Genomic DNA, 69,059 nt, shown 5'->3' on the forward strand with positions numbered 1-69,059 from the left:
CTAAAGTGACATGTTAGCCCTCTCAGCTGCAGAGAAGAGCAGGAAAATAGGGCTCCAAAAGTCTCAGATCTCAGGAGGCAAATGAAAAAGAACCTGATTTTTAAGCCAACCTCCTGATTTGGGGGATGGGTCATGAATTTTGAGGGCCTGTCAGTGCCAGCCCTGCTGCATTCAATCTAATCCCCCTCAGAGGAGAGTTTTGCTGTTTGCCAGCCAGACCCATTTTATGGCTGTAAATCCTGCGCTCCCTGTCCCCGGATAGAGATTTCTGCATGGATTCGTGCTGCCTCTCAGTGGAAGGTGGCAAATCAGATGCGGGCTAGACTGTAAAGAAAGCGCCCAAGTCACAGGCGACTTTCCCCTCCTCGTTCTCTTTTGCTGCCCATTTCGCCCCTCGACAAAGAAAATCCAAAGAACCTCGTTTAATCTCGGTTTTTCTACTGCTTAATTCTTCCCCCTCTGCTTTAATTTGCTTAATAGGCCACCATTAAAACTATTAAGTTCTCATTCCTTATCTTGAAAGTTATATTAACCTCCAGCTGTTCCCGCCGAGCCAGAGAAAGACGCTCCAAAGTCCCAGCCACCGTATGTAATGATATATCTGTCCCGATAAGGCCATTAATTAAATATGTAAATCCTCCGCAACACCTTGGCGCAAATCTGTCAAAGGAGCCCTCTCCATAGATTGGATTTATACAGCAGCCACCGGCAGCTTCCTGAAGCGTTCTGTATTACATAAGCAGTGCGGTGGAACTGCCGGGCAGAGCGGGAGACAACGGCCGTATTTCATAGGGAGCCTGATCGAATGGAGGAAGCGGGAAGGCTCTGAACAGGCGTTTAAGGACAGGACAGGGTGACCGGGCAGATGCTGGGGAGATGCGCCCAGGTTCTGCTCCATCTTCCTCTTTGGGCTCTGCCACAGTTGCACCTTCCTCTGAAGGCATCTGGTCTCGTGCACTGCGGGAGGCACGCTACTGGACCATGTGGGCCCCTTGGCTGCTGTAGGGGGGCAGGGCCTGGGTTATTCTGCCAGCTGTTCAGGGACCAGTGCTCAGGGCCCTATGCTGGGTTTTAGTCCCTGCCCCGCCACGGGCTCCGTGGGTGAGTCACTTAGCGTTGGATTTGTCAAGGCACTGAAACCAATGGGAGTTAGGTACCTAGTGGGGTTTTCAGAAGAATCTATCTTCATCTTTAGGCACTTAAATACATTGAATGGTCCGGCTCTAGGCCTGTCTGGGCCTCAGTTCCCCATCTGTACAATGGGAATAATAGCCCAGCCCTGCCCTGGGAGGTGCTGTGAGCATTGCATTGTGAGGGCCTCAGATACTGCACAGAAAATAGGGTTTACCCCACCAGCACCATTGGGTCCCACTGACTGGCAGCCTCAGTGAAACCCCTGCACTCCTAGCCCTGGGCTCCCCACATGCAGCTCTGCTAATGCCCCGCGGTCCCAAACCCAGCCCCACCGCTTGCTAAGTCCAGCCTCCATCCATAGCCCGGGGCAATGGAGCTGAGGAACCTGCAAAGTGCAGTGAGGTGGGTCTGGCTGACCCTCCCCAAACTCCATGAACTCGGATGGCAGGGGGGAAAGGCAGCTCTCCAGCTGAGTCCAAAAGCTGGTTGTTTGCAGACCGGTGTAGGGCCTCTGGTGCCCGCGCTTTGCCCAATCAAGGGCTGTTCTGGTATCCTGCCAGCAGCCCACAGGCCACGACCCATTTGCATCCAACGGAGAGCACCGTCCGCAGCCCCTATGCCCCGGCTTTGTTGTAACCGCGCCTGCGGCTTGCCCCCTGTGCAGTGCTGTGCGGGCCGCCCCCGGCCGTGGAGAACGCCTTCCCCGTCGGCAAGCAGAAGGAGAAGCACAGTATCCACTCGACTGTCCGGTACCAGTGCGAGGGTGGCTTCACCCAGAGGCACGTCCCCACCATCAAGTGCCACAGCAACGGAAAGTGGGACAGACCAAAAATCCTCTGCACAAAACGTTAGTGCCGGCTCCCCATCCCTTCCCATGGGGGCTGGGGGAGGGGGCACTTCTCTATAGACAAACCCACCGTTACTCTGGGCGCTGGAGGTAGCCGTGCTGGGGGTTCCCGAGCACAGGGCTGATCCCTCTGGCTCAGTGCCGAGCCAGCGCCCCATCACATGTGAAACACCAAGCCCCTTCCCTGGAGGGAGGAGGCATTTAGCCCCAATGTCCTGGCTAGATCCCAGGGGCGTCTCTCCATGTCTACACTGCCCTGCGCTCTCAAATGGAGAATGCTGAGCAGCTGCTGCGTTCCACCCCAGAAGTGGCTGCACCGGAGGTAGCCCTCAGGCCTTGCCTTCGCTGCCGATTAGGGCGCGTTCCTCCACTCAAATGAGCATGACCGCACTGGGCACCAGCGCTGGAGCTGCGCAGAGGGGTCGGGCTAGCAGCTACTGGGCTGCATCCGCGCACACACGCCTGGGTCAGCTCACTCCAGTTTAAAGCGCCACTTAGCCTGGACTAAAGCTGTGTGCGTGTGTGGCCGGGAGTCGGGGTGGGGCCACGCTGGAGCTCTACCTCCAGCTAATAGTGCAGTGAAGACGAGCCTTCGTCTGCTGGCCCGTCCCAAAGTTGCCACCTGTCGCAGTGCAGCGCCCCTCAGCCCCACCCTGCAACACCTCCATGGGAGGGGTGGGGGTTTCCCCAGCCCTGGTCTAGGATTCGTCTCCTATCCTCGACCCCCGGGGGTGGGGGGCGTTTGTGGCTTAGCCCTGCGGTAACGTGCCTCCTCCTTCTCCTCCTTGCCTCCGTTAGCCAGAAGGTCCCACAGAACCCGGCGCCACCACCGCCGCCACCACAACCACCCGCGCCACCACCACAACTCCCGCAAGGAGCGGAGAAAACACAGGAAGCAGCTCCAGTTGGACTGGATGGAGGAAGGCAACTACTTCTAGAGGCTGGTGACGAGCAAGCACAAGTCCCCTCCCCTCCCCTCCCGCCCCGGGATGAGCCGGGCACGTGTGTGTGATGGGAAAGGGCAACTTTTACTGGCCCCCCCAGCCCCCCTTTTCTAAACCCCTTTGCTTTCATTCCTTAGGACGCCCCCATCGCCCGTGTGCCTGGGGGGGGTGCGTGTGTGTGCGTTTGTGTCCCTCTGTGCGTACACACGGCCTTGACCCTGCTGGTGCTCAGTCCGTCCAGGAGCCGCTCAGCACCACGCAGGGTCCAGTCGCTGGGCTCCACCCATCCGGGTTCCCACTGAGCGCAGAGGCCAGGCCAGGCTCTTAGGACGGGTCCAGACTGTCCTAGCATGGCCGTGCAGGGCCTGATCTTCAGCTAGTGTCAACTTCAGTGGCTTTACACCGATTCACACCGGTGGGAGGATGGGGGGCTCTGGCCCGGTTTGGTACGTCTACACGGCAAAACAACCCCACGGCAGCGAGTCTCAGAGCCCGGCCTCTGAGACTTACTGCGGGGGGGTGTTGTGGGAACGGAGACGTACCCACTGACTCCAGTGGAGCCGGGCGGATTCACTCCAGCTGGGATCTGGCCCGTGTTCCCAGGGAGGCAGGACAGACAGTTCCCCTCCCCATCTCTGGCTCCTTTGCTTGGGCTCCTCTTCTGGGCAAGACTCCAGTGTGACTCCTCATCCCCAATCCCACTGGCCTTCTGCAAGGGAGACTCCAGTTTTTTAATAAACAACTCCCCCTTCCTTTCCCCCCCGCCCCCCAAGTAGCAGGTCCCTATAGTCCACTCCCTACCAGGCCCCCTCTTCCACTCCTCCCCCAGTGGCATCTATGTTCCGTTCTCTTCCTTTTGGATCCAGTGGTTTCCTGACTGGCTAGAAGTGCAGAAGCTCAGAGCAGGACGCACGCTCACACTCACAGCACTGAAGGTTTCTCAGTATTCGAAAACTACCGTCCTTACTCAAACCAAGGGCAATTCCCGTAGGAGCCCAATGGCTGACGATGCTTTTCCAGCTTCGGTCTCCCCGAATCTGCATCCCAGCCACCGACAGGTTACAACGCAGTGATCAACTCGGAATCCTTTCCCTTCCATCTGCCTTCGTTTTCTTTGCTATCTTCCTTTCCCCGGGGCAAGAGGCAACGGGTAGAAAACGCACCGTAGGAAAGACAAGGGGGAGCAGGCGGCCCTTGAGATCCAGTATTGCTCTGGTGTTGGGACGCTTCTCAATAGAAAACAATCGGAACCCGTCCGGGGCGGGGTCTGTTCTCGCCTTTCCGTCCCTTCCCCATTGGGTCTGATAGCGTAGGCAGCAGCAGACCCAGTTACACTTTCTTTCTGCGCTGACGGTTCTTCCTGGCTCCAGCCCCTGCCCCAGGACAGACGTACCAAGGATCCAGGGTCTGCTTTTCGTTTCCTTTGCCATTTTAAAGCCCTGATCTTACAAACATGTGACATGAGCAGTCCCCTCGGGCCAGGCCCTCAGCACTGGTGGAGCTACACCAGTTTATACCAGCTGCAGATCTGATCCGTTGACTCCAGTGGAGCTGGGCTGACTTACAGCATCTGAGGCTCTGGCCCCATTGACTTCAGTGGGGCTGCCTGTGTGAGTAAAGTTACCCCAGTGCGTAAGGGCTAGATTCTGCCACCGTCACTGGAGCTGCCTGGCCGATTTCAAGGGGACTCCTCGAGCAATAGGGCACTTGCCCAAGGGGTGAAATTGAGCTGTGGACAGAGGTCGGCACAAGGACTGTGCACCGATCCAAACTGAGAGTCTCCTGTTTTGGATGGCAGCACCTGGAGCCCCCAACTGAGATTGGGCCCCCTTGTGCCGGGCACTGCACAGCAGAGCTGGCCCAGCTCCACCGAGCTCACAGCCTGAATAGACAAAGGGCAGATGGCGAAGCAGAGGCCCCGAGGGGGGGAGTGACTCCCCGCAAGGCAGAGGCAGGACTGGAACCTGCCCTCCCCAGTCCTGTCCACTAGACCCCGCTGCCTCTGCCTTACATCCAAACGAGCCGAACTGATTTACACCAAGGGAGGGGGGGTCTATGCCGGAGCTGGAGGTGTTATTTCCAGCTCGCCTGGCTGCACCCGATCACGCCAGTGCACTAGGAATGGAAGTGTAGCCCTGCGAGTGTTACCTAGCACCTCAGATGGGCTCACCCTCGGGCCAGCTGGGCCGTCCTGCTGCTAGCGCTGCCGCGGCTCATTGCAAATGACACCTTCAGCTCCAGAGCAGTCGTAGTCTTGCACGGCCCAAAGGCCTCGTGCCAGGCATTTCGCACGGGGAGGGGGCTGAATTTCCCCCAAGGTTGACAGAATCGGTCCCAATGCCTTTGCAGGATCGAGGCCCTCCGGGTTTGTTTTGGGGTTGGGGTTTTTTTTTCCCGTTTGTCGTCATTTATTCGGGTTGATTTGGTGTGTGCGTGTGTGCGCGTGACAACGCAGCCAGCCGCTTTCCAGTCTCCGCTGTTTGCGATGTGACCGCAGTGTCCTGGATCCCCAGCCCCCCGTGGCATCGATGACACTCTGCGTTTCTGTAGTGCTGGACATTTTAATAAATTTTTTTAACACTTAATAAGCCCCTGCAATCTTCTTTGCCTTTTATTATGACTGTTATTATTTTTTTGCCTTCCATTTCCTTTCCCAGATGCAGAGACACAGCTGAGACGCCTGGCTCCTGCGCTCGGCTAATGTAATGCTGTGGGGGCATCTTTCTGCAGCTAATTCCAAACTTCGCTGCTGCTGGATTGCTACCGCACAGAATTATATTCTGTCATCCTTTTCCTGTCTTCCTATTTCCATTTAAATGAGCCTTACAAAAAAATTGGATTTTTTTTTTTTTTTTTGGCTGTTCCAGCCTAAAACTCCAAAGATTTGAAATGTCTCAGGGGGCTGGGGAGAGGGCAAGATCTAGGCATGACATATTTCAGGCTAGAAGCGAATTGACACCTGCAGCCACCTTCCTTTGGTGCAAGGGAAAGGTCCCACTAGCTACAAGTGCCTTGCCTGGGAGAGAAGCCACCCCACACCCCCAGGGCAGATACTATATTGGGCGGCTGTAAGCAGCCATGGGCTGCCCCCCACCCCAAGCCTCAGTGCAGGGGGCGTGTCTGGAGGCGGGACGGGGCGTGCTAGGCTAGGCTCTGTGGAGCAGCTAACAGGCTGCCGTACATTAGAGCAGACCCTGGCCTCTGACAGCCCAGAAATGAGAGGGGGCCAGGGTGGCTCAAAGCCTCCTTCTGCACCTAGGCTGCGCCTTCTGTGCGCTGCCTCCAGGGGGCGCAGCACACTCTCTCCCCACAGGTGTTTGCATGTAGAAGCAGGTGGGTTCTGGGCTCTATGGGCATCAGCCAGGGAGATTCCTTGCCCCCCATCCCAGCCTCACCTCAGTCTGGGAGGGGCCGGAAGATGGCCGTCACCTGGCTCTGGACTAAGAATGAGCCGGGTCCCAGCAGGGCCGGGACGGGGGACCTGAGGAAGGGGCAGGAGATCAAGCCAGGTGGCCGGAGGGGGAGCTGGAGGTTGGATTTCAACGATACAGTTCATCCAGAGTGATCAGAAAGCTGCTGGTGATGATCAAGTGCCGGGGCCCTTCGGCAGATCAGTCTCCCAGCGATGGGCCTGTTTGGAGCCGCCGGGAGTGTCAGGCTGCACCGGGGGCTTGGGCTGTGGGTGGTGGGCTAAGCACAGAGGGCTGCATTTCCCCTTCTGCCTTTCTGTCTCACATGTGTGGTTTCCACACACTCACGCCCAGGTGCCCTGGTCCCTCCCGCCTGCCCTCCACTGAGCACAAGTGGCAGGTTGTCAATTTTTAACCACCTCCTCGTTTATTTTTCTCTCTTCTTTTGTTCCTCCTGTTTCTTCCTGGGGCAGGGAAGGGCTGAGGGGAGGGGACACAGGCATGACCACCCGCTAGGCCTCTTCCCATCTCTGATCCCTTCTGTAGCTGGGGCTCAGGTTCCCATCCACCCTCTGGATAAAACAAGATGTCTGGAGATCAGAGGCAGCCCTGGGAGCCTCCTCCTTTGATTCTGCCACCCTGCTATTCCAGGAGCTCTTCAGATCTTCCCCGCCAGGCCCTGCACATCGATTTCCTGGCTGTGCTGGCGTGTGAACGAGGCAGGGACTGCGCCGCTCCCAGCGTGGGGGGGGGGGCGTCTGAGGAATGTTACTGACACCCCGAGCCCCCTCCAGCCAATGTTCAATAATTAATCACTAATAACAAAGTGGGATGTCTCAGCCAGGGGCGGGTCTATGTTTTTTGCCGCCCCAAGCACGGCAGTCAGGCGGCCTTCGGTGGTGTTTCTGAGGGTGATCTGCTGGTCCCGCGCCTTCGGCGTACCCGCCACCGAATTACCGCCGAAGCTTGCCGCCCCAGGCACGTGCTTGCTGCGCTGGTGCCTGGAGCCTCCCTGGTCTCAGCCTGCAAAGGGAGTAAGCGTCACAGACACTGGAATATTTTCCTCAGGCCCCCCAGGTCGCTTGGCCCAGTATCCCCAGCCCTGGGGATACACAGGGTCATGGGAGCTGGAGTGGGGAGAGACCCCTAGGGCCCCAGCCAGGGGCTCTCATGTCCCTCCCCGGTGCTCAGACGCAGCAGGGATGGGCACTACAGCCGCTGGCACAGAGATCTCACGTACCTGCCCAGCCCTCAGCTCCTGTAGTGACAGGTTCTATAGGCTCCAGCGTGGAGAGCTCATGTGCCTTCCTCGTGCTCAGATGCTGCAGTGATGGGCTTTAGAGACACCAGCACAAAGCTCTCATTTGCCTAGACTCAGAGGCGGATGAGGAGTTTGTGGGGCCCTGGGCCAGAGCAAGTGGGGGCCCCTCCTCACCCCTTCCACCTGCAGTCTCCCCCCCCCCCCCCCCCCCCCCCCCCGGGAATGAGGAGCAGGTCGGGGCCCCCGGGCACAGGCCCTGTTGGCCCAATGGCTAATCTGCCACTGCCTAGACACCGCGGTGATGGTCGTTGTAGAAAAGCTCCAGGCAGACTCACCGACAAGTTAGCTCCTACAGCCCCATCTCCTGCGAGCGCAGGTCACAGACCCCATGGAGTGGACCCCAGCATGTTCACCTTGGGAAACATTTCTCCCAAAGGTCCTTCCACAGCTCGGTCCCTGGCTCTGCTCCGGTCCAGCACCTGAGCGCGGTTACTGTCTGACGGCTGCGACTGGCCCCGTGTTGGCAGGCTCAGCAGAGAGGCCAAGGGATGGATGGGTCCGGGGAACTGAGCACCAGTCTCAGCCTTGCACGGGCCCCGTAGCAGGCCCGGGGATGGTGGGGGAGCGCATCCTGCCTCCACTCTGAGCAATAAAAGCCTTTCATCTCCAGGGCTGTCAATCCGGCTCCTTTCACCGGCACTAAATTAATTTTAAGCAAACATAATACTTCTCGGAGGGCTCATTTCCCAGCCCGCCGCCTGCTCCTGTCTCATTGTAAAGCGAGCGCTAATGAATCACCCCAGCGTCTCGGCTGCGGCTGGGACGGCTTGCTGAGGTTTATGCAGACAGCTATCTAACAAACCCATGAATAATACAGCAGCGCCGGCCTTTCATACGCAACGGGCAACTTTATTTTGCCACTTCGGAGAAGACAAAGAGGCATTAATGAATTTGTCAGGGAGTCGTCTGCATAAAACATGAATCTCGGGTTCCTGCCTCACCTGAGCACGATGCCATCCGTCAGCTCAGCTTCATTCGTGGGCCAGTGGGAATCTGCTGCCCTCCTCCAGGCAGGGAGCCCAGCAGGCTTGACTGACAGCCCCCTGCACAGGACGCTCTGCCTACAACTGCTGCCACTCGGGCAGAGCCCTGGAGTGACGTGGCCCAGATCACACAGAGCCAGGAAAAAACCAGGAGTCCGGATGCCCTGTCCTATCTCTAACCACTAGACACCGCTCTCCTCCCACAGCTGGGAAAGGGAACCCAGGAGTCTGGACCTGCCCATTGCCTCATCTAACCAGCCGCCCCTAATTTTGTCCTACAGGCAGGAATAGAACCCAGGAGCCCTGACACCACCCCACACTCTGCTCTAACCACTAGGCCACACAACCTGCCTTGCTAGATCCTGCTTCCCGAAGCCAGAGGGACCCCGGCTTTGCTGCCTCAATGGCAGTGGATGGGACCTGGGGGGGCAGAGGAGGTTGGGGGGGGGCAGGTGGCACTGTGTACAAAGGAGGCAGCTTGGCTCCACTGAATCCATGCACACTTGTGAGATCTGCCTCTGGGATGGGCAGAGAGAAGGGGCTTCACATCTGCTTGGGGATGTAGAAGGGGGGAACCCAGGTGCACCCATCCCCACCACCCCTTGCCGGGCCAGGAGATGGGCCCCGTAGGCTCTGCCAGCTGGATCTGCATGCACAAGGCCAAGGCAAACGACCCATAAACCCCCTCTGCAAAGCCGCCATCCCCTGGCCTGGGACGGAACAGAAGCACTAGTCTGGCCTGGGGGAAACAGGGCCCAGTGCAATGCCGTTGGTGCGCCTGCCTCCGTGCAAACCCCTAGTGGCGACATGCTGCTGCATTCGTGCAAAGCAGAGTCTGTACCTGGCACCTCGTGGGCTCAGTCACGCTAGCGAGGCCCCCTCGTCCCATGATGCACGGGGCCGCTCCATCCATGCAACAAGCCCCGGCACAAACCCCCAGCATGGAGGCCCAACGTTGCTGAGCTGGGTTTTCCCCAGCGCCCGTCTCTGCTGACCTCCCCAGCGGAATAGCCCTCACCCTGGCTCCACCTGGCTCTGCTCCCTTCTCCGCCACCATCGCGGCCAGCGCCGGTCACCCAGGTCCTTTTCCCAACCGCTGTGATTACTAGCTAGATCTAACCGCACCGAGCCGCGCGGATCCGGGAGAGTGCCTGGCATGAGGCTGTGAGACTGGCCCGTGCTGCCTCTCAAAGCCACCCCCCTTCCTGGAGGGATGTTGCCTGTTCCTCCCCTCCACCTCCTGGACACTGCTCCAGAGGGGAGAGAGCTATGGGGGAGCAAGGAAGAGGGAGCCTCTCTCGTCCCTTTGCAAAATGAGTCTCCTTGTTTTAGCCCCCGCCGTGTCACAGGGCCCTGTCCGGGCCGTCGCCGTCCCCTCGCTCTCTTCGGTTCACATCCCTTTTCGAGCAGCGAAATCCAGCCCCAGCACAGCTGAGCTCCGCTCCCCCCGCCCCATTCGCCATGGCAAAGCTGCTGTGAGCAGGGCCAGGGCCAGCTTGACGGTGTTTCGAATTCCGGCAGCTATTTATTTTCATCAGCGTTTCGAGTCAATAAACATGATGAATGAAACGTGCTCGAGTCCCCCTGGCAGGAGATAAAACACCACCAGAATCCAGGCCTGCCTGCTTAGCCAGCCCCAACCAGAGCCGCCGGGCGCCACCCACTGCTGGCTCCGCATTCAGCACCTCTCCTGCACACAGCGGCAGAGAGCTGACGGGAAGATGAAAGGAAGCGCGGGGCGGGGGGGGCACCTCGCTCCCAAACTCCAGAGAATTAGGGCCAGTGATTGAGCACCGTCACTAGGTGGAAAACAAGAGCTTTGGCCGGTCTCCATCCGAGTTAGCTCTCTGCGAAAGTGCAGCTCCGATTCCACCCGGAGGCTGGTTTCACCCCAAAAGACGTCGTCCCTGGTGGAGCGAGGGCCGGCTGGCCAGGATTTTGTGTTGGGGGGGCAGAAAGGGGGGGCTTGTGGTTAGGCCACTGGGCTGGGCCTCAGGAGAGCTGGACTCCCACTCTGTGTCTGTACAACGGGGCCCTGAATGCAGTTCAAGCGTCTCGGGGCAACTGCAATAACAGGGCAGAGGTGAAATCACGAAGCAGGACCTGACCCAGAGATGGTGGAAAGGGCTGTGGAGCCTTTCGCCTCTCAGTGACTGGTTCCAACCCAGCCCGGGATGGTGACCCGCCGCTGCAGCTGTCTGGTCCCTTTCCCCATGACCAGGTGCCCCCACACTGAGACCCAGCCTGTCTGCAACTCACTGCCCCCTGCTGGCAGTGTGGGTGGAGCTGGCAGTGCTGGGATGGGGCATGGGGAGTGGTTGGAATCGGCACTCTGGCTATCCCCATCCTGTGGCATCAGCCAGCGGGGCTGCCCATCGCGTATCTTCCACCATCTGCAAGTCATCCTGGCAGAGCAATTCCTGCTGCAGCTCTGGGGCTCGCCTGACAGCCACTTCCCTGACTCCCCCGCATCCTCCAGCTGCCTCTGGGAGTGGGATTCCAACCTGCAGCCAGCTTGGGAAAGAGACACATTCCAGAGTCTTCAACCGTCTGGAGTGCATCCCCCACCTCCGGAGGGTCTCCTCAGCAGGTCACACGTGCACACGCTCACGGACACTCACAATGGGAGGGAGACGAACCCTTTGCGATGCTGCTCGACTCCCCTTCGCAGCCCTGGGTGCCCGGTTCCAGCTCCCCTGGGGGGTTAGCTCCCGGGGCCGCGGCCAGGAGCAGCATGTGGATTCCCTGCCCGACCGGATTCTGACCCTGCTACTGACGGGATGTACCATATCTGCTGAGCCGCACTGCCCTTTGGCAAACCCCTGGGAATGACAGACGGGCCGGGCCGCCAATCACCGGGAGCCGCGCTCGGCAGAGTCTGCATTTTCCAGTGGCCTCCTCGCGGCTGCGAACAGGACCTCAGAGGCCCAGGCATTGCTCGACATGCACAGCTAGTTCTGTTGCAGAGGGAGTGGGGAGAATCACCCCTGAGCCAGCCCTGTGTCCTCCAGAGCCCACCAGGGCCAACGCCTGCCACTCGGGGCTGCCAAGGGCCTGTGGTACCTGCTTAGGATCTGGCGCACCAGGATCAGCCCAGCGGAGGGGAGCGAATCCTGCCACACTTGCTGACTGCTGGGATCTTCTCGCTGGGGGCCTGAACCTCCCTCCTGGACTAGGTTGGGTCCAGATCAGAACTTGGGGTCAGACCCATATCTCTATAATGCAGCAAACCGGAAGCCCAATTCCCCATCCTGATTGAGGGGTCATGGTTTGGCCACCATGAGGGGAGGGCACCTGGAGAGCCAAGGGGCGGGGATGCACTCACCCCTTCTCAGCCCCTTGCTCTGTCTCGGCTCAGACCCCCACCCCGCTTTGATGAGCAGTGTAACCAGATCAGGCCATGTGAATTCACATCCCCATCCCCGAGAGGCACCCCCCACGCAGCCCAGCCCAGGCCATCCCTGCCTGTCAGCAATGGCACAGCTGTAAGGGGATGCCCTGGAGCGTAAGTGATGCAAAGAAGCCACCGTGGGGGCACCACGCTCCTAGGGAGACCCCAGAATGCTGCACTGGCTTGTGGACTTCCCTGACACACCCTCTGCAGTGGGAGAAAACTCGCCAAGCAATTCCCCCACCAGGGCAATTATGCAAATTAGCTGCAATCCTGCAAATTAGCTCCCCGCCTGGCTTGCATTTGGTGCTGCAGAGAACTCAGCAGCCATGTTCTCCAGGCTGCGCTGATCACACACGGGTTCTGCGACAGAGGGCCTTCCCGACGCTGGCGGAGCGACCCAGAGAAGCGAGAGCAGAGGCCGGGCCGCGGACATGGAGAGGCGCTGGTTTGGCTGCAGGTTCCCCCAGCAGGGCTGGCCCCAGGAAATCCCTGGTTGCCCGAAGTTTGAACAAAGCTAGTTGCTCACATAATGGGCTAATGGGAGCCCCTGGGCGATGCTGGCTCCCTGCACAAGAAGCCAAGTGGGACGGCCACTGGCTTTGCAAGGCCCATGACACCGCTGACTAACAATAAGATTCCCCTGCAAATCTGAGGCTGCCTGACAGGCCCCCAGGCTGCAAACTCCCGGTCCTGCACTGAGCAGGCCCAGCTGGGACACACGCCCATCCTGCAAGCAGCCACCTCCGGCTGGGGCCGCTCTCAGCCAGGCTGGGCTAGGCTGGGCTGGGCAGGAGAGCTCAAAGGTGAGTGATCTGGGCTGAGCTTGCCCCCCCGGCAAGTGGGTGCTGAGCAACGGGCTCTGGGGGGCACGGCGCTGCTGGAGCAGCCCCTAGACCTTGTGTTCTTGAGCGATCCCAAAGGAGCAGGAGCGCGGGTCCCGCCTCCCTCCCTCATTCCCCCTGCAGCTGGAACTGGCTCTCGACCACTCCCCCCCTTCCTGCACCATTGCTGGGTGCCATTAACCAATGTCTGCGCTTCACCCCAGAGCCGCTGCATGTTTGTTTTTCCTGCGCATCGTGCAGCACCTTGCACATCAATGTGCCTTGTTCCGATTCGCCAGGAAGTTCGACTGGAGACAGGCCCAGGAGCTGGAGAGCCAGGTACAGAGACGTGAGTCCACAGTTCATTCTCAATCAGCAGCCAAGCCTTTATTTCACGAGCTCAGCGACCTCAACCGACCCCCCACTGGCCAGAAGGGAGGCCCCAGCGGATCTGGGGAGCCCATCTGTGACCTCTGGCTCTGAGAGCCTCTTGCAGGTCTGTCCCCAGTTGCAGTCTGGCCCTAAGTCGGGGGAACTGAGACCTTGGTCAGCTCTGCTGCTAAACTCAGAGCAGAGGGACCAGGGCCTCCCTCCCCTGTCACTGGCGGTGTCCCTCGCCCGGCCATGCATGCAGCTCATGCAGCTGAAAACGAAGTCACGCACGGCGTCTCTGAGCGATGCAGCGTTGTAGCGAGAGCGGGAGACGGCACATGGACTGCATGCCTCGGGGGAGGGGAGATGGCCCCAGCCACCGGGACGGGCTCTGCGCCTCGAGCAGGGAAACACACTACAAGCCGCCAGGGTGACTGAGTCCAACCCCTGGCACTTGCCCTGTCCTGGGAGGCAGCGCAGGGGATGCCAAATCCCCGCCCCCTTTCCCTGTCCCCGCCCCTTTCTCTGGCTCCGCCCCCTCACTAGATTTCTCTCCCATTTCTGAGCCCATCCTGCATGGTGTTGATTTCAGTGGCGGCTGAGGGGACTCAGCCCCTGGCAGGATGGGGCCCTATATCGCGATGCTGTGTTAATCCCCATCGGTCGCCCCGACTCCACAGAGTAGCCCCCACTTTCACAGGGGGCCCCTGGCTGGGGATCTCTTAGAACAGCACTGCGGGGACTGAAAAATCCAGTCACTTTTTTCTTTGCCCCGGAGGGGGAAAAACCCCCACCTGTGCTTTGATTGTTTAAGGGACAGCAGCAAGCATCAGCCCTGGGCGACCCATAAACACTGCCCCTCACGGCGAAGCGCCCACAGCCCAATTTCATACTGCAGTGATCAGTGCCTGTTTGCGCTTAACCATGCCCGATTTGCCAGATTCCTGCTCTCCCATAGTGCCTAGCTTCATGTGCTCAGTGGCGGGGAGAGGCAAGGCGATTCACCCTAACTATCGCAATGAGCAGGCTGGTGTGGGTGTGGCACCACTGCCACCCACTGGATGGAATCTGAGCTGTGCCACTGAGTACCATATGCCCTGTACTGTATAGAGCTAACGGGGAATCTCCTTCACCCCAAAGTGTTTTAGAAGTGGGAGGGTCAGAGTTCTGTCCCCGCTGTCACTGAAAAGTTGGATCAGTTGGCTGAGCATGGCATAGTTCCTACACGGCTATGGATTTGTTACAATATTAAACTAACCTCCGCAGATGGGATTATTCAGCCAGATGTTTTATACAGACCTCAGGGGGGTTTTGCAATACAAAAGCTTAAGTTAGAGAGACCCGCTCTCGGTGTGCCTGCTTTCCTGGCCTCTTACAGAGGGTAGATTCAGGGAGCATAGGCCTATCCCTGCTTATTTCAAGGGCTTTGCATTGAATGTGGTGCTGGGTATGTGGCGTCTGGTCCCTTAGGGAGCTTTGTCAGCATGACCCGTGCTGAGATATGCAGATCCCAGGCAGCAAGGGGAGCAGCACGCCACCGCCGCCGCTGGTCTCCTGCTTCTCTTCACAGCGCTGCGGGCAAGGGGAAGCTGTTGATTTTGCTCCGGTGCCGTTAGCTGAAGCACTGACAGGAATGGGTGGGGAGGGAATGGGCCGTAAACTCCACCGGGCGGTGCCATCCCCAGCAGACACTTTGCACTCATCCACCCGCTCCCCATCCAGGGCTCTCAGCTGGACCCAGGCATTAATCTTCTGAGCCTCCGCCCCCTCTGAGTTTCCATCCTCCACAGTCATCAGAGAAGCAGGGCGCAAGGCCTGTCCGGTTCAGCAGGACCCACCCTAGCGCTGCTGGTGTGCAGCACATCTGAACAGCCCCCAGCCCCGGACAGGAGCGTGGCATTGGCATGGGGGATCCTGGGCCCAGCCCTGCCCCCTCGGCAAGCAGAGAAAGGCCTAAACACTCGATTCCAAGCACTAGCCGCAGCAGCGTGAAGCCAAGAAGGAATCCGGAGGTTGGGTTAGCGAGGGGGGCAGCGGCTGCATCACAGCCTGGCAGGAGTGCAGAGGCTGGATGTCCGTTTGCAGGAGAAAGCAAGTGAATTGAAGCTGGCATGGTCCCCCTCCAGCCCCCTTCCCCGCTCTACCACAGCCCCCCGCCCCAGCCTGCCACGCCGTGGGACCGGCCCCACCTGCTATGGAAAGGGATAAGGGTGGGGGGTTCCCTTCTATTTCCTGTGATGCTGTTACCAAGAAATGCCAGATCTCTGGGGCTCAGCGGCCAGTACCACGGTCATGGCTCACAGCCGGCTCCAGGTGAGAAGGGATGGCTGGGGGGGGGGGGGTGTTACTATGGTAGCAGCTCTCCAGCTGCGGCGTTTGTCTGATGGTTGCACGTCTGATGGTTCTGTCCCCAGCAGAGCAACCGCGGCTGCCTCTTACACCTGGAGAGGCCTCCCCTTGCCCGGCTCCTCCCTGCCCTTCTTGGGGGACCCCTCGCTGGCCTTCTTGGGGGACCCCTCGCTGGCCTTCTTGTAGCAGTAGACCCCGAAGAGCTTGTACTTCTTGTCTGGGAAGCCCAAGTTGCGGACGCCGGGCTCCTGGCCCCCGCAGCGTGCCCGGGGGTTGACGATGGGATAGCGAATGCTGCCATCCTCCACCCAGCCCGCCTCACATTTGTCCAGCAGCTGGATCTTCCAGGCAGCGTAGAGCTGGCCCACCTTGGCCACCTTGGCACCGTTCTTCTTGCAAGCCTGGAGGGCCTCGGGGTAGCTCAGCTTGCGGTAGGTCTTCAGGAAGTAGACTTTGCCTGGAGGGGGAAGAGAAGGAGCCAGGTTAAAGGGATGGAGCTTCCCCCACCCCCACCAAGAGGTGCAGGGCACCAGGCCCAAGACTGGCCATGCTGGGCCCGGGGCATCAGCCACGCACAGTGGGCAGGTCCTAAGCCCATAAGGCCTGGCACCCACAGCTCCCATTGGCTTCTGGGGGAACCACAGGTGCTCAGCACCTCCGTAAATCATGCCTGTAACTGGTGGGAGGGGTCCCCGCCATGGGACCCTGCCGTTGCCACCATGGCATGAACCGTGAGCGCAGCCAGGAGGGACTGGTTACACGTCCAGTTCCAGGATCGGCCTCTCCATGACCAGAGATGCTGAGGGGGGTCTCAGACCTAGCAGGGGGACACGGCCTCCCAGGGGGCCCAGTCTAGTATTTGTTGGAAGGAAGGAAGAAAGCAAGGGAAGGTGCCGTGCTGGGCCATGTCAAGGGAGTGACTAGCCCCCGTTAGCCATGGGTCTCAGGGAGGGAGCTGAATTTCTGGCTTGGTTGCCAACATCCCCCGTGCTGGGGGCCGCGGCAGCTGATGCCAGGACAGAGCTCCCCTGGGCCCATGAGCTGTAGACACTGGGCAGCACCAGGGAGCCGCTGAGTCCGAGAGGACCCCAGGCTGGATCTGTGTCCAGCAGCCTTGAGAAAGAATCCCCTTTGCAGCCATGACGCCCGAGCCTGGTCCCCTCTCTGCCCCACAGGACGCTGGTGCAGCTTTGGGATCCAGCTGTGCCACGCTACCTCCTCCCAGCCCTCCGCCCAAGGGCAAACCGGCCCTCCCAGTCCCAGCCGGATGGGAGGGGCACATAGGCAGGGCTAGGCCTTCATCAGCCGGAGCTGAGCCAGACTGGCTGGAGAGGAATAAAGGCAGCTCCTGGAAATTAATTCCTAGACACATGGAGATTGATGGGGGCTGCAGCGCTGCGGCCGGTGATGAGTCCCCGTAGCTATTACAGCCGCTATTTATCCCGCCTGCCATGATTAAATAAACATCTGCAGAGCCCCCTCTCCCGCACTCCACCTCCCTTCCCCCCCCAGCCCTGCCAGCCAAAGAGTGCTGTAATTTACACGCAGGGACAGCCCCTCTAGCTCAGATTTGTCTTGTGTAGCCCTGGCTTCATCCATCATCCGTGCCTCTCTCTGGTGCAATTACCTGCTTCTCCTTCCCCGGTTTCTGCCCCGGGGAGGCAGGAATTACAGCACAAAGGACCTTGTCCATGGGGAAACCTCACCTCGTTGCACTAAAGCCAGTGCCGCTGACAGCGGGAGCTAGTGTAAACGCACCCACATTTGTACCACCCCGTCGCCCCGAGCCGCTCTGAAGAGTCAGACGACGGTGGAAATGCTGGTGCTGGTTACACCCACGTTTCTCGCACCGTTGCCCTGGGGGAGAGGTTCCCCCCCCCCGAGGCGTGGGGGGCTCTGTCTGCATTGAGTCCTGCTGGGATTTGTGAGGGCTGGGGGTGGCTTTGCAAAAGGAGGGGGAGGGACTGCACCTCTTGTCTCTCAGTGCCTTGGAGGGGCAGGGGTCGGGGGTTCAAAGCCTGACGAAGTGGGGTGGATACAGGAAGGGAACAGCATGGGCTCCAGCAGGGAGGCCCCACCCCCACCCTGAGACCACTGGCTGTAGTGCTGTGGACTCCCTTGCATGAGGACCTTGGCTGAGGCTCATCAAACTCACTGCACACAGGCCAGCGAAACAGCCCCCTGGTCCCCGGCTCCGGCCCGTCACAAAGCCCCCGATGGAGGCCGGGCTTTTCAGAGCCCGAGCGAGCGACGAAGGCTGCTGACATACAGCCCACAGCACACACTTCCACCCCACCAGCGCTTCGCCGGCGGCCCCTGCCATCGCGCCCGGCAGCCAATAAACCAGCGCTAATGGGGCAGATTTATGTAGCAGCCAATGTTACGATGACAGCACGTCAAGCTGTCCCGGCAATAAAAGCCATCGTTAAAAGACAGCAAGAGACGCCTCCGGTCGAAGGTGCCCTGCATCTGCATCCGACTGCTTAGAAAACCCCGTTGCCTTTACCAGAGAGAGAAGGGGAATGAAGGAGGAGGCCGGGGCTGGGGACAGCAGGCGGAGAACCGCCCAGCCAAAGCCATGCTCCAGCTGCAGCCCAGGCTGGGAGCGTCGGTGAGATGAGTTGAGAGGGGCTCAGCCACGTCCCGCCGAGGCTCCCCGGCACTTGGGCCCCCTCATTGGCAAGCCGAGCAGAGAGGCCGAGGACTGAGCAGGCCACCGGGACTGAACGCCCAAAGGCGAGATGAGGGCGTGGGGAGGGGAGAGGCTTTTACTGCCCTCTCCTGAGAGTAGAGAGAGGATTTTGGGCTCGGAGCACCTCCCACCAACACCGTGTTCACATCCCCTGGTCCCACCAGAGACCCCTGGGCTCTTTCTGTCATTGCTACCGAGAGCGGGCTGGGGGGGAGGAAGGGTCTCTCCTTTCCAAAGCGCCCTGCCCAGAGGCTGAGCACTGCCTAGCTCGTGTCAGCAGGGACCCCTTTGCCGTTCCCTCCTCCCTTAGGTGACGGGTGGGGGGGTGGATACGAAGAATCCCCTCAGCAATAATCGCTGGTGCTTCCCGGGGCTGGGGGGGCTGAGACTCAGGCTGAGGGGCAGGGGGAGCCATGGGGCTGCGCTGACAGCACCCCCTGCCCTGCCCCGCCCCAGGGAGAGCTGAGGGATCTCACTGACCTCCACAGGACACAGCACCAGGGGCAGGCAGGGCAAGACCCCAGCAGCTGAGGGGCCCAGATCAATGACTGCGGAGGGGAGCCCCGGGAAGCCTTTGGGTGCTTAAAAGCCATTGTGTGACACTGATCCGCAGCAGAGGAACGGGGGAAGGGTGCCGAGGGCTGCACCATTCAGGTGATGAGCTGCCTCAGGTCTGAGCCTATCCCCACCCCACTGCCCAGGGAGGCAGCGTAGTCCAATGGGTAGGTTCAATTCTGCTGACCTCAATTCTGCAAGTCACCTCCCCCCGCTCTGTGCCTCAGTTTCCCCATCTATACCTTGGGACTAATGAGCCTCCCCTTTGGCAAGTGGTCTGGGGTGTCCAGAAGCAGAGCACTAAGTAAGGGCTGTGCATGGGGGCGCCTCACTAGGGTATCATCCTGCCCGTGCAAGCCCAGTGACGCCTCCCTCCAGCGACACGGCCTGGCAGGGAGCATTACCCAACGGTGCGAGCACTGGGCTAGGAACCAGGGCCAGGGTCCCTGAGCTAGAATCCTGGCTCTGCTCAAAGGGGAGTGCTTAGGCCAAAAGTGGCCCCTGATTTCAGCTGCCCCCATCTTTGCAGGCACAGCTCGAGATGTAGGACAGAGAAGGGGCTCGAGTGCCAGCTGGACACTCAGGTCCAAGTCCCAGCTCTGCCACAGACTCCCCGTGTGATCTTGGCAAGTCACGTTAGCCCAGGTCCTCCATGGCTCCTAACTCCCATCGGAACTAATGGGAGTAGGAGCCTAAACACCTTTGAGGATCTGGGCCTCTTTCCTCAGCTGTTAAATGGGGAGAACAGCATCTCCCTGCCTCGCCGGGCTGCTGCGATGCCCCAGCGGCAGGGGGTGCAGAGAGGGCGATTTTGCCAGACGGCCATAACTCCAGCTGCCGTGGCAGGGTGCAGGGGCACTCCGCCCCCCAGGAACCCCCGACTGGAGACCACTTAGGAAAACATGGCGCTTCCCCTCCCCAGCCAGACCCTCTGTGATATTCAGACACCGAACTAACTTGGAGGATCTAGGCCTTGATCCCACAGTCTGTGCACCGGGGCAGCATGGGCTGGGCCACGCTTGGGGGTGCTGGCGTTCCTGGCTCCTGACCCTCCCACCCCTTCTTTTAATCTGCGCCTCCCCCCAGCAGCGACTGTGACTGTTAAATCATAAAAGGCCCAGGAGAGCTGCAACCACCCAGTGTGCTGCTCACCCAAGTGCTTTAGCACCTAATTAACTCCCAATAATCCCAAGGCAATGAACCAGGCCCGTTCAGCAGCCAATCACCACGGGCTAATAGCCAGGGAGGGACTCCACCAGCCGCACCTGAGCACAGGGCGGGCAGCCAGGTACAGGGTGTTTAAATTCCCTGGGGCCTCGGCCCTCAACCCCTTCCCTGGTATTTCAGGCTGTTGGGGTCTTTGAGTGATGGACTGGGGCAGTGGCTTTCAGCCTGTGGATCCGGGGGGGGCTGCAGATTGTCTGAGATTTCCAAAGGGGTCCGCTCCAGCATTTGAAATGTTTTAGGGGGTTGCAAATGAAACAGGGTTGAAACCTGCTGGATTGGGGTATGGAGGAGGAGGAGGAGGAGATGATGCCAAGGCTAGGCTAGGAATAAATACAATTAAAGGGCCAAACCCAGTGAGGCCAGGGCTACTGGCCAGGCTCCGGGATGGGCTGTTCGCTTCCCCACTCAGCGTCCCCTGATGGGGGAACGCAGCCTGCTCCTTCAGCGCCTGGAGTGGGACAGAGAACAGCTGCTGCTCTGGGGGGCTGGGATTTGGGGGGGCTGGTAGGGAGAGACGCGGGCTCTCTCCAGAGCGGGATCCGCATGCCCGTGCTGAGGGCCGACAGCGGCATGAAGGTGGGTTGAAATGAGAAACGCTTCTGGAAATTCCAATGACCCTTTTCCCCATTGATGAGCCCCCGCTGGCGCTCAACCAGCCCCGTGCCCCCGGGGGACCTGCCATGCCACGCACCAGCAGGGGAGGGGGATCAGCTTAAGGGACAGTAGCCCACACAGGAGTCCAGTTCAAGGGCTCAGGCCTTCTCTGCAAGGGAAGAAAAGAGCCTCAAGTTCCAGGATGGGGAGGGTGGTTGACAACTCCGGTCGACAGGCCCTGTGGAACTCCCTGCCACAAGGGTAATGCTCGTCTGGGCAGGGGCCAGAACTTCCTCAGGGGCCAGTCCCAAGCTGCAGGATGAACTCCCCCAGGAAGGAGGGGCCGTCCCAAACCAGCCCAGCGCCCACCACTCCAGGTGGTGCTCTGCCCTGCCTTCTCCAACACCAACACAGCAGTGCAGACATCTAGAGATCCCAAAGCCCTCTGCGGCGCATGCACAATTCCCCCCTTGGGGAGGGGAGAGAGAACAAAGCCCGGGTGACAGGTGTGAGTCACACAGCTTAGTGTGGGGGTGGCGCTGAGACCCTAGTAGAATGGGGCACCGGAGTCGAAGCTGGGGGGTGGGTAAGAAAACACTGAGCATCAAGGCAGCCTGGCTCGTTAGGCAAAGCACAAGGCCGGGGAGTTGGCTCTCCCACAGCTGCCTGTGTGACCTTGTGCAGGCCACTCTCCGCCCCCACACACACTATGTGCCTCAGTTTCCCCCCTGTAAAGCAAGGCTAATGAACCTGACCCGCCCTGCTAAACCCAGCATGCGCTAAGTATTACGTTCTTGCTGAGCGTTCAGCGTGCTCCATGCCCTGCTGCGGTGCCAGTGCAACTGCCCTGCGGATCTCAGCGCTGCCCCCTGGGCCCTGCCCCCCAGAGGGGAGGGGCTGTTACCGTTCAGGTTGGACGTGAAGCAGAAGGCGTCGTAGCGCTCGTCGTCCTTGTGCCGGTACCCGTAGGTTCTGACCCCGACTGGGGTGTCTTTGCGGCCGCACTCGTCTCGGGGCCTGGAGATGGGGTACTGCACGGAGCCGTCCTCCAGCCAGCCGGCATTGCACCAGTCCATGCCCTCCAGCCAGGCCTTGTGCAGCTGGTCGTAGGAGGCCAGGATGCCGTCCTGGGCCAGACACGCCTCCTGGGCCTCATGGAAGTTGAGGGTGTAGCGGCCGAGGCGCGGGTGGTACGGGAAGATCACTCCTACAGGGACACGCAAGCAGAGCAAGGCGCTGGCTCGGGGGGCCTTACAGCAATTGCCGAATGGGGAGCTGCGCAGGGCGGGAGAAGGGCCGTTGGCTCGCAGGCTTCAGGGCCCTAGCTGGGCGTTGAAGGGGTCAGGAAGGGATTTCTCCCCCCCACCTCCTCAAGCACATTACTTTACAATTGCTCAAGTGTATTACGGGTTCCCCCCACTCCAACTTCCTCTGAAGCATCAGTTATTGGCCGCTGCTGGAGGAGGGATACCAGGCTAGAGGGACCAGTAGTCTGCTCCGGGGGCCACAGGGGAAGCCTGGCCTCCTGCCTCCTGGTCCTGTGAGCCGACCTCCGGCCCACACTTCCTTGCAGGATCAGGAAGAGAACTTAAGACTCCTAACTCTCGTCACCCCTCCCATCTCCTCTCACCACTAGCCCCCACTCCCTCCCAGAGCTGGATCTAGGGCCCAGGAGGCCTGGCTCCCTGCCCTCTGCTCTAGTCACTTGACCACATTCTCCCCCCCGTGCCCAGCTGTCCCCCGACCCTGCTCTAACCCCCGGGGAGACCTGCCCCCCTGTGTAAAATAGGAACCACCTGAACTTTCACCAAAACCTTGAGCCTAATACCAGCCGACACTAGCCATGGGGCTGCTGTCCAGGTGGCAGGCATGGCGCAGGCGATGGGACTTATCTGCCCTGGCAGCTGCTGGGTTTTTCTCTGGCCTGGGCACGTAACGCTTGGTTTTGAAAAGAAAGTAGGACAAGGTGAGCTGCGCGGCACCCAGCCCGACTGCCTCCCGGCAGCTTCCCGGCACCGCAGCTGGGAGTGACGGCTGCATCTCTCAGCCCTGCCACCCCAGGCACCGGCTCCTCCGCCACCTTGCCCGGAGCCGGTGTCCGGGTTCTGCCAGGCCGCAGAGCGAGGTGATAGAGAGGTATGCTCCAAGGGCACCTCTCCAGCAGTCGCGTGCTGTCCTATGCAGATCGCCCTCCCGCCGCTCCAGGATTAGCCCGCCTGAAACTACATGGATGCGCTCTGAGGAAAGCAAACCAAGCGTGAGGCAGTGATTACAGCAGGGCAGAGGGGAGCCTGGCCGCCTGGGGGCAGTGAAATCTAGCGGTTAGAGCAAAGGATGGGGAAGTCAGGAGTCCTGGATTCTATTCCCGGCTGTGTCATTCTCTCTGACCTTGGCCAAGGCATGTATCTCTCCGGCTGGCTGGCTGCAAAGAGAGGGTGACTCCTCCCTCCCCAGGCTAAAGGATTGTTTGCAAAAATGCTTTGAGACCCTCAGACAAAAGGTGTATGCTAACGACCTGGCCTCCACTCAGGGCTCTGATTGCATGGACAGGACACTGGGACCTTGTCTCTGCTACAGGTTACTTCAGTATAACTTACCTCAGTCAGGAGGGTAAATAATCCACACCCCTGAGCGACGAAAGTTACACCCACCCGAGCGCCAGTGCAGACAGCGCAAAACCAGACTCTAAGGCCATGCCTACGCTAGCCAGCCCACAGCGGCACTGCTGCACCAATACATTCGTTTTGCTGACATGAGTGGTAGTGTAGGCATGGCCTAAGTGGGCGTGCACCGTCGTTTGGTCTCCGTACGGTCGCCGGGCACGGCAGTCCAGAGCTTTTGTGAACAGGATTTATGAGCACACGTTGGGTAGTCAGGCCACGTGTGCGTGCAAAACTGTGACATAAAACCGGGTGTGCAAGGCAGCCTGGGGCCTGCAGGCCGCCTGCTAGTGTCTCCAGGATTCCCTTTACCTTCCAGATCCAGCTTCACCACGCCCGTGTCGTCCTCCAGCTCATCGGTGACCTCGCACTCATACCGCCCGTAATCCTGCAGGGTGACGTTGCGGATGATGAGGGAGGCGTCCCCTGCCCCATCCTCCTGCAGCGCCGTGCGCCCCCGGTAACTCCCAAAGGCCCTGCGCTCCTTCCCCATGGCCACGAAGACGTCCACGAAAGACATCGGGTCCATCACTTTGGTCCACTTGAGGCGGATCTCGGCAGGGTCGTGGGCTGACACGTCGTAGTGGTACCGGCAGGGGAGGATGATGGTCCCGCCCCGGTGGGTGACCACCTTCCCTGGCGCCGTCTGGACGACCACGGCCCCGCTCTCATCCTCTGCACATAGACACAAAGGCTAGCGGTGGCTTTGGGGGGGACACACCCCTCCTCCAGCCAGCACACCACCCCCTGCCCTGCCCCACCCCGCCGCACCAAACCGCAAACCAACCAGGGAAACCAAAATACAAAACTCTCCTGCTAACGTTCAGGGGCTGGGAGAAGGGCTGGATGGTCCGACTGGTTTTTTCCATCTCGACCTCTCAGGTTGCTTGGAAATGAGAAAGCCGCCGCTTCTCCGTGTCACGTGACGACACTAACACGCGTGTTGTGAGCTGTCTGCCCTAGGCTGGGCAGCGGCGCGGGGGGAACGTTATTATGTGACATCTAAACGTTCACACGGCCAGTCCTTAGAGAGGTGGCCGGAGACAAACGGACCCAACCTTAGGAAAAACTTGTGTCCATTGTCAGCCATTCAGCTCCTTGCTGGATGCTGGGGGTGGTGGCGTTTGGAAGCAGGAATCCACCCCTGCGAATGAGCCTCAAATCTCCAGAGAGAGGAAATAAACCTTCCTTTTTATTGGGGAAGAAAACAAGGTGATTCATGCTCCCTCGACTGCTCGTCTGGGTCTCTCTGACTCCACTTCTCTCTGCATCAGGCTCCCTCGCTCTCCGGCTGGCCTTGGCTACACTAGGAAATTGCACCCGTTTAACTAAATCGATATTAAATGTCACTGAATGGAGCTAAAGAGATATAAACCAGATTGAAACTGATTGGAATGCATCTGCATTAGGGGCTTGACGAAGGCGGCTGGGCTTCTGCTGCAGGCAGCAGGCTGCGATTCCATAAATCTGGGTCCATTTCCCAGCTATGCCATGTCCGTGTGTGACCTTGGCCAAGGCCCTTAATGTCCTTATGCCTCAGAACACACACCCTTTGTCTGTTTAGACTATCAGCAATTTGGGGCAGGGCCTGTCTCTCACTGTGTCTGTACAGCACACAGCACCAGGGCTGCCCAGTCTTGGTTGAGGCCTCTTGAGCTCATCCATTGTAGTATAACAGCCTACTAGTAGTAGCTGTTGATGGAGTTACTCTTTTAGCTCAGGAGACAGAGGCATGTGCTGAAGCCCTGGGTTCAAACCTTGCTGATGTCCTATGGTGGGGACCGGGAGTTTATTAACCCTTCTGGACCTAGTACGATCCTGGCAGCACAAAGGAGAAATCAGGGTGAGGGGGAGCGAGCGGGAACCCGTCTGACAGGCTGAACAAAGGCACTGCTTGCCGGAGGCCTCAATCCTATTGACAAAGCAGCATCCCCATAATAACGTGGAGGAAGGTGCTTGCTCCCAGCGGTGGAGCCTGTCACTCAGCAGAGCCAGGGTGGCTGGGCATGTTAACGCCACTTCCCTCCCAGGAGTCATTCGTGCAGGCAGGTCATTCCCAAGCAGGGTCCCACGGGCTGTGGGTTCAGACAGTGGACTCGTACTGCAGAGTCAGTGCCCAGCTAATACAGTCCAAAGCCGGGCCCCAGCACTGCCAACAGAATGGGAGTGGGGCAAAAACCTGCCCATTATTACCGGGGTCACACTGTATCGGAAGGTTCCATTTACAAATAGTTTATCAAGGGTTAATAACTGAGCAGTAGATGCTTTAATATATGGTTAAGTGATTGTTCTTGGAGTCCAACAGATCAATAAGTTACTTGGGACCATAGTTTATAACCATCTATAACACTACGAAGGATGTGCTCACAACCAGAGATGGCTGGAAAACGGGTTTCCATCTCATGAAAAGTTTTGAGATAAAAAAATAAAAAATTCAGCTCAAATTGGCACCAAAAGCCAAAATTTTGAATTTTTGCATTAAATGAAATTTTTAAAAAATTCATTTTTGGTCAGTTGAAACATTTCATTCTGATTTTGACCTTTTTAAAATTATTACTTTTAATTTGTGCTTGTTGTTTAACTTACATTTTTTATTATTGTCGTTTTATTGTTGGATGTAGAAAATAAAGTAAATCTCTGCACAAAAAGTCACTTTGAAACGGCAAATCAAAACTTCCCCTTTTGAAAATATCGATAGTTGGAAAGCAGGTTTTTCAAAGAAAACATTCAAAAGGAAATATCGTCAGAACGATACAATTTCATGGGAAAATCTGGTTTCATCAAAATGACATTTTCCAAAGGAAAACTGGCTTGACAAAAAAAAAATTGACCAGTTCTAAGAACCACCTGTACCAGCCTACCACTGTCACACAAAGTACTCGCCGGGTCGGTGGTATTCTTATAACATCTCATGTTCATGTATGAACCCTTTAGAAACACAACCTTCCTCTAAAGTGAGACCAGTACCTATAGCCAAACAGTCCCTAGAGACCTCAGCTGGCCTGTTGTGTAGGAGACAAAGGCTGCACAGACACACAGTGAGAGACACTCCCTGCCCCCAAACATGTTACAGACTAAATACATAAAGGGTGGGAGGGGAAACTGAGGCACCAAGCAGGGAAGTGACTTGCCAAGGTCTCGCTGTAGGTCAGGAATAGAACCTGGGTCTCCCGCCTCCCAGCCCAAGAGGCACTAGACAATCGCCCTGTCTGTTTACCAGGAAAGAGGGTCTTATACACTTTTGCAGGTGGAAATCAAATCTACCGGCGGGGTGCTGGGTGCAGAGCCCCCCACTCTCCTCCCCGGCCTCCTGTCTCATCCTGAGGGGGAAGAGTGAGCGATGCCCTTAGAGTTAAAGGTGCATTTGTGAGAGACGGGCTGGAGCAGGGGGGTAGTGCTGGCCGTTGGCACTCCAGGGTTGTATTCCCAGCTCTGCCGCTGACTGGCCATGTGACTCTGCTCAGTGCCTCAGTTTCCCCATTTGGTGCCTCGGGGAAAAGGTTTGGGTGATATTTCCATGACAACAGTTCCCCATGTCTCTGGGCTGGAACTATCCCTTCCCAGCCCTGCGTGGGTCGTTTTTTGTTCCCCTCCCCCGGAGGTGACCATTTTCTTGGGGTGGGCGCGCTTGAGACCTCCTTAGTGAGCAAAGGGCGGGGGGACCCATCTGGTGGGAGCTGGGCGAGCCAGCCCCTCACTCACCTGACACGTGGACGACCTTCTTGCGCCCCCTCTCGCTGAGCGCCGGCGGGGAGGAGAGGACGGCGATGAGAAGTAGCAGGGTGGTGGCACGGCACATGGGCTGCATCTAGCAGAGAGAAGAGAAGCACCCATTCACTCCTGGCTGCCAGGGAGCTCTCCTGCCCCTAGAGAGACCAGCGCTCCCTACAGGCCTGCCCCAGAGCCCCCGGTGCCTACGCAGGGTTGAAGAGCAAAGGGAGCGTGGAAGTTCCATTGGCTGACCCTCGTGCAAAGGGATGTTGGACAGTGACATCAAACTCCCCAGCTGCCCGCGGGGACTCATTCGAGGTTAGGGCAGAACCAGCCCAAGGCCAAAGCACCCAGGACAGTGACTTTCCTGGCATGGAGTGTGAGTGACCCGGTACACAGCGGGGACGGGGGCAGATACTGGGGGTGAGTGCAAGAGAGCGAGGGAGGGTGGAGATTACGAGAGTACAAGAGACAGACAGCAGAGAGGTACAGATGCCAAGGGATTGACAGACGCAGAAACAGAAGGATAGATAGATAGATAGATAGATAGATTAGATAGAGGGGGTGCACGGGGTTAGATAGATAGATGATATGGCCATGGATGGATGGAGAGAGAGAGATGGTTGTTTGTAAAGTGCCTTAAGACCATGCAGATGGGCACGGCTCTCCCTCTGACTCAGTTTAAGTATCACTAGAGGACAGCACAGACCAGAGCCCCGTGGCATCCATGTGAGCTGAGCATACACAGCTGCTCCCATCAGCAGGTGGGTACCGCTATGGGGCGGGCTCCACCCAGCTGGACACGTGGCTCCCAGCCCCACCTGCAGGGGGTCCCAGCGTCCCAAGTTACTGTTTAGATTTCGGTTGGGCTTGCAGCGTGCTGGGCTGTCCCCAAGCGCACGGTATCACAGCTAGCTCCCAGCCAGTGCCCTACAGTGACGACTGAATCCCACTGCCGCACAGGCCCGTGCCAGCCCGGCTTCGCCGGGGATGCCCACACCAGGGAAAGGAGGTGCTGTCTCCTCGTTGCCTCCAGCTCAGAGCGCCATACACCATTACACTGGCTGATTAAAGCAAATTGAATCAAGAGCAGGTGATGAAATTGGCTCTAATGTGCTTATTACCTGCCCTGCTGAGCAGGGGGGGCTCAGCTTTTGCTCGAAAATATTATTTCTGAAGCCGGTTAATTGCATTGCGTGAGGGAAATGTGCCCAATTGGTGCCTCCACCGAATTGGGCTGCCTGCTCCACCCCGGGGAGGCTGCGCCACGGGGCTCCCTGAGCCCCCAACCGCCCCCTTTGCTCTGAGCATCTATACAGGCTTCTCCTTAGAATGAGGATGTGGCTGGCGGGATGGAAGCTGGAGTCTGTGTATGAGACGCGGCCAATCAGCTGCTTCCAAGCTCAGAGGTTCATGTTCCACCTCCCAGCCAGCATGGGCCATGACCACACCCTGGCTACACAGAGATTCATCGGTTCCTAGATCCCAGGGCCAGAAGGGACCATTGTGATCATCTCGTCTGATCCCTGTATAACAGGGCCAGAGCCTACCCCGAAGTAATTCCTAGAGCGGATCTGTTAGAAAAACATCCCGTCTTGACGTCAAAATTGTCAGTGATGGAGAATCCCCCACAGCCCTCGGTAAGCTGTCCCGATTCCCGTATTCCTGCGTCCCGGTCGGATGGGAAATGTTTAAGTGATGGTGATGATTAACCACTGGCTCCACCATGGGGTCCATCCAGGCCAGTGTCCTGTCACCAGCAGCTTCAGTAAAAGCCCGGCAGTGACGGGACAACCGGCTCCCAGGGCAAGTCCCCTCCTGACCCCCATGCTAGAGGGCAGCGCATGTCCTGAAACAGGAGGGTTAGAGCCAACCCCAAACTCTTGTTATTTTGTAATCCTTGCTATTATAACTCAGCTGATGCCTTTCAGTCCTCACCCCCAGCCCCCTGCTATCCTAGCCCTGGGCTCCCCTCTCCCTCCTTCCCCCCAGCTCTCACAGTGCCCCTCAGTCCTGACCTGCAGCCCCCTGCTCTGGGCTCCCCCACACACCTCGCTTTGCTGGTACCCCTCAGTCCTAACCCACAGCCCCCTGCTATCCTAGCCCTGGCCATCGGAGTGCTGAGCGTTTAGAGTCTGGGCTAGAACCCAGCTGTCCTCTGACCACTAGGCCCTGCTGGGTACAGAAAGCGGCTGGCTAGTTGGCCAGCAGTTTCTGAGACCAGGACTCCTTGGGAATTGCTCTCACGTCCCTCCTCCCGAGAGGCTGGGCTACAGTGTCTGCTCCCTGAATGCCCCCCCTTCCCCCCCCCCCACAAAAAAACCCCAGCACAGCTCGAGAACATTGTTGGCCATTCCCAATTCCATCCTCTGGCCCCCTATAATGTTGGGAGTGGTGCACTCGCTGTCTCCTTCCTTATGTGGGGGTTCAAAGGGAGGAGGAGGGGGGCAGGTGCCCAGGTCCCAGCCTGCCCTGTGGCTGCCAAGGCAGAACCCTGCCTCCCAGCACTGGACCTGCTGGGCACATGAGACGGGACAAGCTTTGGGGTGGGACAGGAGGCCATGGTCCATCCCTAGGATGGCCACTGCCCCCGGGGGGCAGCCCTGGGTCCCTCCACCGGTGTGGGAAGAGGCCATGCCAAGGGACAGCGATTCCCAGTCACTTGCACCTGTGCGACGGGCGTGCCACGTGGGTGTGGAACGCTGGTGAGTCCTGCCCGCTTGGCCCGGGGTCAATGCCAGCCCCCGGGCAGCGGAGCAGAGCACTGGCCTTGGGGGCAGAGTGGGGCAACTTTGCTGACACACAAACATCCCCTCCAGGCTGGGACCTGCGGCTCAGCTGCGTCTCTCTCCTTGGCAACAGGAGCCAGGGCGTCTGCGTGCCCCTCAGAAAGAAGGTCCCCCACCCGGGTCTACAAAGCCTTGGGGGCTGGGGGATCCAGGCACAATGAGAGGGCGTCATACATTTTCTTCCTCCTCTTTTTCACTTTCCTTTCTAGGGAAACAGCTCCCCACCCTACACCATCCCCTCCCCCGCCCCCCTGGGACCAGGGTGTGGGCCAGCCTCCCACCAGGAGCTGTAGGTGTTTAGTTTGAAGTGAGAGCTGGACAAATGGCAGCGTGGGACGGTGTGGTGGGGTTGCCTGGGATGGTGGGGGCAGGGCTCAGCAGCGCTGGGAGGCCCTTCCAGTTTATGGCTTATGTTCCCAAAGCTTCAGGGTTTCCACCCACCACTGGCAGGGGTCAGGAAGGGTCGTCTCGCCCCCCCCCCCCATGTGTTCTGGGAGCGGTTTTTTTAATCTCCTTCCTCTGAAGCATCAGGGATGGGCCTGGCTGGAGGTGGGACGCTGGGTGGGGAAGACAAGGTGGCACTGAGTATTCTCTCTCTCAGGCCCATGTTTGCCCACTTGCTGAGGCAGGGTCTAACCGGTCGCCAGGTGTGGGGTCAGGCAGGAATTTTCCTCAGGTCAGAGGGACCTTGGGGGAGGGAGGATTCACCTTCCTCTGCAGCGTGGGGTGCAGGTCACTTGCCTGGATTATCTGGGTGTATCTCACTTAACCATTTCCCTGCCATTGTGGGGCGGGGGGCCACTGGCGCACCTGGGTCCCTCCTGTTCTCTGCCCCACAAAGGCCAAGTCCCCTGGAGGTCTAAGTCCAGGGCGGTGGGGGCGGGCTGTGGGGTACTGGGATGGAGGATCATGCGGGTCCCTTCTGGCCTGGCTCTGGGGTGCTCGCAATGGGAAGAGCTGGGGGTCACGCTGCAGACACCGGGGGCTGGGACAGGCTGTAAGGCCGCTTTGCCTTTGTTCCTGGCACAAACCCAGCTCTGGCCCCTGGGGCAGATCTGGCGGCTGCTTTCTGCGGAACGAGTTGGATGGGTCTCAGCCGCCAGGACAGTCTCGGCAGAGCGGGCTAGGATGGCATGATGCCCCCGGGCCCCAGCTCCCCCGGGCCGGCTGGGCATGCAGCGTGTCAGTGGGGTGCAGGCGCCGCTAACCTACACACACACACACACACACACACACACACACACAACCTCCGCAGCGGCTGGCAGGGAGGTCCCCGCTGGGGACAGCCCGGCCCAAGGCGCTGCACTGCAGCGGATGGCGGAGCTGGGAGCTGCGCGCCCCGGGGTACCCGGCAGGCCCCGATCCGGGCCGCGGCGTGGGGGCCGATCCCCCGGGGGCCGGTGCGCCCGTGCACGAGCAGCTGAATCCAGGGGCAGCAGCCGGGCAGAGCAGCCCCGGTTCCGCCGGGCTCAGGGCCCCGCAGTGGGACCGGCTCCACCGGCAGCCCCCGGAGCTCCGGCGGGGGGGGTGGCAGATCCTCTCTGGCTGCTCGGCTGCCCGGTCCCCAGCTGCAGATCGGCCCGGGGGGGGGGGCGTTAGTCCTGCTCTCTGTCCCCCCCCCCGGCCCCTGAGCCGGCTCCGCGGAGCGCCCCCAGCCCAAGGTGACCCCGCGGGACGCACTCACCATTGTCCCGGGGCAGGGCGCGGGGTCCGGCCCAGGGCAGCCCCCGGCTGGCGGAGGTGGGCTCGGTGCATGCGAGGGGCCCGCGGGCTTGGCTCCTTCCCCCTGGCTGGGTCGCCCCCAGCCCGGTCTGCGAAGGGGGCTCCGGGTCCCTGCTCAGAGAGAAAGTTCCGCAGGGAGGCGAGGAGCGGGACCGGGGGGGTGGGGGGAGAGGCTGGAGCCGCTGCAGTTACTGGCTGCGGATGGGCTGGGGGGGGGGGGGGGGGCCGGGGGAAGGGGGAAGGGGCCGGGCTCGGTCACTGCCGGGAGCTGGCAGCCGGGGCTGTGCCGCAGACAGCTGGATGCCCTGCCTGTGGGGGGAGACATGAGGTGGGTCTGCTACAGTGAGCAGGGGAGCGCTAGAGACCCCCACCCACCTCAGAGCCCCTCGTGCCGGGTGCCTGGAGACCCCCCCACCCAGATCAGGGCCCCTCGTGCCAGGCGCTTTGCAGACCCAGTAGGAGGCAGTCCCTGCCCATAGAACCCACAGTCTGAATGCACCAGACAGACAAAGGGTCAGTCACCCCATTTTTCAGCTGGAGAACTGAGACCCCGTGACTCGCCCAGGATCACCCTGCGAGTCAGTGGCAGAGCTGCAAAAAGAACAGGAGCATATGCATCCGAAGAAGTGGGTTGTAGCCCACGAAAGCTTATGCTCTAATAAATTTGTTAGTCTCTAAGGTGCCACAAGTACTCCTGTTCTTTTTGCGGATACAGACTAACACGGCTGCTACTCTGAAAAGTGGCAGAGCTGGGCATTAAACCCAGAGCTCCTGGCCCAGGGCCCTTAACCACAAGCCCCCTGGGCGCCTTCATCTTCTTTCCCCAGGTCCCCCCTCCCAGACTCACCCTGGGCATCTCTCTGCGGCATGGGCCTCCCTGCCCAGACCAGCCGGCCCAGCTTCCCCAGCCCACCTGCCAGGGGCGTGTGGGCACAAAGCCCTCGCCCCCCTGCGCTATAGGCAGAGCAGGTGCGTGCTGTTCTGGGCTGTGGCTGCTAGGGGGCAGCAGGCAGGCTGATGGGATACCTGTAACCTGCAAGGGGTCCAGAGCCCTGCCCCCTCCGCCTCATGCTGAGCTTACCCCCGCTGCCCGGCCGGTGGGGCAAGGGGAGCTGGCTGAGGACACGACCCCCTCATTGATCGCGGCGTCTCAGGAGACCCCCCCCCTTCTGCCAAGGCTGTGGCACTGGTGGGGCAGGGGAAGGGCCATGCAGCACGGCCATCATTGCAGGGGCTGGAGCAGGGGGCTGGGAGTCAGGCCGCCGGGGCTCAATCCTCATCTCACAGGGAGATGGGGTAGCCAGTGGTACGAGCAGAAGGAGCTAACCCACAGCAGGCCCAGGCCGCATGTCGCCTTGCGCGTGGGCTGGGCTGTGTCCCTGCTGCCTGGCTGCCGAGTCCCCTTGGCGTTGCTCACTCGATGCCCCACTTCTCAGCCACTGCACCAGGGCCTTTCTGAGGGCAGACACCTGCTGGGGGTCACCGCCCGCTGGCCATGGCTAGTGCCCTGCTCCCTGGGGGTCACTGACGCAGGCCCCATGGGTGGGGATGGCTCCCACTGCTGGGAGCAGGCCCCTGGGAGTCAGGGCTCACGCTGCACAGCCACATGCGGTGGCACGAGAGCCTGGATGGGGGGGTCACACCCCAGCCTCTGTCTGTTTTTCGGGCATGTGCCAATTAGGGCCCTGGGGCCGTAGGGCACCGAGGGGGGGAAGTGCCAGGCTCAGCAGAGGAAGCAAGTCCCGTGGGTCGCTGGGCTCACCTAAAAGCTCTCGGGCTTTCAAACCAACCCACCAAAGCACCAAGCTTCAGAAAACTCGCTTGCGTTCCGCAAAACCGCCCCCAACCCTTGGTATAAACAAGTGAGTGACACACAGCTGTGCACACGCCCCCCGATGGGGCACACACACCATACAGAAGCACGTGTGGCTGTGCACACGCACGCGGAGCTATAGGCACCCACCCTCTCCCAAAGCCAGTTCTGGCTCCCAGGGCAGCCCTCAGCACTTACATTGGGTGCATGGGTCGTGGTCTCTGGCCCACACACCAGGCTCCTGTGTTAGCCGGCATGTGTACAGGGAATGCACATTAATGGGAGAGGCCACGACTTTGGCCACAGGGGGGGGAGTGCTGGAGCTGGTCCCTGTCAGCCGCTCGCCCTGCCCTGCATCATCCTGCGCTCTAAGCATGTGGGTCCTGAGCCCTCGCTGGGCTGGGCAGCTCGCCGTGTCATGGATCCAAGCCCCCAGTACTGCAGCACAAAAGCAGACCTGCCAAACCCGGGGGGGGGGGACGACGCAGAAATTGGGCTTGTTTCTGGCTGAATTGGCTTGTGAGCTGCTTGTTGGCTAGTTTTTGGCTTGTAGCTCATTTGGCTCGTAGCGTGTTGCTTTTTTTTTGATCGGCTCCCAGCAAGCAGGGGCAAGGTGGGGAGAGAGTCAGGGGTGCAGCGGGCCCACCCCAGTCCCAGACTGCAGGCCGGGGGGATCTAGTCACATAGAGTGTTGGGGTTCTTAGGGATTGGCTTGTTCTGAAATGGGATTCGCTTGATTTTTGGCTTATTGTGAAAGTCGGGGGGCTTATTTACCACGTGAAAGCTGCCAGCTGGGCACCAAAGCCTGGCCCCAGCTCGAGGGGCGTTTCGCTCCCTGCTGTCTCCCAGAGGGCTGGGCTGCTCATCCCCATTTTTCTGGGAGGGAAGGCCCTGGTGCAGACCTGGAAGGGGGAGCGTTCGAGTCGTGCCTGAGCAGAGCCTCAGGGGCAGCGTGGGAGAAGGGGGAGCGCGGGGCTCAGGGAGGGGAGCAGCAGGCACGTGGGACATCATCCCCCATTCTGCATCGTGGGCTGGAACCCTCAGGTTTGGGTCAAGAATCTCTTTCCCACCCTGGAGGGGGATAGACAGACCCAGCCCTGCCCCCCCTCCCCCACCGAGCCCTCTCCCATACACTGCAGCCCCAGGGAGGCTGTGAAGAGATAACAGTGGGGAAAGGGCCCGGTTTCTCCCGCCCCTGGCCAGGCACCGTCCCACAAGGGTTCATTGCTTTGGAGCTGTGCAGGCCCAACATGAGACCTGCTCCTTAGGGGGGCCAAGCCCCCACTGCTCCTGGCTGCAGCTGGGGGGAGGGGGGGCTCAGCCAGGCCCCGCCAGTGGCCGTTGTGGAAAGCAGGGGGGCCCTATTCTGTAGCAAACCACGCACTGGAGCTTAGGGCAGTCGAGAGGCCCTAGCATCCTGTCGGGGGCTGGAGACCGTAGGGCTCGGGGGCAGGGGAACGGGGCACTTCTCAGTGAGCCCCGTTGTCAGAGCCACACAACACAGTTCAGGAAATCGATCCACCTCCCGCAGCAGGGACTGTGAGCGCCTGAAAAAAATATCCAGCCACAGCAGGGTTAAAAAGTCACAGCACAAAATGATTTTATTCTGTAAACCATCTGTTATGGAGGGTCTCTGGCACCCCCTCCTTTAAGCATTGCAGCATGGCTAGGGAACAAAGCCTCCCTCCCCCACCCCCGACATGTCTCTGCAGAACAACAGGACACGGTGAGCAGAAAATCCTGAGGGAGACGCAGCTTGCAGGGTGCCCCATGGCACCGAGAGGGGCAGGGCAGTGGGAACTGGCTTTGGGATGGGAGACAGGTGCCCCCCAAGCCAGGACACAGCCAGCCACTCCAGAGCCAACCCCCTAAACACCACCAGGGTCACAGCAGCCGGCACAGCCTCAAGGCACCTCTGCCTCCATCACCTTCCCCCTGGTGCCGCAGCAGCCCGGACCCCAAGGGACGTCCCTGCCGAAGGGCCCATGGGTGCCAACACCATTAAGGGCCCCAAAGCAAAGGCCAACAGGGAGGCGGGGGGAAGAGGGCTCAGAGCAACCACTTCGCACCCCTGGGCCTGGTGGCTGGTGCTGGGGAGGGGAGGGAGACTCACGCCCGCACTCCATAGCGCTCCCCTCTGGCGGGGTGAGGAGTGCCGCTGAGAGGCTGACGGGCCAATCAGGCCTTGAGAAGAGCCGCAGAGCTCCATGAAGGATGGGGCGGGGGGGGGAGCCCAGAGCCAAAGAGGAGAAACAAGACCCTGCCATGCACAAAATCCCCGAACGCCTGCTGTGAAACTCCCCCCACCCCCAAAGCAGGGATCCTCCTTCCCCTCAGCGGCTTGTCCCCTGGAGCCGCATGGCCTGGCTGCTAACCCAGCAGGGACGGAGATTTCGGCATCCCGCTGCCCCCAGCCAGGCTGAGCGTACTGGGGCCCGTGGTGTGTGTGTGGTGGTGACGGGTAGCAGCTCCTCCTTGCAATGTCCAGGCACTGGAGGCAGGAGCCAAGCTCTCTCCTCACTGATGCTTCTTGATCCCGTCCTGGCCGGTGGGAGCAGCTGGCTGGAAGAAGCCGGGGCTGCGGAGGCAGTGGTAGGCGAGGAGGTGCGGGCCCAGCGCGTAGAGGACGTTGGTGAGGAGGAAGACCCACCAGACCTCCTCCGGGGTGCGGTAGGGATAGGGGGTGCGGTGGTGCAGGGAGGAGCCCATGTGGGAGAACTGGGCCTGAAATGCACAAGAGGAGCAGGGTGACGGGAGACGCTGCCCACGGCACCTGCCCCGTGAGCCCCCCGCCAGCCCCTCCCTCTGCAGTGAGTGGGAAGCCCTGGCTGGTGGGGCCCCAGCCCCACAGAGGGGAAGTGACTTGGCCACGGAGCAGTCAGCGGCGCCAGCGGACAGTGCTGGCTCCCACCCATGTGCAGGCCCCAGGTTCGAGAGGACAGCTGACGGGAAAGCACCTTCGATTCTATTGCACCATGGAGAAATCGCCAGCAGAACTCACGTCCGCAAGACTGCAAGGGCCAGACGCTCCCACCTCAGCCCCAGCAACCCGCCCAAACAACGGGGGCGGCTTCTCACACGGCTCGCACCCGGCAGCTCCACCGCGAACAACGGGGGCAGGGGCAGATTCTCCACTTAGAGCAACAAGGGTTGTGAGGGCTGATCTCCTTTCAAGGCCTGGCCCCACTTCCCCACCCCCGCAGCCCTGTGAGACCCTGTTACGCATAAATCCAGCAGGGCCAAGAGCTAGGGATTAAAGAGGGTAAGCGCCATCCTCATGCTCCAGGGCGTATAAGTACGTCAGCAGCTGAGGTCAGGAAGGAATTGCCTTGGGAAGATAATGGTACACAGCCAGGCACACAACGGGGTTTGTCCCCTGACGAATCCAGCACTGGTCACTGTTGGGCCAAGGGGTTGGGGCTAGCCGGCCCCGGGGCTACGCTGGGGCAGCCTTGCCCATGCTGATAGCAGGGCTGCGTGTTCCCCCGTACCCTATTGATAGCTACACGGGGCGCTGGCTCAAGTCTATTTCTGTGAAACTAATCCACGTCCGCCATTAACATCCGTTGAGAGAGTAATTATCAGGCTCTGCTCGTTACCATAGAAACTGCTCCACATGCAAACCCAAGGACGGCGGAATCGTGAGAGGTCAGAACACGCTTGTCCAGGAGCCTCGTGCAGGGGCACTGGCCTAGTGACACGCCGGCCCTTTGAGGCGCTAGCTCTGCGATGCAATGGCCCTGCCCTGCCCGTGGCTCCCGCCTACAGAGACAGCTCGGTGCATGGCTCTCGCTGAACCACGGAGCGTGGCTAGCTAGTAGGCAGGCGCTGCCTGCAGTTCAGAGCCCTGTGCCAGCCTGGGGGAGGTGTGTAAAGGCTGCTGGGACCGTGGCCCGAAACCTAGGCCTCCCCCGAGACACTGGCTCGAGGAAAGATCTGGGAAGCTGGCACCGAGAGCCGGGTCTGCGACTCCATCTCAGTGGCTTCTCGCCACATCTCCGAAGAGGGGCTGAGTGGAACACCGCGGGGAGGGGGAATGGTACGTTTCAGAGCAAACTCCCGCTGTGCTTTGAGCAGAGAGCGATTTCCAGGTGTAAAACAGGGGCCGGCTGTGGTTCCAGATCATCGCGTCCCCAGGTCTGTCCCCTCCCACACCCACAGAGATCAGCGCAGAACCCCAGGCAGGAGTCAAACGTCCCTGCAACCACGGACAAAATAAGAGGGATAAGCCTCATTTTAATCTCCTCCCCCGACTCTAGAGCTGGAGCCCTCGTGTGGCTCAGCAGTGAGGAGGGGCTGGGTTACCAGCCTCTGTGGGACCCCCGTGGTCAGGGGCTGAGCCCTCCCCTTGCCCCTCCCCTCGCTTTACATCAGACTGAGTTAAAGAAAAAAAAAACCCTCAGGACACCTGGGTTCTATTCCTAGCTCTGCCGCAGACTGGCTGGGTGGCCTTGGCCCAGTCACCCGCCACCCCCCTCCCATCTCTCCCTAAACTGTGAGCACCTGGGGGCAGGGACTGTCTCTCACTCTCTGTCGATGAAGCACCAGCAGAACGGGGCCCTGTTCTCATCCGCGGTCTCTACTGCAATACACCTAACAACAGGCCCAGGGTCTGCTGTGCCCCAGGGAAATCCCAGCCCCGGCCCCTCGTTACCTGCGCTACGGCTCCAGCAAACACCAGGGCCCAGTCGGGCAGCCACGTGCAGCCAGGCCGCAGGAGCCCGTAAATGCCCAGGCAGAAGAACGGGAGGACGTAGAACATGTAGACCAGCATCTGGGAGCAAAGGGAGAGAGGTCAGCACAGGCCTGAGCAGGGCGCTGCCGGGGCAAACTGTGAGCAGAGGGCAGGGGCTGGGAGAAATAAGGAAGCGGGTCCAAGAACAGAGCGGGGTCTGGACCAGAACCCTGGATGCAAAACTGCCCTGCGCTTGCAGGAGTGCCCAGCGGGATGCTCCAGATCTCAGGCCCCCAGAATCCCCAATGTTCCCAGGCAGTTAAAATAAATGAATAAGCAGCACCCTCTCCTAAGGGATTTAGGTGCACAAGTCTATACACTCCAGCATCCCACGGCGCTTTATAGAGCCTCCCCCTGAATCTCTCTGGGCCTGAATTCCCGGCCTGGACGCTGGGGAGACCGATCCCGCCATTCTCCCACCCTTTGTCCAGCAGCCTGCAAGGACCTGCACCGAGAGCAGCTGGGCCCCAGCGGGCTCCGCACTCACCTGCACTTTGGGGTAGGCGACGGGGTCGCGCAGGTATGGCTCGTACTGGTAAATGTAGTCAAAGCAGGAATCGGACGGACAGTCCAGGACCACCTGGAGACACAAGCAGAGTGCCTGGGAAAGCCAGCTCTGATCCCCCGCCACCGACCCCCTCACCCAGTTACCCCCAGGAGACACAGAGTGCACGGGACAGCCAGATCTGACAGCCCATGGCCATTCCCCACCCCCACATCTACCCCCTGCCCAGCTGCCCCTGTGAGATAAGCAGAATGCATGGGAGATCTGGCCCCTGTCCCTGCCCCTCCCACTCACAGACTTTAAGGCCAGAAGGGACCATGATGATCATCTAGTCTGACCTGCTGCACATCGCAGGCCCCAGACAACCCCCCCCTTTCCCCGTAATGGAGCCCGACCCTCTGGCGGAGTCACCGACTGGCCAGCCCTTACCAGCCCTCTGAAGAATGTGAACGTCGCAGCCACCAGCAGGAACAGGATCAAGCCCAAGTCCAGGGGCCGCTGATACAGACTCCTCTGCTGCTCCGCCGCAACCTGAACACGAGCAGCCGCAGTGGGTGTCAGGGACTGGGACGCTGGCCCTTTAAGTGGGAAACTTGAACGGGCTAAATTTAAAAAGCCAGTTCTCTTTGCCTCCCCCTGGCTGGGCAGAAACCTCGATCCAGAGCCAGCAGCCCCAGGGGCGTCCGGCTCAGGGCAGGCAGCATCTCCTCCCTTTCAGTGGTGGATCCATTCCCAGCCTCAGCACAGTCTGGTTTTAAACGGGCAGCGAGAACCTCCTGCCAGGTCTGCTCCGGTTACTGAGGTTTCCAGAGAGAGGCCCAGCTCCGCAGGAAGGGAGGGGGGATGAGGATGGACGGGGCTGCGTTCATCCCCCAGCCCAGTGGGTTAAGGACAAAGGGATCTGCAGCCATCCCTAGACAGGGCAATCAGACGTGCTCCCGTCCATGGTGCAATGGACTCACACCTACAGCTCAGCATGGGCTCTAGAGGACAGGACCGGAATGGGAGGCAGGAGACCTGGGTTCTGTTCAGTGATCCTGGGCCCGTCTTGTCTACTCAGCTTGGAGCAGGGCCTGTCTCTCACCGTGTCTGTGCAGCGCCCGGCACAACGGGCACCGGAAGACGCCCCCAGGCCTAATGGTGCCAAAGCAGCACCTCTGCTCAGCTAGCAAAGGGAGCGGACAAGCCTGAGCGGGTGAGACACACACCAACCAGCAGGGGGCAGCAGCGCACAGACACATTCACAGGTGGAGAGTTTGGACTAGGGTGACCAGATGTACCTACTGTATTTTCCACTGCATGCATCCGATGAAGTGGGTTTTAGCCCACGAAAGCTTATGCCCAAATAAATTTGTTAGTCTCTAAGGTGCCGCAAGGACTCCTGTTCGTTTTACTACAGGGACAGTCCCGATATTTGGGGCTTTTTCTTATATAGGCGCCTATTACCCCCCACCCTAGTTTGTACCCGGCACCAAAAGCAACTGCATTTTGCCATCCCGCCAGCCTGGCAAAAGGGTGCCAGCTGTGCATGTGATGAGGGATGGGTAAGGGATTGGGGCAATTCCTGCTGGGTTTGCTCACCAACCCCCAGCCTCCAAAACGGGGTTTTTCCCAAACAACGGTGTAAAATACAGGGCTGGAATATGGGAAAAAACAATCAGCAGCTTGAACCCTAACCAAGCCCTTAGCTCGGATGGAGGCCAGTGGTGGAGAAGGGGTACCCGGCGCTGGAAACAGCACCCCAATGCTCTGTAATGATCCCAAGGGCCCAGCAACTCGGTGTCCTAGCCCCAATGGAAGATGTCGCCTGCAGACTCCCTAGCCACAGGCAGGGGGTTGGCTCCGCACAGGGCCAGGGCATCCCCTGCCCAGTCACCAACACCTGCATGCCTCTCGCAGGCCACCTGCCCCAGCTGGGGACCCCCAGCCCGCCGACCCGCCTACCTTCTCAGCAGTGCAGCAGGGAAGGGGTTTTGGCTGGCTGAAGAGTCTCATCCCAGCCCAGATTGGGATCAGGATGTAGGGCACGTTGAGGAGGAAGGAGGGGCGGATCTCAGAGCTGTACTTCCCTAAGAGAGAAGAGTCCCCAGTTGTCCATGCAGCAAGACCAGCCCTAGAGACCGGTGCCTTTGGTTAACCCCATGGAGAGCGCGTAGCAACGTCCCACTCCTCCCACATCCCCCCTGCACCTTTCCACCTCGACGGGATGGGAGAAGGGGGTTCCTGCCCCACACACACCCCGGCTTCTCTGCCACCAAGGGGGCCTGTCAGTGCCGGTTTTAGTGATGCATGCTGGACTTGAACCCGCGGCTCTGGGGTGTGTCCCTGCAGAGGTAGAGCGGAGCACGGGCAACGTGGGAAGGACACAGACCGACCCCCACCAGACCAGAGCTCATAGCAGAGGGTAGCTCCCCGGGGCTTGTCCCTGGCAGGCCCCCCTTACCTAACATGTTCCCAGGCAGGAAGACGACAATGCTCATCATCAGGGAGCCCAGCCAGTAGAGACCCAGTGTCCTGTAGTTCTTCCTGGGGAGACAGTGGAAATTCAACACCCTCTTGGGGCTCAGATCAGCCTTTCCCACCTCACCTCATCACTCAACCCCTGCTGAGTTCATAGGGTTCTTCCCCTCGCCTGCTCTCCCGGGTTAGTGGCAAGGTGGGGTCAGCCCTGCCACGTCACAGCGTGTGGGTTCAGATGGGCACTCCGCCACCCCAGAGCAGCCTCCCCTCCAACAGCCGCTCCTCCCTAGCAGCATACCAGCACCAGAAGGGGATTGCTACCCTGCCTGGCCTCCCACCACCCAGAACGCCCTGGCTGCAGGCCCCCACCAGCCCGGGAATTCTTCCTCACATTGGCTCCAGGCGCTGCCCATTGCTCACAGGGCTGCTACCAGCTGGGCAGGGCACATCCATGCCCGGAGACTCCCTCACTCCCCCTGGGAGGACCTGGGCTGCTGCCCTGTACTGACCGGAGCTCCCCACTGCTCCTGCACTAGCATCGGATGCCAAGAGGGCTGGAGTTCGGGTCGGTTACTCAGCCCGGCTCTCCGTGCCCACGGCCGGGAGGTCCCCCGAGAACAGGCCCATGCAGGAGATTCCTGCGGCTTCCAATCCTGGCTGGGACCTTGTGCAAAATACTACGGGACGGTTGACTATGGTTCCCCTAGTGCCCCCACTTGGCCCCCTCCCCAGACTGTTCCAGCAAAAAGCAACCCCCACTCTCCTCTGCCCACCGCTTGGAAGCAGCCATGCAATGCCCAGGGAATGAACAGGAGATCCGAATCGCCTGCAGTGCCAGTCCCCTCTTACCTTTGTGTGATGGCTACGATCATGGCGAGGTAGAGCAGGTAGTGCACGATGCCGTCCCAGTAACAGATCATGATGCCGTAAGCCGTGCGTAGGTACGGCTCGCCCTGCCCACCAGAAAGGCATCAAGTCACTTCCCCAGCTGGGCATGACGACGCAGGCTCCAGAGCTGGACCCGCTCAGCCCAATGCCCACATGTGCCTGCCCCCATCTGGTTGCTCTACCCAGGGGCCAGTGCCGGGCATGGGGAGCTGCGGGGGGCTTAGGAGACGGAGCTGTGCCACAGCTCGTTTAAAGGAACAAGGGCTCAGAGATCTCCACCGCGGTTGCTTAGACCTGTGCCAATGAGTGCAGCGTGGCTTTAACCGCCCTCTGCACCGGGGGAAGGGCCTGCCCGCAGGGGATCAGGCCCATGGTGTTTGTAAGGGAGCAGGGATGGGATGCCATGGGGTCTGGCCAGGGCAGCGTGATGTTCTGGGAATCCTGGGCGCGTGACGGCAGCCGGGGTGGTACCTCCTTCATGTAGAACTCCATGAAGCCGCTGATGTAGCCATCCTCCTCCAGTGAGATGATCAGGTCGATGACGGAGGTGAAGGAGAACACCGTGAACACTGCAGGCGGGGAGAGAGGGAGGCAGGCTCACCTCCCTGCCAGGCTGCCCTGGGCCCCCCAAACACACAGGCCTCTCCCCAGCTCAGAGGGGACCTGCAATTGCAGTGACAGGTCCCAGCCTCGCCTGTCAGCTGGGGAATTCTCCGCTCCCCAGAGCATAAGGGGCACAAGCCAGGGGGGCAGGGGCGGGGTCTCTGGCTGAGTCCATCCTGCTTGTGGGGCTCAGCCCTGGAACTGCCCTCGATGCCCTTCGGTGGGAGACTGGCTCATTCATTGCTGCTTTGGCAATGGAGACCCCTTCCAATCTCACTCCACTGCTCCGGCGCCCCCCCCCCCCGCCCCCCCCCCCCCCCCCCCCCCCCCCGGGGCCCGGGTGTGCCAGCTGATGTGATGTTTTTGCCAGGCAGGCACCTTTCGCCTGGGGACTGAGCTGGGCCCTCCCGCCCCACGGGCTGCCTGACGGCCGTCACATGGGAGCAGCCTCCAGTCACTGGCAGCCAGGGCTAGATCTGGGCCACCGCGCATCCCCTGCACCATCCAGACCCACCAGCACCTTCCCTGACGCGGCTTCAATCCCCCTGAACCTCGCCCACCCATCTGCCGCCTACAGAGACCCAGGGCTCCTCCAACCACATTGGCTTGCTCTTGCCTCTCTTGCCCAGGTAGGTGAAACAGGAGACAGGAGGGGGTCACTAAGCAGGGCCCCCCCCCGCCGAGACTCACCGTAGAAGAGGGGATCCTGGGAATGGCTCCCTTCGCCCAGGAGATACACCATGCAGAACAGAACCAGCAACACCAGCGCCCCCGTCACCGCGATAGCCACTGGGCTGTAATACACGCCGGCAAGGGACAGGTCAGACTCTCGCAGCGTGACGCAAGGGGCTGCTGAGGGCCGGGCAAACCCCCTGCCCAGCCTCTGGCCCGATTAACTGTCCTGTCCCCCCTTATCACCGCGCTCGGGGCATGGAGCCCATCCGCAGAGGAGACTGAAGACCGTGGATGGAGTCAATGGGAGTTTGGCCATTGAGTTCAATGGGGCCAGGCTTCCCCCGCCCCCCTGCTTCGTGCCTCAGTTTCCACCAGTCCCCACGACCCTGTTGGCCGAGCGGGGAAGAGGCCACAGCCTGGGTTCTGATCTCACTCACCGCAGCTCAATTCCGAGGGGTTGCTCTAGATTTGTACCCGTGACAGTCGGCAGAATCTGAGCCCTGCACCCCCTCCTGTTCCGTGGCCCTGGTAACAAGCAGGGCCCTGTGGCTTAGCAGATGGCACTTTTGGGGGGCTCATACAGGCACAGGCACAAGATCTGGTGAACAATTTTGGGCACCCAACTTGAGACACCTTAAAGGGGCCTGCGTTTCAGAGGGTCGGTGCCCAGCACTGTCTGACCAGCTGGCCCCTTTAACATGCTGGGATCAGACTGATTTGACAATCTTAGCCCCAGTGCCCCTGTTCCCCCCATCACAGCCCTTTTACAGTCGGTCTGGCGGGTCAGCTGATGTAAGTCCGGGGAGCCCCATTGACTTCAGTGCAGCAATGCTGCCTTACACCAGCTAAGGATTTGATCCCAAACAGCTAGAACATCAGCAGGGATATTTTAACCTTAGCTGGATTTGAATCTTCAGTATTTTAAACCAGAGGCAGGACTTGTCAGCGCCAGGAACCAGCCACCCTCCTGGGTTTACACCCCCCTCCCCTTTCATCATACAGCACATCGCAGGGAAAGAAACGCCAGCGCCCGGCAGACCCGGTTCAAACAGCAGACTGACTGCCCAGGCTCTCGATCTGCGGGCTGTTCCCTGCACGCTAGCAGGTTTCACACGCCTCGCCCAGGCAAGGGCACCTGGGGAGCTAATTAATGCCCTGGCCCTTTGCTGTCTAGCAGCCCCCGGCTTGCCCGGCTGACGTTGGGGGCAAGAGGTCAAAGGTGAGGTATTGCCGCATTCGAAGGGTTTCAGTGAAGGGCTGGGGACGTGTAGGAACAGCAGCACCAGCAGGGAGAGCTCAGCGGACGCATGCTCGGGCTGCTGTAAGGCCCTCTAAGGACACACACGTCCAGCAAAGCCCTGGGCTCCCCCAAATCAGCCCAGGCTGTAAGGGGGCCTCCCAGCTTTCCGGGAGCAGGAGGGAGGGGGACAGCAATCGGCCATCCCATGGCAACGCGTTTCAGACCCTAGTCCTAACCAAGCTGCCTCCTCCCCAGAGCTCTGCGCTGCATCATGAACCGGGCAGCATGGGCCCCCGCGGAGCAGAGAGGGGACGGCATCACCCGTATTGCACACAGGCACCGAAGCAGGGAAAAGGCTTTGCTGGATGAATGCGGCTATGAAGGCAAATGCAGGGCTCATTCCCTGGCTAGTGCCCTTGGCCCGGGGTCTAAGGGCACCTGGCAGAGAACAGCTCCCCCTAGGGAGATTTGCCCCTTCCCTGAGGCTGCTCTAACTTGCACCAGGGGCCAGGCAGAGACCCAGGAGGTGGGGACCCCAGGGGTGACTTAGAGCCCCCCTCCCCACCGACCCAGCCCCAAGTGCAGGAACCATGGACCCAAGGGTGAGGCCTCAGCTCTCGGGGCTCCAGTGGTGCCTGGACCCCCAATAAAGTACAACTGTCCGGCTGGGATCCCTTGGGCAAACCCACTGGGCGACAGCTCCCAGCTGGGACCCTGCGTAGCACTGCCGCCTTGGGTGGAGGGTGGGGACTCTGTAGAAAGCGAAGGATCTTCCTGCTGCCTGGGGTTTTGCTTTTGGAAGGCTGGGGCAGGAGGGGTTTTGCCAACACCAGCCGCTGGATGCAGCAGGGTTCAAAGTCCAGCCAGCCTACGCGCCGGGGCAGGCCGAAGGCCGAGCCCTCAGGCTGAACAGAGCACACGGCAGCATCCAGGAGGCAGGGCAGGTCCGACCAGACCAGAGCCAGGCACACTGAGTTCAAACACTCTCAGCAAGGGCCTGATCCAACATCCCCTGCAGTCAGAGGGAGTCCTGCCTGTCTGCTGACTTTGTGGGGTTGGGCGGGACCCTGGGTGGGGAAATACCCCCAACATACAGGGTGCTAGGAACAAGCAGAGGTTTACAGTGATGTAACCCATCCAATTTTGCTCTTCTCAGAGCCAGGAGACCCCTTTGCTCCCGTGGGAACAGGACAGAGCTCTGCTCGGTGACAAGGGGCTTTGTGATGAATCCGAGGCGATTCCATCACTCGGGAGAGGAAAACAAGAGTAGAGAGAGAACCATAGGTCCATGTCGATTATTATTTATATTATGGTAGCACCTAGAAGCCCTAGCCAAGATCAGGGCACTGCAGAGACACATAAGGGATGGTTCCTGCCCCAAAGAGCCTACAGTCTAAGTAGACAGGGCAAAGGGTGGTAGGGGAAACTGAGGCACAAAGAAGGGAAATGACTTGCCCAAGGTCTGACATAACTGAGCATGGAGGGAAATGACAGGCACTGTCTCCTCCTGAAATTCAGACCCTGCATCACAGCAGGGGCTGCTTCGAGAAGTCTCCTGCACAAGTACAAAGATAGGGGCCCGTCTCCCAACCGTCCAGGCCATTGTTACAATGGGCAAAATGCCAAGGCAGGCGCCACATGCCGGGTTTTATTCTGAAATGTCATTTTAGTTGAAATCATTAAGATTTCCATCTCCCTTCTCAGAGGCGGCGCTGCCATCCCATCTGAATATGGATGGCCATTAGCTGCTGCGCTATTATCAGAGACCATGTCAACCGATTAGAAAGCGAATCTATAATGAGGGGAAAGATATTGCAAATTTGTGCTAGGACAGAGGGTAAGTTGTAGGGAAATCCATCCTGAGCTCTCCTCTCTTCTTCCAAGAAGCAATTTCATTAGTTGTAAGAGCTACAGGACCAGCACAACTACTGCTTTTGCTTTGTGAGCTACAAAGCTGAAAATATTAAGGCATTTTCCACTAAAGCCTTTAACCCTGCTGCAAAAAGAGTGAAAGCCATTGCTAATTCTGGCATTCAACAGGCGGCGTTAACAGCTTCCACTCCCAAAGTATCACCCCTCAGCCAGGGAGCTCATCTGCAGCCCACAGACTGCAAGACAGCAGAGGACAACCTGCGTTAAGCCAGGCTGAGGGTCCCCCAACCCCAGCGCATACAGACGAGTGGAATTCAGGCTAAACACCTGGGGTGTGAACTAGTCTCTGGGTCTATTTAAAGCAGCCATGCTCCAGTATGGCAAGAGGTGGAGAACAGTCTGTGCCTGGCCGTAAAAGGTAACCCCCAAAATACCAGTGATGGGGGAGATGTGAGCAAGTGTGGTCTAAAGTGCCTCGCAGAGGCTCCCCGGCCACTGTCCTTATTGGCAGTAATTACAACAACACCCACAGGGCCCCCAAGAGATCAGGGCCCCCTTGCGCCAGGCGCTGCACAGACAGACTAGGCCCTCGGCCAGAGAGCTCACAATCCCACTAGCTAGCCCGGGAGGCGCAGCCTGCGCCCAGCGCGCAGGGAGCGCAGCGCAGCGCAGGCCGGGTACTTACTGCGCCAAGGCAGCGATGCAGTTCAGCGCGTAGGACACAGGGAAGGCGGCGAGGGACAGGCCGACGGCCCCCGGGACCGCGGGCAGCTGCATCGCGAAGGGGCCCGGCTGCTATTCCGCTCCCAGCGGCCTCCCACCCCTGCTCCCCGCTGGGGCCAGAGGGAAGCGGACAAACGTCCCCCGCAAGCGCCCGGGCCGGTCAGTTGCCCCGAATCCAGCCCAGCCCGCAGCGCACGATCCCCGGCCCCCATGCAAAGGTCGCCGACTTTCGTCCCCAGGGCCACTCTCCCGTGCCCAGCCTGAGTCAACACGACCCGCTCCCGGGTGGAGCTGCTCCCCCAGAGGCGGAGCCGGAGCCTTTGCCCCGCCTGCCGCTTTGCAGGCTCTGCCAAGGAAGTTTTCAGACACAGATCAAGACTGAGAGGCGCCTTCCTCCCCCCGGTTAGAGCAGGCGCTGGGACTCCTGGGCTCGACCCCCCGTCTGCACTGGCTCCTTAGACCAGCCAAGTTAGCCTGTGGCCCCCACCCGGGGCCTGGCCTGCTAGAACATTCACACAGGGCTGCCTGGAGGTTCAGCCAAGTGCTTGAGCAGCATTGGGAAGACAAGGGCTATCAAGTCAGCGGGAAACCTGCCGGCCTCCTTAGCCAGCTCCTGCGACCACCACCCCGGGAGCAGGCAATACACAACCCCGGGCAGGCCCCTGCCACCGCCTGGCTCCAACTCACCAGGTGCCCACCCACCCTCCGCTGCATTCAGAGCCAGCCGGGCTATGTCTCAGTTTCAGTTGCAGAGAAGTTTATATCTGGTTAGCAACAGCCCATAGCCCACCTCCGCCCTGCCCTCGCATCCTGCGGGTTAGGGTGACCAGATGTCCCGATTTTATAGGGACAGTCCTGATATTTGGGGCTTTTTCTTATATAGGCGCCGATTACCCCCCACTCTGGTCCCAATTTTTCACATTTGCCATCTGGTCATCCTACTGCTGGTACTGGCACCTTCTCCAGGGGCAGTTAGAGAAGCTGAGAGCACAGTGCAGATGGAGGAAGCTGCAACATTGATGCCTTCAGTAACACTCTTTCTCTTCCAAGATGGCAGCAGCATCGCTCCACACGGTCGGAACACTTGACAAGGAAAAAGGGCTTCCCAGCAAAGTGGCCCTAAGCACCATCATCCTCTCACCAAACAGAACCACTCCTACATCTTGGGAGGCGGGGTCTTTTCAGCTGAGTTCTTCACTTCCAAACTGATCAGCTACAGCTCAGAATGAGAGACTGGTTGCTGGGAACAGAACGCTGGGCGCCAGCATCTGTGCCCTGGAAACCCACATTTTCCTGTTAGTCCCAAGACATTCCAGCAGGGCTAAATTGCTCAGATACAATCACACAAATGTGCCCGCTAGAGGTGCTTGCAATGTAGAATGTTGAGCTTCCCCGGTTTTGCTTACATAAGATTGTCCTTAGCAAAAGAAATTTCCTTACTTAAGTCCGTGGAACTTATTGCAAAAGGATGGGTTTGAGAGAAAGAACTTAGCAAGATTCAAAGAGGGATTGGATATTTATCTGGTAACAAGAATAACCGGAGTTAATAGTAGTTAATGGTAATGGAAAGAGTTTTGGAAGGGCAATGAAACCTTATTTATTAGGAGTTAAGCCAATTTCTATTAGGACTCAGGATGGGACCTTTATGGGAAGAAATTACCCCACCTCGGCCTACTGTGGGGCTTCCTGCACCATCCTCTGAAGAGAGTGGATACTGGACTAGATGGAGCATGAGTTTGATCCAGGCTGGCAGGTCTACTTCCCCCTTTCATAATCACGAGGATGAACATCTGACAGACCCTCTCTCTCGCGCCCCAATTTATTCCTACTCTGACTTCACTGGGTTTATGTCACAGATGCCTCTAGGTTCTTAAAAGGATGCATTTGGGTTCCTGTCTGCTCCCTCAATGCTCTCTCCCATGGACATGACAGCCAAGAATATTGCATCTCTTCACCCTTGACATCTTACTGCGACCCCGCTAGTCTGATTACATTCCATTACTCTGTAACTGCTCTGTAAGTACTTTACTGACAGCGTAAGCTGCAACCCAGGCTTTTGCTGACTGTGAATGAGATACTGCAGCTTTGGTTCAAGAACATAACCCCCTCCTACCCAAAATAAAAGTCACAAAAAGCCCAAAGGTCAACGTCCTCCATCAGGGAGACAAAAAGACCTATTTCAGTAGCTGATCAAATCACTTTGCCATGGCAGTGTAGGATTGCTCCTTACCGCACATCGAGTATCCAGGGCTGGAATCTGTACTTCTGTCCCTGGGAAGCTCTTTCCACAGTCTAAACCGATCTAGAAAGTTTTTCCTCCAATATGCAGCTTTTCTTCATTTCATCTCATTAATCTTGGGGTTTATGTGTCTCAGACCTTATCACTGCAGTATCTGAGCTCCTCACAAACATTAACGAATGCACCCTCATAGCAAGTAACAGCTCCGTTGTACCGATGGGGAAATGAGGCATAGATTCTTGTTTAAGGTCACCCAGGGAGCCTGTGGGAAGTGCCGAACTGAACCCAGATGTCCTGAGTCCCAAGCCAATGACTGTAAGACCATCCTTCCTCCTTGTTTACTAGCCCCACTACATAGATTGTTTAAGTTTATAAACAAAGGGGTCACGCTGGTTTCCTTGAGATTCACATGTAAATACTGTTCAGGAAGACTAAGACGTACTCCACAAGGTGTTATGAAAAGCTTGATGACTGAAGCATTTTCTTCTCATTCACCCTGGAAATCTGAAGCATTCCATAACATAAGAACATAAGAAAGGCTGTACCAGGTCAGACCAAAGGTCCATCTAGCCCAGTATCCTGTCTACCGACAGTGGCCAATGCCAGGTGCCCCAGAGGGAGTGAACCTAATAGGCAATGATCAAGTGATCTCTCTCCTGCCATCCATCTCCCCTCTGACAAACAGAGGCTAGGGACACCATTCCTCACCCGTCCTGGCTAATAGCCATTAATGGACTTAACCACCATGAATTTATCCAGTTCTCTTTTAAACTCTGTTATAGTCCTAGCCTTCACAACCTCCTCAGGTAAGGAGAAAAAACATCTTCAGATTTTGAGAGAGAATAAAAAGCTCATGAAAGCCACCACTTTTTACATGCCTTTGAGAGAATTTTAATCAGCAGAGAGAGAGAGCAGGTATTTCAAGGTCTCTGTTGAGGCAGGCTGTTTCCAGCATGATTGTGACCTCTCCGTTTAACCTCTCTTTTCAGACATTGAGAGTCAATGCCAGGTGTTGGGGGAGGGACTTGGTTGAATGGTAGCACTTAGTGTGTGCCAGAAAAATTCCAAGAACCGAAGTGCTGTTTGTCAGACATTCACAAAAACAAAACTGCTGTCATCTGACCTTTCACCTTGCTTCCAAAAGCTTTCCACCTGAGCCGTTGTGTCATTCCTTCGCTCCATCACGATTCAGAGTCCACGGATGAATGAGTGGCGGTGCACTTTGCCCTGCGCTGTTTCATTGCTTCGTTATGCAGCAGCAGAAGTGGAAGTTACTTTGCATATGCCCCGAGATGACAATTCATCTTATTAAGCAACAATTCAAAGTACAGGCAGTTGTACACGCACTGATTAATAGCAGTGGGCGTGACACGACCATCTCTGTGCACAGAGGGAATGCAGCTCTGCCCCACCTCACACATTTGTGGGGCTTTAGTGCTTGTGAAAGGTACTAGATTATTAGCCACAGAGGCCAAAGTCCCATTTGCTCCCACACACGCACAGAAATGTAAGCATCCCCCCAGCACCGCACTACCAATGCACTCTGGGTTACGGCAGAGGGATCCCATCTGGGATTGAGAAGGGAGTTTGAGGTCCCTGGGCCATCCAGTGGTTAAAGTGTGTAACTTTACTTTCTGACTGTAAACTCCTCAGGGAAGGGACTGTCACTGCCCAGCGCCCACTGGCACGGGGCATGCATCCTGCCTGTGACCGCTGGCCGCTCCCACAAGTACTGGACAATAAAGTAAAATAAAAAATGAGGACAGGCACGTACCTTAGGTTCCAAATGTGAGCACACTTTAAAATTACTATTACAAGTAAGGAATCTTTCCTGTATTCTAATTATCCATTTGAACATCAAAGTACCAATACATCTACCCCTTGCTAAAAATGTGGTTTCACATGTCTCTGTCCCCATGCCATTGGCCACAGCTATGGTCAGCAGGGAGATCCCCTCCTTATAAACTAGAAGGGGTGTATGGCAAGGCATTCTCTGTGGGGGTTCAAGACTCTGGAACATGCTCTCCTTTGGTTAGAAATAGACCTGGGCACACTAAAAAGACAGTATGGTAGGATTTGGGAAGAAGGCTGAGGACATGCTTCCTAGACGATAAAGGGACAGAAAGGTGTTTGTGGAGGTGGCGGGCTGAGCTCCAGTTGAATTGATCATTTGATGCTGCTGAGATCTAGATGTTGTGTTAATGGTGCATTTGGTGTTTTTAATTATTTAAATTGAAATAAATAAAAGTTGAGCCAGACGTGCCCACACAGAGGAACAAAGCTTGTGCCAATGTAGAGGGTACTTCTGAGAAACAAGGCCATTGCCATATTGGTGTGTGTTGAAAAAGAGGAATACAGAACATCTGCCAACAGAAGAGCGGGTAGGAAAAGCAGGGTATACTCACTTTTCAAGAGAGATCTGCAAACCATGGAAGAGTGACAACACTTGGCCGTCTCTGCAGCATTTGATTAGCTGTAGATATTTCACCAGCTGTTTAAAACAGGAAACCTGCAGAAGCACCAGTCTGCGCTGCCTTAAAGAAACATCCCTAATGGCTGGCTATGAGGGATTCTCAATATATGATTACACCTATACTTGAAGTGAACATTGAATGTGCCCGTGTCTCCAGCGGCCATCCCCACGGCTATGGGATTGGGCCTTCAGGCCACATAGGCAGTCACTGGAATTCAATGCTGTAAGTTAACTTTACGAAGCCCAGGTGACTTGAGCGGCAAGCTCTGTTCCCTGCGGTGCTTTTGGTCTTTCATAAATGTGGAAACGTTGTTAAGAAGTTCTGCTTTGTTTCATTCACGGCCAAAGACCCAGCATGTGGAGAGGAGAAGCAACAACAGATCAGCACACCCCAAAACTGTGAGGCTCAAACTAAATGAATCAACTAAACTCCTCAGGAAAGCCTGAATGTCACAGCAGCCTTAATGGCTTTGGGAGAAGCTCAGCCTCACCAGTGCCCTGCCAAAATTTCCTACCTTTATTACCTAATATTTCATAGTTATTGCCCATGTGCTGATTAGCCCCATCAGCTGCAATACCCCAGTGTGCAAGCTGTAATAAGCGCACCTGTTACGCTGGCGTATATCACTGCCAGGAATGGATCACATATTTCTTAGTTGCAAGCCGGACTGCCTGTGCTTCTGAGGTGCCCATCCATTTTAATTTTCCCATGATGAACTCATATCAAATTGACCAGTCTGTTTTTATTTTTTATTGAAAGCCAAGCCATTAACTCTACATCATTGAGAAAGGTTAACAAAAAAGTGAATCGCATACTAAATGGTAAGATTTTGGTATCAGGGGCAAACAACAAACATTGGGAGGGGGGAAAAAAAATCTTACAATTTGAGATGTTTTGAAAGAATACCACCATGGGGCTTTTTGTTCACCCACAAAAACCTGTGGCAAGGCCACTGTTTCTGATCAGTCTGTGATAAAAAGCTGGGGGAGCAGATGGGTGAGAGTTTGTTTACAGCCAGAGCAGAGGAGAGTTGCAATGCAGCGGTGTTTCACAGACCAATAAAAATCCACTGGCCTTTAATAACTGAGGTTTGAAGGCCTGGTTCTCTGCCACCCACAGAAAGGATCGGTGGGCCTCTTGTTTTGCTGAAAGTTGTGTGTGAATTTAGTGTTCAGGAAAGTGAGAGACTGATGGAACTGGCACTCAGCAAATTTCCCCAGCAGGCCTCAATCCCCCACAGTGCCGCTCTGTGCATTGCTCAAGACTGTGTCTTCTACCAAGCAGAGATCAAACAAATAGGCACTGGGATTGCAGTTTCAGCTGGAGGCCAGACTCTTTATACTTGTGACGTAATACAGGATTTGAACTCAGATCTTCAAGGGAAAAGGCTAGTCAACTAACTGATACTCACCTTTTGGGATAAAGGGGGCTGCCTCCTATATATTTTTAATAAAGCTACGGCCAAGGCAGCATAGGCTGCATATCTGAGCAATGAATGCAAAAAACACAAAAGATGTATTTCTTGGCAAGTAACATGGCACTGAGCAATAAACCAATGGAGTCCCTGAACTATTCCCATTAGTATCTTTGGCGCTACCCTTCTGTACAGGAGAGCACCGTGTAAAAACCCCCATTCTCACCTGCTCTCTTCTCCTTTGGGATACCATCCCAGGCCTTGTTATGATGCAGTTGTCATGGCACTCAAGTGTGCAGTGAGTGGGCTTCTAGGCCTTTGTTCTGGGTGAAAGAGGTCACTGTGACTTTAATAGATTTTACAATATTTGCAAAAAAAAGGATGATAATGCAGTTTTGTAACATTTCACAGTAAAATTACAACAGTATTGAAAATACTTTGTCCTGAAAACACTATCAGTAGTAAGGTCGCCTCGGATTGTTCTGTAGAAAAGGGAACAACAACAACAACAACAACAGAAGATTAATTAAAATTGTAACTTGAACAGAACAATGACCATGTGAGCTTAATTAATATTAATTGGAGGACTCCACTGAAATAGGAGGTTTCGAGGGGTGAAATCTTGAGGTTTCCTCTGGAAAATTACAAATGGAATGCAACACTAAGTGGATTGGCCTGTTGGATGTAATGCAGAGTCACGTGCAAACTGATACGCTTGTTGCCATAAGAAGAATGATTATTCAACATAAAACATGCTGGGATTCAAGGACAAACCATCAGCTTCTTTTGTGTGCAGTGTTTATACTTGCCACATAAAGCTTCCAGCTAAATGCAGGAACTTTTGTCTTAACAATAACAGCAAGGAGAGCTGACTGTCAGGGGTGTTGTGGTGTTCATGATTTGATTCAACACAAGAACAGAACCAAAAGGAAAATCTCCTAGTGTGAATTGTTACAGTCATTTCCCTGTGACTGTTACTTTATTTGTTCTATTAAAATGGAACTCTTGGGGATATTTAGGAATATCCGCTGATAAAAAGATACAATTCAAGTGCTTTACAAACATTGAGTCTCACATTCTACACACCCTTTCCTGAGGCGAAGGGGTAGGTTAGACTCAGCATCTCTATTTTACAGGGAGGAAAACCAATACAGGCAGGTGATTTGCCCCAGGTTGCAGAGTGAGCCAGCTGCAGAGCTGGGAATAAACTCTTGGGGTGTGGATCTCCAAGGCTCTGCCCCTTGTGCAGTTATTTACATCCATATCAAGGGAGTGGAAACCCCGACACCCCATTTGGTACGATTTTACACCCACTTTATACTATGTAAATGGCTGCACAATGGGCAGGACAAAGGAGAATGAGGCCCCGGAGTCCCAACTCCTAGGTCCCTGTGCTAGCCGGAGCCTGCCTCAGAGGGGTGCTGTGGAGATTAGTTGGTATTTGGGAAGCACTTTGAAGATGAAGGGCCATACCGTGTCCTCTCTCTTTTTACACAAGGCAAAATTGGTCATAAAGGTAAAATACTGTTGAGCACTAATATGTTCCCCCCTGGCCCCTTATAGGATATGGGCAGAGACACTATTGAAGCTTCACTATGTCTGAAGTGTGTTAGGAGTCACCTCACCAAAGGGTTGGGTCGGAACCTGTAGGCCAACATCATTCTTTTACGGAATGCCTCATACTCGTCATCTTCCTTCGATAGCTCGGCGGGACGATCAATGCCAAACCCAGCTCCATCCACAGCAGTGGTACCCCTGTTTTAAAAACACAACAACAACAACCCCTTTCCAGTTAAGCAGATGCTAACAGATCATCTTTCTGCGAATCAGAAGAACCCACCACCTCATACGACCTGCCCTCTCTAACCAGGGCACAGAGACCGAGACTAAGGGACTATGTTTGCATCCCACAGGCAAAGACAGACCTGCTGCAATCAGGGTAGCTAGTTTTGACCTCAGAACAGTGCAGTGCTGTTACAACATTACAATCTCATTCCTTCAAACAGCAAACCCCACTGCTGTAGTGAGAAGCTGCAGCGTAAATACAGCTCTAGTTAAACAAAGGGTTAATTAAGCATGTAACAGGGATAATTCTCAATGCTTCGGGTGCCTCTCTAGTGAAGGATCCCCTGCCCTGCTTCTTAGCCTCTGGCAGACAAGGTGACCAAATGCAATGATCTGAACCTTGCTTATTTAAGGAATGAGCATTAAACAGAAGGTGGCTACCTCGCACCCCCAAAAGGGAGTCACTGGGAGATAAATCAGTATTCTTCCCTGTGCATCAGACAGCTCCCTTGGCTTTCCAAGTCATAGACCTCAGAGAGGACAGAGCCTAGTAAGTCACATTTTGCCCAACTCTGTGCAGTGCAAGATTGCTCGCTGCAGCATATTCAGGAAAGGGGCAGTGGAAGCCTCATTAATCTGTACACAATAGTCTCTCCCCACAGCTCTTGATTTAAGTGGGACACCGCTTTCCCAGATAGATATTCCTGAGAGAAAGGAGCTGAAATGCTTCGTAGAGACACTTCATCTGTGTTTTCCACTAGATATGCACAACTGTAGTTTATAAAGGACCCACTGGATAGGAAACATTCTTAATTGCTTTCATCATCAATATTTAGTTTCCCTATAGTCCAGCATACATCACAAACAGCTGGTCATTCGGATCCACTTTGGATGCAATTACTCTTTATATCCCAAAAACACTCGAGTAAGGAAACAGACTGATGTCCAGAGGGTTGGCAGGCACACACAAGCTTTCTGCTTGGTACTGACGTGGCTTTTAAAAGCAGTTGGAGCAGTACCATCTACTGTCAACTGCCTTCGACGAACAGCACACCAGAGAGCAGCAAGTCTGCATCAGAGTTCTCCAGCTGCATAAGGCATGCATTGGATATTTAATCACATACAGCACTTTACAAACATTGATCAATCCTCACGTGGCCTGTGTGCGGCAAGAAAGCACTACTCCCATTTTAAAGATGGGGAAACTGAGGAACAGAATATATGTCTCAGAGGACGGCAGTGAGAGTCAAGGTTAGAATTCAGAAGCTCCTGGCCCATGCTCAGATCACAGATCATCTATCTTGTGCAAAGTAACAAATCTAATTCTGGAACCAAAAAAACCTCTATAGATTTTTTTTTCTTTATTAAGAAGGTTCTATGCACCGTCCAAATGATGAACTACAGCCACATTTCTTCCAGCTACTTCCAACAAGCTGGGATGGGAGCATCAACACCTACCTGACAGAAAAGGACTGAATCAACAGAAGGAAAATACAGCATTTTGCTTACTTGCTGACTGGATTTTTAATCCCCTGTCCATCGGAGCCAAGCCCATCACCCTCCTTCCAGCCCATCTTCATCAGCATTTGGTAACCTATATTCTCCACGGTCAGTTTGAATTCCTTGTACTCAGAATAATCTGGTTCGCGACCTTCCTGCAGGGCAACAAAAGGCAATACGAGTTACACTGCATTACTCCACTGGAGGAGGGGAGCAGGGAAAGCACCACGTAGGGGAGATTAGTGTAGGCCTGGCAAACCCGGGACAATTAATAATTTTAACAAAACTTCTTGGGATTCCATTGCTAGTGCACCACAGGGGAGGAAACAGGTAAGCCATACAGCACAGCAGAGCCACCCAGAGTCCAAAATGTAATCTGCAAGGTGCAGGGAGTGCAACTCTGAGGGTATGTCTACACTACAGGATTAATCCGAATTTAGATAATTCGAATTTGGGAAACAGGTTGTATAAATTCGATTGTGCGCGGCCACACTAAGCACATTAATTCGGTTTTTAACCACAGTAATTCGGTGGTGTGCGGCCACACTAACCCTAATTCGAATTAACAAAATCGATTTAGGCGCTACTCCGCTCGTCGAGGTGGAGTACAGAAATCGATTTTAAGTGCTCTTTAATTCGAATTAACTGGCTCTGTAGTGTGGACGGGTGAAGGGTTAATTCGGATTAACGCAGCTAAATCCGAATTAAAGTCGTAGTGTAGACCAGGCCTGAGATTCAATTGAGAAATAGTACGGTTCTGAATTGGAAGCTGCTCACTGGACCGGCTCCAAAGATGGCTCTTATTTAAAAAGAGATCTTACCTCAGGCCCCAGCTCCAGTGCTGGCTACAAAGGAACACTATCAAGGATGCCAGCAGCAAGTTGTACAACTATGAGTTGGCAGGAACCAAGGGCTCTGCATAGGCTTTATATTTTTGCCTTATTACACTTGTCTGGCTAAAAATTCCAATTTTCCCTGCCTGGGATTAGTGATTGCTTATCCTGCTCGGACAGTGGAACTGCAGACTTGTCGGCAAGCAGTCTAAAAGCTCGGTCTGTTTCACTGTAATGTCACTAGTGCCCTGTCCCCCTTGCTGACGTGCTATTTTGTCACTCAGCTCAGCCAGGCTTCTCCGTGAATCACAATAGATCAGTGACAAGATCCCTGGGGGATGGAGTTGTTTTTCCTTTAGTCGCCAGTGGTGGAAGAACACCAGCATCGCATAGCTGTGCTGAATCAGGACACCAGCTCTTTCCAAAGGCTGATGCCAAGAGGTTTAGCACCAAGTGCAGACATTTCTGCAAGTGGATGGGAAGCCTGTACAGGCTTAAAGTATTAAAAAAAAACAACAACCAAAAACTCGCTTGCAAAGAAGCTATACTAGTAAGTGTCTCAAAGAACTGCAGGCAGCCTACTCTGGTAAATGGTTGAAAAAACTTGAGTTGTTTCCCTCAGTGCTACCAGACAGGTCAGATTTCTGCTGGAGAGTTTCACTGTGGCCTAGGAAACTGTCGCTCATTTCACCTTTAATGCCTTGAACGTCTCCATGAATTTCTCCAGCTCATCAGGTGGCAGGAAGTCTCCGATGAAATGCTTCCCTCTGCCCATCTGAGTCAGTTGCTCGGCCCACTCTGCTCAAGACGTGGAGGGGAGAAAAAAAAAAAAAAACATAGTAGTGATCAAGAGTGTCCTTTTATAGCACCTTTGACCTCAGGATCTCAAAGTGCTTTACAAAGCATTAAGCTTCACAACCCCATGTGAAGTGGGTGTTATCTCCATTCTACGGGTGGGGAAACCAAGGCACGGAGAGGTTAAATGACTTGCCCAAGGGCACTCAGTGAGTCAGTGGCAGAGCTGGGAATGTCCTGACTCTAATCCCCTGCTCTAGCCACAAGACCTCATACTCCAGTCCATGGAAATCGCAGCACAGCAGCAGAACAAGAGAAAATCCAGTGCTGCGGCTTTTCCACCCACCTCGTGTCTTGTCCATTTCCATGCGTCGAAGCTGATGTTCCCATGTCCCCAGTTCATTGTCTACCTCCTCATCGCTGTCGTAATCATGCTGGTGCTGCTGAACCGCCTTTTCCCACATCACCTGCATATCCTGCATGGCTCGCTTGTGTTTCATGATCATGTCATACATCTGCTGCATCTAGGGAAGCAAAACAGCAGCCTGCTCAGTGAGGCAGCCAGTCTGTAGGCAGCAGAGTGGACACAGAGAGGTCTCTAAGTTCTGCAATATAGCACATGGCTGCCTTATCTATGAGACAGAAATGCAGGCCACGAAGACTACACATCCCAGCAGGCAATGCTGAATCAAACTGCCAGCAGCCTGCTGCTCAGGTCAAACAGGAGCATCACCTGCTGGCATGTTTGAGAGCTTCACCCATATATTAACAATGCAGGTAGCTGCCTTTTTGTGTAGTTTGTAGTTTAAATGCAGCCCTCATGATCCCAAAAGTGGCCAGTTATGATCCCCTGAACTACAGTAACACAAATCTCAGCAGGGAAGAGAAGTGACACAATAAGCCTTACAGACATTGGGCTTTAGTTGGAAGGGGAATTAAGTCCCACATGGATAGCATATAAGAGGAAAGGTGAGCTCACAGGCAGAACACTCTTTTGTTTAGTGGGGAGATGGGTTGGCTGGATTTTGCTCATGTCCCCCTATGGTCTAATAAGGTATTTCTGCTGACCACAGCATCATCTGATACTTACGAATCCAATATGAATCCAAGAGGTTTTGTTTGTTCGGCCCCTGGGAAAATCTCCGTTGTCTATCTCCACCCCTGTTTCCTCCCCTAACCCAACCATGCTGCAATGCAATGTGCTGCTGCACAAATTAGCTTAGAAATCATTTCCTGGCATTACCTCCTGCTGCTCCTTCAGCTGTTTCTTCTGTGCATCAGAGAGCTCGGTCACACCCACCAGTCCAACCGGCTTCCCTTTTTCATAACCAAGACCCTTGAGGTCCTGAACTGAAATAAGCAAATATTAAAGATTTTCAAAAAACTGAGCCAGCTGTTCAAGACAGAGAAACCATATCCCAACATCTTATCTGTTAAAATCTTACAGTCTGTTTCATAACTCCAGCATTAAGATGCTAAGCTGCACAACAACTCCCAGTAGAACTTTAAAGACTCTCGGAAGAAAAAGACTCATTAGGTAACACTCCACCTCCTGGCCAACTCAGAACTGTTCCCTATATTTATATTCTCTAGGGGTTTGTTCTGTCTAGTTTCAGATATTCCCCAGCTTCCCTTGGGAAACTATTCCACAGACTTGGAGATCACACTATCAGGAAGTCTGTCCTCCCAAGCAGGCCAACATTACTCTCTCTTAATTTAAGCTTATTTCTTCTCATTAAGTTCCTTTATGAATCTCCCTACCACAAAGAAACTGGTATTTAATTATACAGCATTAAGTGCCCAGCAGATTTTGGCCTGTCAGTGTATTGCTCAGTACATCTATGCAGTAACTGTACTGCGTTTACTATGTGAATAGCTACCAGTCATTCAGAATGATAAATGATCACACCTTTTTTGGAAATTACCACTCCCTACTACGTGTTTAATTTCTCAGCTACAGATTTCAGAAGGGGCGTTGCCAAGGACATCAGACCTCCTGCCTTCAAAGAGGAGACATATTTTAAGTCTCAGCTTGATGTCTCCATTAGTGTATCTCTGTTCTGCTTCACCTGGGTCTCAAGCTCCTGTTTTGAAATTATTTTACCTGCTGTTGTATTGGAAAGGCCCTGCAATTAAGTTTTAAGATCAGTAGGGCAGGGCCCTGCTGATTTTGAATGGCCATTCAGTGCTGTGCGTTCATAGGGGCATTTTAAAATTGCAGAATGCTCTCTCTTTAAAAAATATTTCTGCAGCAATAAAAAACAAACAAACAAAAACATTCCTGGGGCAGTGAAGCCAAGATTTACAATGAAAAGCAACTTTCAAGGCTTGTCTATTTCTAACTAACTGGGCTGACAGCTCCCGTTTTAAACATCCAAGAGTTGCAGTTAAATATTTAAAGGATTGCAAAAAACCCCACACGAACCCTGCACTTCAAAGTACATTATGTTTTTCAATACAAGGGGGAAGGATTTTTTCCTAGTGGCTACAAGAACCTCATATTTAATGAGAACCAAGGCTATGGCTAAATGATGCTTCATTAATTATTCACTATCAATTAATTATGAAGCCTGATAATAATAGGATCATTGTTCATGACACCAAATGTCTGTGCAGATGGTAATTAGGTCCCAGGGGTCATCTCTCCAGTTCTCTCACTCTCACTTAGGGCAATTGATCAAAGCGCTTTATCCTCTTCCCCACACGGTCATGTCATGATCTGGAAAGTGGCTTCCTTAGCACTGCCTCCAAACAAGAACATAAAGCAGTCCAGCAGTTCATGCTCGTATGGCCGAGAGCACTTGGATACTCATATAATCAGTCTCAAGAGCAAACTGTGTATATTGAGTTAGGCAGAAACATGGCAAGAGATTTTCTAAGAGAGAATTCGAAATAAACCGGCTCACTCCAGGCCCTGCGAAGTACACCTCTACCCCGCTATAACGCGACCTGATATAACATGAATTCGGATATAACGCGGTAAAGCAGCGCTCCGGGGGGGCAGGGCTGCGCGCTCCAGCGGATCAAAGCAAGTTCGATATAACGCGGTTTCACCTATAAAGCGGTAAGATTTTTTGGCTCCTGAGGACAGCGTCATATCGCGGTAGAGGTGTACTGAGTACGCCCTCAATTCCCAATGAAATAATAGCAAATAAAAAACCAAACCTATGCATAACATTATTGGACAGAGGCCCTTTAAATAAAGCCCATGATTCGTCTCTCACAGACACCAGTGAGAATCAGAAGCAGCTCCACTGAAGTCACTGAGGGAAGACTGGTGAGAGGAGAATCAGGCTCAAAATATCCTTGGTGAGACTGGGACACGTTAGTGGCAGCCTCAAACACAGGGTGAGCCCCGTTCTCAAGGAACGGAAAGCCTTTCTTTGGCTACATTGAAGAAATCCGTATGACCTTCACAGAGAAGGTCAGCAGCTGTTTGACTTAGCCTGAGAGTTTATGTGATCTAGAACTAACAGCACAACACAGCTCAGGAGGCCAATGTGTCGGCAAGCCTCCAGAGAAAGCTTTAAAAGGAGAAAGGTGAGACAGAGTGTCTTCCTTTCCATCCCAGACATACAGTACAGGTCTTTGCTCCTCTTTGTACTAAAACTGTACACCCGGTTTCATGGAACCAACGTATTACCTTGCAGCTCCAGGCCAACATGACAATAACATGCTGAAAGACCTATTGTTCGTGTTTAGCTCTGTGCACCAAGGCTAATTAAAAAAATCCCTCAAAGTGACACATATTATATGCAGGCAAAGTTGACAGAAGGAAGAAAGTCTTTGGTGCAGGTGGGAAAACTACTGTAGAACAAAGCCAAGACAGTTGCCTGGGCAACTTGTATCAATCTGCACATAGTGCAAAAGTCAGCATACTTACCTAAACCTGGACCATGGGACTTAAAGAGTTATCCTGGGCTCACTAGTGCCTTGCAAACAGGCAGAAGATGAGGAATTGCTCCTCAGCCTGGGAAAAATTGCTGCTTTCATCATAGGAAAAGTGTGTCTTGCAAAACATTAGCTTTGGCCACAACAAGGTTAATGGTGCAATTTGTATTTGCAGCATCTAGCAGAAGACTGCCAGAAAGTTTACCCCTAACCACATGCCTGGAGAGGATGTCTCCTTCCTTTCACTACAAGTGCAATCACTCTACAGCCAAAGGGAGCCATTAGCTGCCTGACTTGACTTGATATTCTGAAGATCATATTAATTACAACTAGACAGATCCAAAACAGCGCTCCACCCCCAAACCAAAGTTAGCATCAGACATGCCCAGACAACACTCATGAGTTCTCCTGTATTTCCCTAGACTTTACTAATTAATAGCATCCCTGTTCTATTCAGCATTTTGAATACATCACTCACTGCAGTATACAAACTGCTAATTGTCTAAACATCAATATATGTAAGAGGAGCATCATATCGGTCCAAAAGGGCCATACTACACTCTCCACTCTGCATGATACTGATTTAAGACTGAAACCTGACAGGGAACGAATGAGGGTATGTCTAAACTACCCGCCGGATCGGCGGGTAGTGATCGATCTATCAGGGATCGATTTATTGCATATAGTGTAGATGCGATAAATCGATCCCCGATCACTCTGCCGTCGACTCCGGAACTCCACCACGGCGAGAGGCAGAAGCGGAGTCAACGGGGGAGCAACAGCCGTCGATCCCGCACTGCAAGGACGCGAAGTAAGTGATTCTAAGTCGATCTAAGATACATTGATTGGGCTGCTACGCTATTCTCGTAGCTGAAGTTGCGTATCTTAGATCAATCCCCCTCCAGTGTAGACCAGGCCTGAGAAATAATAAACAGTCCTTGTCTAACTGTCCAAGGCTCCAAAGCAGCACCATTTACTCAGAAGATGGGGCTGGGGAGGCATGGACAAGAATCATCTTAAGCATGTTTTGTGGCTCTAACTCCAGCAGAGCCATGGCTATAATTTGGTATTCTAGTCATCTGTCAAGTTAAAGATGTTAATTCTAGAAGAGGATTATTCCATCTGAACCAATAAACACTTTCCCTGCAGAGCATTACCACAGTGTTAACGGTCAATTTCTTATGACTGGCAGATTGTTTGTCATCTTTTCTTTTACTTGACACAACGCCCTGTGGAAAGTGAGCATGCCACCTGTCTAATTAAGAGGAAGCTAACACGGAGGTTAAAGGAAAAAGCAAATGATTTTAGCAGGAAGACACAAAGGAATGTGCGGCTGTAAGATTCTATTAGATCCCAAGTGCAGCATGATGCGCAAGGCAGGAATTCACTTATTTTATTATGACAGCATCTGCCCAGCTTTGGCTTTTTAACTTTAAAAAAAAAAATGTATTAAAATAGATAAACGAAGGTGTGACAACCCACATAACCTGGCTTTTACACGTTAGATTTCTGTCTCACTTGGAAAAGGAACAGAAGATCAGACCAGTGGTCCACTTAGCCTGGTATCTCATCTCCCTCCAGACAGAGCTGGTTGAAACTCAAAATTTCCATTTTGCGGGAAGTTTTGACATTTCAAAATTTGTTTTAATTCCAAACTGTATCAGTGCTAAACTGTTTCATTATAACACAAACAGGAGACACTGATCTAGAAAAGAGAAGATGTGTTAATGAGTGCTAAGTAGCAGCTGCCCTTCGTGATTTTAAAAATAAAATCTCTCAACTATTACTGATGTCGTAAAATAATGTAAAAATAACCCCCCCCATAAAATAAAATTCTAAATGAAGTTTTCCAAAAATGAAACATTTGTTGTTTCAAAATATCCCCCCTTCCAGGAATTTTTGTTGAAATCAACATTTTTTTCAAGATGTTTAGATTTCAATGGAAACAGCATTTTTCATCAAAACATTTTGACGAAGGATGTCTGACCAGCTCTATTCCTGATCCCTGTGGCCATCAGCTGACACTACACTACACTTACCCTTTATCTTGGCCATCCAATGTTATTAATGGCCATGCAATTATCCAGTCTCTCTTAAAACCCAGCCACAATACATGACCCAATGACTTGCTGTGGCAGTGAATTCCACAGGCAGAACATATGCACCTGTGAACTCACTCCGCAGCTCAGAAAGACAGTAGAGCTTGTTTTCTATTATCCTCACCACTTCATCTGCCCTATCATTGCCTCCTGCAAAGAGTACAACACTTAGTCATACCAATACCCCTCCTGTAGTTTGTTGGCTCGTCTCTTTCCATTGCCTCCCTCATCTGTTCTCTTCTTCCTCTTTTTTTCTGTCCTATCCACATCCTTTCCCCTCATCACACTAGATAGGCAAAGTATTCAAAGACAGACTCTTAAGTTGCACCTGAAAAATGCCTGCATTCATCAGTTGCACTTGAAAGTCATGCATTCACGTGCACATAGCCAGCTCACCGTCTGACTCATTACCTATCGACACATGCATACATGGGACATAAGCGTTTACATTTTGCAGGCACAGGAAGAGCGCCCCTATTGGAAAAAGAGTCCTCTCGTGTCTGATGTGAGTTGCACCCCTAAAGGGGTCTGCAGCATGCTGTCCTCAGAGAGAAATCACAACCCTGGATCAGCGTGCAGTCCCATGACTTGAAATAGGCCCTGGAAACCAAACATTGGAAACTGGCAGCTTTGCTTGCATCCCTTAGCGCAGTGGTTCTCAACCAGGGGTACGTGTACCTCTGGGGGTATTCAGAGGACTTCCGGGGGTACATCAACTTATCTAGAGATTTGCCTAATTTTACAACAGGCTACATAAAAAGCACTAGCGAAGTCAGTACAAACTAAACTTTCATAGACAATGATTTGTTTATACTGTTCTGTATACTATACACTGAAATGTAAGTACAATATTTATATTCCAATTGATTTATTTTATAATTATATGGTAAAAATGAGAAAGTAAGCAATTTTTCAGTAATAGTGTGCTGTGACTTCTGTATTTTTGTGTCTGATTTTGTAAGTTTTTAAGTGAGGTGTAATTTGGGGGTACACAACACAAATCAGACTCTTGAAGGGGTACAGTAGTCTGGAAAGGTTGAGAGCCACTGCCTTAGCGCCATGAGCAAAGCTGTTTATGTTTAGTTTCTTTGATGATGACGGGTCAGAAAAGTGAGGATAGAAGAGCTGCCCAAGGATGTTAGCCTGCCATGGGGAATAAGCGGAGTTCATACTTCAACATTTGTTTTCTGACCGTCTCTATTCCTGAAGTGAAATAGCCCTAAATGGCATGGAGGCTGAGGCTACAATGAGCTACAGCTCAGCAGAGTTTTAAAGATAACTGGAAAGCGCTAAGATTCCAATCCCCAGTGTCAATGAGATAAAGTGGTTTATCTGGATTTGCACACCCGGAGAGTTAGCTGCTAGACTTAGCTGAGAGATAGAAGGTTGCTGACTGGGGAGATTACAACAAGAGAGAGACTCCCAGGGTATCCTGTTTACAGAGCCAACTGAGTTAGGACAGATCACAAGCGACCAGGAAAAAAAAAATCCAGTCATTCCCAAATACAGAACCACTAACCTGACAATGGGGAGGGAGAAGAGTTCAGTTCCTGCTGGGCAAGCTCTGGGGGGGGCAAGTCAACCTTTTCCTCCTCTGGCCCCCATCTGCTCTTCCTCCTCTTTTTAGAAGCGGCTGCAGCCGGCTGTTTAGAGGAAGCTGGAGAGGATGACGACGATGGTGTGGCCTCAGGAATGCTCTTGTGTTTCAGGTTGGGTTCTGGCACAAAAGGTGTCCCTATGGAGTTGTTCTTGGCCTTACGGAACTCCTCCAGCTTCTGCCGGTAATACTTGTAGCCTTTGCTGTTTGGTTCATATAAAAACCTAAGTTTAAAAAAGAAAACGTTTGGCGTGCAACAGTTCAATTTAGAGATAGGTCTAACAGTGATCTGGCCAGGAACTCTCCTCCCCACATGTGCTTGGAAATACCTCCCGCCTTCTTCAAACCCACTTCTTCCACTTCACCCCTGGTTACTTCTCTCCTCTCTGGTACCTCATTTGCCTGTGGTGCAGAGGACAGGGACTTTATCTACTGTTTGTAAATGCACCATGGCTAATGGTTATAATACCATAGAAATACAGAGAATAAGAAGGTGGTTGTTCTGGTTAGGTATCTGATGCCTTTACAAGATCACATTGTCAGTGGAAACACAAAATTCCCCCGCCCCCCATCCGCCCAGTGTACTCCACACAGCCTGTTCCAGTTCACCACAGACATGTCTTCACCTTACCAAAGAGACAAATGGACTAGTGGTTAGAGCACACTCCCACTCAAGTATTCAGATCACCAGACAACACCTTACTGACACTAAGAGTCATCTTATGTAACCCCCCCACACCCAGAGCTCACTGCCATAGGCTGTAACCTCATGCACAAATAATGTCTTTTCCCTTTTGGGTGGAGGGAAAATCCTATTTCAATCTCTGTGGGAGGAATAGGAAGTGTCTGCAATCTAACAGCCACGCAGATTAGACACACTCAGATTTGTTACAAATCTATCCACTGCTTCCCTCACTCCCTTTTCAATTTAAGCATTTTAACATAAAACCTTGACTCCCTTCAAACTTCCCCATCCCTCACTCTTCAGAGGATCAGTTTATTATTGGATACGGCCTCTCATCAGGAGACTGTTGTGTTCTTGCAGGAGAACATCCTCAGGTAGGTAATAGGTCCTTTCCGTCTATAACTGCATGATTCTACACAGGCATATGCACACATGTGTCTCTGCGGTATTCTAAAATTCACCGCGGTGTGACCTCGCATTCCCTAACTCAGACAAAGCTGCTGCACACTTCAATGGGCATCGGTTCAGGGTAGAGAGTGGAGTGCAGGATCGGACCCTCCATGAGCAATACATGAACTAACCCAAGCAGCAGGCCCAGATGGGATTCCCAGCAGGGCTTTAAGGGAGTTAAATGACAAAGTGGCTCAGACGCTGGCATGTCTGTCTGAAATGCCACTCAACACAAGGGAGCGGGGGGCTCCTGAGGGCAGGATGGCAGCCAATATAATGCCAAGATTTCAAGAAGGAACAGGCTAATTAAAAACGGGGGAGTCTAGCTTCACTCCCATGAAACCTATTGTAATCCCTTGTAATGGCAGAAACAATGAGCTGCTTGGGTGAGAAGAAAAACTAGGCAGTTCCAAGTGGGGGTTGTGAGGAATGGGGCCTGTCAGATAAACGGATGAGAAATTTTCCGAAGGGTGGAAGACGGGCTCTTCCTGGAATTCAATTAAGGCACCCTACAAAGCGGCAGTGAGTATCAGCACCAGGTAGAGGCCATGGGTGAAAGGGAGCTGCAGGGAAAGGTGTAAAAGATTAGAATCAATACTAGTGCATTGTCATGGAAGGGAGGAAGTGAATGCACAGTTAGGGAAATCAGACAGCAACAAATGCCAGTCAGTTTGTTTAGACTACTTTCTGCTCAGAAATGGCGGTCTTGGGCTGGGATTTGGGCTCTAGGCTTGGTCAGCTACAGGAGCGTCCTGTAGCAGGAAATAAGTAGAACGACAGCTGCGAGTGCTTGCACTGGAAAAGGGGTGACCTACCCGGCACAAAGCAGTGTCCATTATTTATAAAACGTTTTGGGTGCTACCGTAATACGTGCTGAACAAGACGTAGAGGGGAGACAGCGCCAGCACCCAAAATTTACAATCCTATGCCCTGATCCTCCAATGAGCTTTGTGCAGAGGGACCCCTGTACCCATGCAGAGCTCAGAGGAGAATCCGGGTCTAAGACAACAACGACAACAGACTAAAGGGAGTGAAAAGGGATACAACATACACATCAGGGATCAGGTGATGGCAGCACATGACTCCAGTGCCATGATATCTACTACAAGAGAAGATGAAATAATGAATATTGACTCATTTCTAGCAGCCACTGAAGCAGCAGCGGGACTAGGGAGCAATATGAATGAGGAGAGGGTAACACATTCCGGAAGTGTGTTCCAGCCACAGGGAAACATGAAACAGAAGCGCAGAGACTGCTGCCGAAGTGAATGCACAGGGCATCGATGGGGTAAAGTGGAAATAGCAAAAAGTAAAGCTCAGACTTCAGGACAATGAAACCACATTAACATGCAGAAAGATGGTGTTAAGTGGCTGGAGCAGGGGACTGCGCAGTTGGACTCCTGGGCTCTATACCCAGCTTTGCAATATAATCATTCTGCAGCTTGTATCCTAAGTCTTATTCACAGGGGTTTGTCCCCTGTAAACCCTGCTAAAAAACAAACAAACAAACATGCATACTCAGCTGCAGGTTTCTTCCTTTACCTGAAAGCATGGTTCTCCCGGTTGTTCTGCAAGGCAATAGCTTCCACCTCTGGACCCCCGTCTGCTATGAACCTGGCCAGCTTCTCAGCAAAGTTCTTGGTCTCTTCCTCCTCTGGGGGTGAAACTTTAAGCAGGCTGTCAGTACTGGGCCCAACTCACACACCCAACAGTCAAAAGCCTATCTGTTCTACGGACCCCAAGAGTGGAATAAGGGCAAGAGGAGGGGTTTATTTTTAAGAATAATGTAAAGAAACACAGTCAAACGGTCAAGAGTTCATATCTCTGGGTAAGCGGTGAGGTATCAGCTAGCGCGATGGCTCTGTATCCAGGGGAATGGCCAGGACTTTCACTCTGATTTTCTGCATTCCAGGGGGCAGGTGAGAGTAGGTTAATACACAAGGCAGCTTTCCCCTTCCGAACACCCATATTTGTCTCTCGCACCTAGGAAGGCGGCTAGTTTTGTCCTCCTGTGCTGGATATTTGCCCAATGCAATCGGTCATCTCTAGAGAAGGCCCCCACTTCTGAAGTCAGTGGGAGCTTTGCCAGGATTGCAGCCCTCAGAAATGAGGGTGGCAGGGCAGATGGGAGAGAGAGTGGTTTGTGTTACTCTCATTGTTGTGCTTCTGCTGGCCAGTCTGGGGGAAAAGGGGAAAGCAGTGCTCCGCACACAGCCTTGGTCCCACTCTTACCTGGCGGAGCGAGCTACTGCAGCGCT

General features: G+C 55.4%; 4 protein-coding genes across 5 annotated transcripts in view; 1 reads left to right on the top strand and 3 right to left on the bottom strand.

Annotated features, from left to right (window-relative positions):
* The window catches only part of NCAN (neurocan), a 34,424-nt gene extending 31,431 nt beyond the window's left edge, over positions 1-2,993 (top strand). The window contains 3 exon segments of the mRNA XM_026655047.1: positions 1,799-1,981; positions 2,784-2,959; positions 2,961-2,993. Of these exon segments, the coding sequence (XP_026510832.1) occupies positions 1,799-1,981; positions 2,784-2,959; positions 2,961-2,993 (392 nt within the window).
* A 12,668-nt stretch (positions 2,994-15,661) lies between these two features.
* Positions 15,662-31,542, bottom strand: HAPLN4 (hyaluronan and proteoglycan link protein 4). The gene is made up of 5 exons (XM_026655048.1): positions 31,488-31,542; positions 27,006-27,111; positions 23,616-23,978; positions 21,548-21,850; positions 15,662-16,032 (listed from the first exon to the last, which is right to left on the bottom strand). Exons 1-5 carry the CDS (start codon positions 31,488-31,490, stop codon positions 15,662-15,664), a joined length of 1,146 nt encoding a protein of 381 aa, XP_026510833.1. The 5' UTR covers positions 31,491-31,542.
* A 3,371-nt stretch (positions 31,543-34,913) lies between these two features.
* On the bottom strand, positions 34,914-47,322 carry TM6SF2 (transmembrane 6 superfamily member 2). Its single transcript, XM_024219121.2, has 10 exons — positions 47,002-47,322; positions 43,220-43,323; positions 42,398-42,495; positions 41,888-41,991; positions 41,022-41,104; positions 40,523-40,647; positions 39,008-39,109; positions 38,561-38,653; positions 37,993-38,112; positions 34,914-36,062 (listed from the first exon to the last, which is right to left on the bottom strand). Exons 1-10 carry the CDS (start codon positions 47,091-47,093, stop codon positions 35,856-35,858), a joined length of 1,128 nt encoding a protein of 375 aa, XP_024074889.1. The 5' UTR covers positions 47,094-47,322; the 3' UTR covers positions 34,914-35,855.
* A 5,165-nt stretch (positions 47,323-52,487) lies between these two features.
* SUGP1 (SURP and G-patch domain containing 1) overlaps positions 52,488-69,059 on the bottom strand; it is a 24,392-nt gene continuing 7,820 nt past the window's right edge. For both annotated transcript variants that reach the window (XM_024219077.1, XM_024219076.1), the window contains exons 7-14: positions 68,344-68,467; positions 65,589-65,890; positions 59,323-59,429; positions 58,426-58,603; positions 57,976-58,082; positions 56,461-56,606; positions 54,792-54,921; positions 52,488-53,648 (exon numbers count right to left, since the gene is read on the bottom strand). In XM_024219077.1, coding sequence (XP_024074845.1) covers positions 53,622-53,648; positions 54,792-54,921; positions 56,461-56,606; positions 57,976-58,082; positions 58,426-58,603; positions 59,323-59,429; positions 65,589-65,890; positions 68,344-68,467 — 1,121 coding nt within the window. In that variant the 3' untranslated portion in view covers positions 52,488-53,621. The remainder of the gene's footprint in view (positions 53,649-54,791; positions 54,922-56,460; positions 56,607-57,975; positions 58,083-58,425; positions 58,604-59,322; positions 59,430-65,588; positions 65,891-68,343; positions 68,468-69,059) is intronic.

This window comes from Terrapene carolina, unplaced genomic scaffold, assembly GCF_002925995.2.
Source record: "Terrapene carolina triunguis isolate 2854851 unplaced genomic scaffold, T_m_triunguis-2.0 Scaffold194, whole genome shotgun sequence".
Taxonomy (NCBI): domain Eukaryota; kingdom Metazoa; phylum Chordata; order Testudines; family Emydidae; genus Terrapene; species Terrapene triunguis.

Coding starts and splice junctions, on each gene's coding strand:
- HAPLN4 (XM_026655048.1), bottom strand. Junction 23,979..27,005: donor GAAGGTCGTCCACGTGTCAG/GTGAGTGAGGGG, acceptor GTCTATGTGCAG/AGGATGAGAGCGGGGCCGTG. Junction 21,851..23,615: donor GGTGAAGCTGGATCTGGAAG/GTAAAGGGAATC, acceptor GTGTCCCTGTAG/GAGTGATCTTCCCGTACCAC.
- TM6SF2 (XM_024219121.2), bottom strand. CDS start 47,093: ATGCAGCTGCCCGCGGTCCCGGGGGCCGTCGGCCTGTCCCTCGCCGCC. Junction 40,648..41,021: donor CCTGCCTGGGAACATGTTAG/GTAAGGGGGGCC, acceptor CTTCTCTCTTAG/GGAAGTACAGCTCTGAGATC. Junction 38,654..39,007: donor TCACATTCTTCAGAGGGCTG/GTAAGGGCTGGC, acceptor TTGTGTCTCCAG/GTGGTCCTGGACTGTCCGTC.